Source organism: Juglans microcarpa x Juglans regia, chromosome 5S, assembly GCF_004785595.1.
Source record: "Juglans microcarpa x Juglans regia isolate MS1-56 chromosome 5S, Jm3101_v1.0, whole genome shotgun sequence".
NCBI classification, from domain to species: Eukaryota; Viridiplantae; Streptophyta; class Magnoliopsida; order Fagales; family Juglandaceae; genus Juglans; species Juglans microcarpa x Juglans regia.
The window spans coordinates 27,092,007-27,164,095 of NC_054603.1; the positions used below are offsets into that span (position 1 = coordinate 27,092,007).

A 72,089-nucleotide genomic window follows, 5' to 3' on the forward strand; every position below is an offset into this window, starting at 1 on the left:
GACGAGGATCATGGGGGCAAGTTTAGATAATCGTTGGGTGGTGCCCTATAAAATTGACTGTCATATTAATGTTGAGATATGTTCAACAATTAAAATAATTAAATATATGTACAAATACATATACAAAGGACGTGATTAAATTTCTTTTAACATTGTCTTGGGTGATGATGCACAAGGTGTAATGAAATTCAACAATTACAATATGCTTGATGGATTACCCCATTCAAGGAAATGTGGTGAATATATATATTTGTGTTGAATGAGGTAAATCTAGTCATAGATAGTTTAATTACATCTTAAAAATTAACAACCAGTGTCTTTTCATGATGATGATAATCTCACTCAAGTTGTAGAGAATGATTTCACTGCAAAAACTATGATGATAGAGTTCTTCACAGTGAATCAAGTTGATGAAAATGCACAAATTTTATCATAAAGGGAATTTCCAAACACTTTGTTTGGAACAATCACGATAAAGAATGGACCCAGAAAAAGCAGAAAACAGTGATCGGAAGGATTGTTTGGCTAAATTGAATCAAGGATGAACGATTGCTACTAAACCATAAAAGGGGGCCATTGTCATTTCAAAATTGAAAAGGGTTAAAGGTGCTCTCTCATTCCGCAAGGCTGGTTCATTGCATGAGTTACTAGAAATGGACGATTGATTAAGAAAATGTCTCAATGAAGCATTGTAGTGCCAAATGCCTTATAGCTTAAGACAGTTTGCTACTTTGTCAATTTACTGTAATCCTTCAAGACCAAAGGTTTGGTGGGAATAATATAAATCAAACATGTTCGAAAATTCCAAACATCTTAACATCCTGAAGCTATTAGAACTAAAGTGTTGCACAACATTGCATCTACTCTTGAATCAATGAAAAAGAACACAAATGTATATCGTTTGGTTAATTATAAGGTTGCCGTTGATAATGGGTATGCGAACTTGAAGGAGATTGCTAATGAATTAGATATAGTTGTATCCTCAAATGATCTTATTAAAGTTGCTGAACAAAGAACAAAAGGTACAATTCTGCATAAGGTTTTCGCGAGTGCATTTGAGGCTTTTTTCATTGATGGCCCTGGTGGAACCAAAAATACTTTCCTTTATAGGACTCTTCTTGCTGTAGTTTGTACCAAGATTTTGGTTTCTCTTGCCACTACATCTTCGAGAGTGGCTGCATCCATTTTGCTAGGAGGTAGGAGAACATAGTCGAGATCTAAAATCCCCTTTGATGTTGAAAAAATGATATTTATAGCGTAAGCAAACAAAGTGGTCTTGCCAAATTATTTGTGTGCAACAAGGTTAATTATGTGGGATGAGACACCTATGTCAAAAAGGCAGATAATTGAGGCGTGTGATAATTTATTGCAAGATTTGAACTACTTTGATTTGCTTTTTGGTGGAAAGGTAGTTGTATTTGGTGGGGGAGTTTTGACAGATTTTACTTGTAGTTCAAAAAGCATCCAGGCAATAACAAGTCGCCTTGAACTTGGTAATGTCGTAAATATGACTTACATTAGAAAAGAAAAATTTTATTAAAAATATAAAAGGCAAATTAGATTTTGTTTCTCAGATTTCTTGCTCCAAGTAGGAAATGGGTCAGAACTTTTAACAATTTATGGTGTTATAAGTATTCGAGTGGATTGATTATTCCTTATGTATATGATGAGGCATCACTGAATGTTTTAATTGATGTTGTTTTTCTAGATGTTGCCAACTATAATGAGAACTTAGATATAATGATATAGTGACTGATATTAACTCTAAAAACTGATTGTGTTGATGAGATAAATAACTTAATGATAAATAGATTCCTAGGCAACATCACTCGATATTGTAGTTGCAACGAACTATTGAGAGAAGTGACCAATTTTTAATGGAATTCTTAAATAGTCTTACTCCAAGTGGGTTTCGTCCCCATGGACTTTGTTAAAGTCAAATTTTCCTGTGATGCTGCTTAGGAATATATATATATATATATATATATGAAAGGTTGTGTAATGGTATGCGGTTAATTTGTTGTGGGTGTTTAAGGTAAACATCATCGACACAGAAATTGTCATCAGTCATTATCATGGCAATAGAGTGTTCATCCCAAGGATCCCATGTTTTCCAAAAGAAAGCGAAAATATCTCTTTCAACTTCAAGAGAACACAATTTTCAATCCAATTGAGCTTTGCCATGAAGATAAATAAAACGCGAGGGCAAACTCAGTAAAATCTTGACTACGTTGGGATATATCTTTTGAACTATTTTTCTCTCATGGTTAACTTAATGTTCATTTTTCAAGAGAATAGACATTAAACTCAGTTAAGGATCTCATCTGGTCCATCTTAACTGATAGTTGCGATATAGTTCAACAAAGAATATTGTTTACACTGAAGTCCATGAGCTTGCTTGTTTATTTTGATCCCTATATGTGAGTCATCGATAATATTCTCTTCTTTAATTTTATAGATTCTGTGTAATTCTAATTTGTTTCATATCATTGTGAACTTTATTTACAAATTCTAAGTTTAGAAATTAAAAAAACATACGTAAATGTAATGTTGCTTACATTTACTCGGATATCCAATCTTGTAGGGAAAAGGAATTATCTAGAAATAATAACCGAATATAGTTCTATAAACGATATTAGCCTTGATAGGGTTTGGAAGATCAACGTCCGAGTGTTACAAAAAAGCATGCCACGAACTTCAGCTCAATGCCCGACCAAGTATCAAAATTTGGTATTCATCAATGATCAAGTTAATCAAAGCATTTTGGTGTGATATGCTTGTGATGTACTATGTGAATATTCTCTCCTCCATTTTTTATATACCTTTCCATCTTGTGTAGGAGATCGAATCCAGTATACAATCTTCGACAAGGACATCGAGCTCTTGTAAGATGCACTTAATGTGTCCTCGAATTATTGCATTGTAAATGTTGTTGTCAAGCAGCTTCATGTAGAGTACAAAGTTTATGATAATCCATACTAATGGATCATAACTAGCCATACCATGATTGACATTGGAGGACAATGGGCCAAATTTGCTTGGGCTAGACCTTATTCCATTTCTTGCATTATGTGATCTTGTTCACTTGATTGTTCTTAAATATTGAAAATTTGGTATAAGTTTTTTTCTCTAGAACTAATTTTATTATGAGTTAAATCTACTTACCTAATATGTTAGATATTGTCGGTGTAGCTATGGTTGTCGGGCCAACTAGGGAGATCCATGCAAATAGCATAGCCATAAAAATTCAAGAATTATGGATGATTGATAACGAATAATTTTGCTTTGTAGTTCATTTCTTATTCCTAAATATTTTGCAAGCTTGCCTAACAAAATCAAATTAAAATAATCTCCGTATGAGCTAGGTGTTGATTACGATGTGGGACCAGTTTGTGGGCAACAAATTGAGTTGAATTGCGAGTATCATCGAATCCATGCATATTGTTGTAGCTACAAGGCTTAAAGTTGTCCCACATAATGGTATTTATGCACCGAAATCTCTTTGACAAAAATAATGGCATCAAGCTTTACCCAAGTACATCTTTGTCAACAAGTCATCCGAAGTAATTTCTCATTAATCCAAATTGTTCAAGGGCAACTAGACTCCAAGTTGGGTAATTCCTTCTCATTTGATATGTTGAATAGAAAACCAAAAAACTACTCTAGCATGTTGTCACAAAAGAAATCTAAATTGAAACGATTATTTCTTGCAGGGCGGACAATAACAGGGAAACCATAATGGAGGTTTGTGCAAATAGGCCAATTGTTGGATCATCTTCTAGGGCAAAGCTACCAGATAATAGGGCTGAGCAGAAATTTGAAAATCTGACTCCAAATTTGACTCTGCTTCAGCTTTGCTTCGACTCTGACAAAACAGAGTCGAAGTCGAATTTCTTTTCAATTTTTCAATCGGAGTCAGAGGTGTCACTAGACCGACTTAACTTTATGCTCCGAGTCCGACTTTGCCCTCCAACTCCAACTCTAATATTGTACAAATGTTAAAAAATATGTATTTAAGTATATATTTATCATATATACTAGTATAGCTATATCGTTATATAATTAGAACTTTTATAGTTAAATTTAATAACATACTAGTATGAATTAATTATTATAAAATAATATACTTATATTCTAATATAAATATTGTAATAATAGTTTAGTATATGTAAACATAATAGTTTTACTACCATATATAATCAAATATAGAAATAAGTTAAACACTAGTATTGAAGTAAGTCTAGTATAATAAGTTGATAATATGTAATATTAATTTACTAAAATGTAATAACATGTAATTAGATACTAGAAAGTCTAGTATATAATTAAGTTAGACATTAGTGTAATAACATGTAATACTAATGTAATTAAACACTATAGTATAAGTTTTATATAGAAATAAATTAGACAGCAGTATAGAAATAACTAATAAGTCTATTATAATAAGTTAATAGCACATAATACTAATTTACTAAAGTATAATAACATATAATTAGACACTAGAAATAACTCTAATGTAAAAATAAGTTATAAATAAGTTAAACACTAGTATTATATAATAACATGTAATTAGACACTATTGTAAAGTCTAGTATAGAAATAATTTAGATTTTAGTATAGAAATAAATTTAATATAATAAGTTAATAATAAATAATACTATAGTATAAAAATTATGTAATTTGACACTAGAAATAATTAATAATATGGTATGATAATGTGTAATTATATACTATAATATAAGTTTAGTATAAAAATAAGTTAGATATTAGTATAGAAGTAAATCAGTGGTGAATGATTTAGTTTTAGTTTTTAATTTTTGTAAAATTTGAAATTTGAAAGCCAACAAAAATTCTTTTTTTTTTAAATAAAAATAAAAATAAAAAACCGACTCTCCTCCGACAAGGTGGAGTCAGAATCGAATCAGAGCCTACACAAGTCAGAGTCAAATCCAACTCTGACTAGGTCGGTACTCATCTCTACCGGACAATACAAACTTAACAATCATCTCAGCGGTGAAGGCCTTGCTAGGGGTAGTACGAACTCCTTGCACTACCTAAATTAGAGTAACGTTATCTTATTTGTGCTATGTTATTTGTTAATGGAGTACCCTTTTTTGCTTCCCATAGTTTGAATGCCAAAGACTTTTTGGATTGGATAATGATAGACTTGTTACTTTTTACTATCTATTTACTATTCTTTTTTTTATAAAAAGTTTTACTTAATGGTTAAGGAAATGACTATTAGTGAAATTACATATTTTTTTAATTTTTTTTAATTATTAAGGATGTTAAAAATATACTAAAAGAAAATAATATAAAAATAAAAATATACTATAAAGTAGTAAAATGATAATAGGAGGATAGTACATCTATTGTTATCCTTTTGGAGGTGTCAATCTCAGTGCTGAACTGTCAGCAGAAATTCTATTACATGGCTTGCAACAAGTGTGCCAAAGGAACTGAGTACGAGTTTAATAGCCGATTGCATTCTCCAATTAATCACCTAACCCCGCTAATCTATACTGTTTGTTTTTATTTGCTATAGTTGTCGAGCAGAGGTTGAGCTCAGTGATGAAACTGACAAGCTCACTATACCAAATTTCAGTATTTTACTAGTTACGTGAAAAAGGAAAAAAAATTTTGAAAAATATTTCTCTAACTATGCATGCTTAACTCATCCATTTCACCAAGAGTCTCATGGCCTGATGGTATATGATCCGGTTCTATAAATAAACTGGAGTTTGAAACCCCCCGCAGTCTCACCCCCTTGTATAAAAAAAAACTTATCCATTTCTTCTCTGCACCACAAGATGGCATTGAAAACTTGGGTGAGATCTATAAAAGATGAATAGCTTATTGGTGGCCTCTTCTATTGCTTTATATAATTATCTCATCTTTGAAGTCAACATTATAAGCTTATTTATCAGGTAATAATGTTGGATGACTGATATCATATTTTGAATGCTCATGAGAACATGCAGTTAAACTTATGTGGGATAGCATTGATTTTTTTTTTTTTTTTTAAATAACACAACTTCATTACTTCAACTAGAGTTATGGCCTTCAGCCATTACAAAAGGCAAGATGCTAGTGTCTACATAATTTACATCAAAAGTTTCTTGAGCGAATGAAACAGCCTTTTTAGCAAGTTGATGTGTCATCTTGTTAGCATCCCTTCTCACATGTTGTATTGTCCAGTTTATAGCTAACAATGTGGTCTTCGTGTCCTCCACCAAACAGCTTAGTATTCTATTTTTTGATGTGTTGTCTCATAGCTTTGACCACCTGAGTTGAATCCCCTTCAAAATAACATCTTGCAAGTTTAGTTCCTTACACAATTTTGCAGTCGTGAGTAACCCCCTAGCTTCTGCAATGTCTGGTTGTGAACAGAAATGAATTGGTTGCATTAAAGTGGCTAAAACTTCTGCCTCACTGTCTCGAATAACCACTCCAATGCCAATTCTGTAATCTTCCTTCCTGATAGCAACATCCCAATTAAGTTTGAGGAAATGTATATGGTGGAGCAATCCATTGTCTGCTAGCTTGATGCTGTATCCTCCTATGCATACCTTGTTGCTGTGTTTGTATTTGTTTGAAATCTTGTTGTGCTTGCATAGATCTGTTGGTAATTGCTTTTGTGGATAGGAAATTGCCTTCAAAAATCCATTTGTTTCTCCTCTGCCATATTTCCCTTGTTTCTGCAAATAAATTAATCTCTTCTTGGTCTGTTCTCTGTAGCAAACTAAGAAAAATGGAACCAAAGTTAGCATCAATAAAAGCAGCTTTTTGTACTTTCCTACTTCCTAATCGACAAACAACTTGTGCAGATGGGCATGACCAAAGAATATGAGCAGGTGTTTCAATTGCATTCTGGCAGATGGGGCATAATTCAGATGTAATCTTTCTTTTATGCATATTCTGTTTTGTAGGTATAGCATCATTAATGGCACGCCAAATGAAAACTTTTACTGAATTCTTTGTTTGCAACTTCCATATTTGTTTCCATAACTCCCTTTGATCCCCTTTTGTAGAAGATTCCCCCCTCTGATTTTGTTGTTGTTGCTTATACAGATAGTATGCACTTCTCACAAAAAAATCACCATTTGATGTGGCTTTCCATACTAGCTTATCTTCTCTATCACCTTGTGACACAGGTTGTTTACGAATTTCTTTAATCTATGTCTCATTAAAAGCCTCTCTCAGTAATTGTATGTCCCACCATCCCTTATTATGATCAATTAAGTCTGCCACTTTTGCATTGTCTACCAGAACTCTCCTTGGTGGTTGAATGTTACCAAGTCCAATTGTTGGGATCCATTTATCAATTTACACTTTAATTTTTTTTCCATCTCCTACCCTCCATATGCATCCTTCTTTGATTTGATGTGGCTTATGTGGGATAGCATTGTTACTTATGGGTTTGACATGTTTAGATCAACATCTTCTACTTTTCAATTTGAAATTATTAATTTGTAGATTTGGATTGAACTTTTCTTTTTTTATTCGAAATTTGTAGATTCAAATTTGGTTTGTTGAAATTCATAGATAAGCTTGTACGATATAATATAAAGAATTTACTTTGTGATGTATTACATATTCCAGATTTGTTAATCTAAATTTTATAAATTCATATCTATATGTAGTTTTTTAATATAATTTTTACATAATTAAGTAGCTAATATTAAAAAAAAATTAGGAAAATGTATAAGATTTCAAATATAGTAAATCAAATAACTCATACAAAAGGTCAAATTCATTTGAAAAATAAATTAACAGATCCTGAATATAAATTATAGTTTGATTATTAGTTCAAAGTAGACTCATATTTGAATTAAAATAAAACAAGCTTGAACATTCAAAACTTAGCTCAACTTGAGTTGATTACAATTTTCATCCTCCAGCTTACATATGTTTTGGACTTTGCATCTCAAACTATTGCAACTAAGAAATCACATCCTCCAACTATTAGTTTTCAACCACTAACACCTTTTAAGTCCAAGTCTGATTATTAAGATGACAAAACATAGGCTATATGGTATTATTCTGATTAGCAAATTGTATTAGAAGATATCATTTGATGGTCAACAATAGTTTGAAGTGCAATGTGTTAGTTCGAAGTACAACAATATGCAAAAAGTTCCATCTTTGCCATGAGTTTGAGAAGTCCCGTTAATGCTACTTTCATTGCTCTTATTCCAAAAACAGTGGGGGCCATTGAATTGAAAGACTTCCGTCCAATTAGCCTGGTTGGCGGGATCTATAAGATCATTTCAAAGATGTTAGCAAATTGAATGAGTTTGGTGATGAATAAAATTATCTCCAAGTCTTAAAATGCTTTTGTAAGAGGTAGGCAAATCTTGGACTCTGTTTTAATTGCAAATGAATGCTTGGACAGTCGATTGAGGGATGGTATTCCGGGAGTCCTTTGCAAGCTGGATATGAAAAAAACATATGATCATGTGTGCTGGAATTTTTTGCTATATGTTGAGAAGATGTGGCTACGGGAATAGGTGGTGTGGATGGATCGAACATTGTGTTTCAACCGCTCAGTTTTCCATATTAGTTAATGGCCAACCTTGTGGATTCTTTCTGAGTTCGAGAGATCTGAGACAAGGGGATCCGCTATCTCATTTTCTCTTGTAGTTATGGAAGCTCTGAGTCACAAGGTGGAGGTTGCTATTAGGGGGGTTTTCTTGCTAGTTTTGCAGTGGGTAACGTTAATAATGAGGCTATATCCATATCCCATTTATTATTCGCAGATGATACTCTAATTTGTTGTGATGCAGACAGCGACAGATTCAAGCTTTAAGGGTTGTACTATTGTGTTTCAAAACTGTTTCGGGAGTTAAGGTAAATTTGGGTAAGTCAGAATAAGTCCCAGTTGGGGAGGTGGCGAATATTGACATCCTAGCTAAGTTGTTGGGATGCAAAGTGGCTACTCTTCCTATGAAATACCTTAGACTCCCTTTGGGGGCTTCTTTTAAAGCGAAAAAACATTTTGGACAAAGTCATATAGAAGGTAGCGAAAAGGTTGTCGGGCTGGAAGCAGCTTTATCTTTCAAAAGGAGGGAGAGTAATTCTCATCCAGAGTATCATTTCCAATCTCCCAACGTACTTTCTTTCCTTATTCCCTTTACTAGTGGGGGTGGCTAATCAAATTGAAAAGTTATTTAGAACCTTTTTGTGAGGAGGCATAGGTGAGGAAAATAAATTTCATCTTGTGAATTGGCACAAAGTGTGTAGCCCAAAGAAGTTGGGAGGTTTGGGGGTGCGTAACTTGATCACTTTTAATAAAGCCCTATAAGAAAGTGGTTGTGGAGATTCCAATTGGAAGGGACTTCGTTGTGAAGAATGGTCGTGGGTCGAAAGTATGGTTGTGAATGGGGGATGGAGTTCCAAGGAGGGTAAGGGGTTGTATGGCGTGAGCCTTTGGAAATTTATCAGGAAGGAATGGAAGGTGTTTGCAACACATCAACTTTGAGGTCAGAAAGGGCAAAAGAATTAGGTTCTGGTTTGATGAGTGTGTGGTGAGAGAGCCCTATCTTCTATTTTCCCAGGTGTTTTCAAATTGGCAGAAAATCAACAGGCCGATGTCTCAGATATGCTGTGTCGAGCCAATAGTCCTATGCATTGGAATATGATCTTTTCTAGAAATGCACAGGATTGGGAAGTCAAGGAGATAGCAGGTTTTTTCAGCTTGCTTTATTCCAAGAGGATAGGAGGTTGTGGGAGCGATAAAATGTTGTGGAAACCTTTGAGGAGCAAGAAATTTTCTGTTTAAATATTTCTATAAGGTGCTGACAAATTATCAACACATTGTGTTTCCTTGGAAGGATATTTGGAGAGTTCCTGTCCCTCCCAAAGTTACTTTTTTTACTTGGACAACAGCTTAAAGAAAGATTTTGACAGTTAACAACTTAAGAAAACAGGGGATGGTTGTAATAGAGTGGTGTTACATGTGTAAGAACAATGGCGAATCGATTGATCATCTTCTTCTACATTGCGAGATGGCAAGGAAGTTATGTGATGGCTTACTTTAGTAGAGCTGGACTATCTTGGGTTATGCCTAAGAGTGTGGCGAAGCTCTTAGCATCATTAGAATCCTCAACTAGCTACGACGTGGAGGATGGCCCCTTTGTGCTTATTGTGGTGTATATGGATGGAAAGAACTGAGAGATGCTTCAACAACAAGAAGAGAACTAGGGGGGAATTATGGAATTATTTTGTACTTTCTTTGGTTCAATGGCTTTTGGCTATAGTTTTGAAGGGAGGGAATGTTCCATGAGTTTTTACTTTCTTTCCAACTTTCTAGTATGTAACTAGGTGTCTCTTTTGTATACTTCCTATGTACATGGGCTTTGCCTAGTCTTATCCAATCAATGAAATTTCTTACTTATCAAAAAAAACAATATGCAAAAAGTCTATTATTTGGAGAGAAGAAAGTTATCCCAAATGTAATTGACTAATGCATAGAATGAAACCTAACAAAACATTTTAGTGTTTCTTCAATCGGTTGTCTCCTAAAGCATTCACAAGTAGTTATTCAGAGTTGTCAAAAAGTATGGCACCCCATCCAGATGCACCTCATCTAAAACTAAGCAAAGACATCTTGTAAACGCGTAGTTGAACATGCATTCCATATGCAATATACAACTTGAATGGCAGCCTACCAATTGGATTGCTCTATTAAGACATCATCTATTGGTTTCATACACCGACATGCTTCTCGATCTGAAACAATTGTCTTCAGGCATGATAATCCATTCCTTGCAAACCATGAATAGAAGATGCTGAAACAATGGACAACATAATTCAGAAACCTAAAGGAAGGTCTTCACTTCTAAGATTACAACCTAGACTAAGAATTGTAAAATGTAGATGCTTAAAATGTTGTAAATTCCAATGTTTAGGCTTCATAAGTAGGAAAGAATCTCCGAGGGCAACGTTTCTTGACAATAAACCCAGTATATCAGCAGATATGATGAAACACTGACCTTGAAAATTAAATGCTTATGCTGTTGCAGTATCTCAGCTGTTTTCCTTCATACTGCTTTCTAGAGAAGTCAAGACAGCTGCCTTCTCTACCTCTACGACTTTCAAGCCTGTTAAAACATCAGAAAACCCATCCATATTACAAAAAGAATCCTTCTCAGAAAAAGGTGTCCTCATGCTGGACGTAATCTCAAAGGTGGTTGGAGAGTTAGAGGTGACAGGTTTTGACAAACATTTCAAATATTCATCCTGTTGGGTACAACCATGAAGCTCCCTTTGACGGGACAACTCCAGAGCACCAGAAATATCTTTACCACCAACATTTAACTGAGAAAGGGAAAGAGAATCGCCAATGTTCTTGTCCAGACTCTCCTTATTTATATCCATAGCTCCAACCTGTCTGCTCACGTCATCAACTTGATCTTCAAGCTCAAACTTTTCTTCCACATTAGTGATTTTAATTTCAGGCAAATCATTCTTAAGATCAGCTTGGACATATTTTGCTTCTTCGCCCACTTTCTGATAGGACGTATCCTTTTCAACAAGAAAATTAGAACCTGAATCACTCGTATTAAGCTCTCCATTAATAGGAATGACATTCATATCAGTTGTAGGGGTACTGCCCTTCGTTTCTGAACACACTTTATCCTTCAAAACATCAAGGCTACCACTCTTCTCAGCTATTCCAATATCAGAAGCACACATACCAATATCACATCCTTCAGCTTCAATTTCCTTGTCCTTCAACTGACTTTCTCCACCACCTTTCGGAGATAATCTACTTTGAACTTTTGGAGATAATCTGTTTTGAACTCTTGGAGATATGCCAGGACAGCTTTTGACATTCCTTGATGCACTAGAGCTTCTGATTGCAGCAACCGATGATTCTTTAAGAGGTGTAGGAGATTTAGATTTCGTATTCACCAAAGTTCGCTGAGGATCAGCTTTTATGCTCCTGATTGCCGTTAGAGTTCTACAAGTTTGAGGATTTCCTGATTTTGCCTTGTTTGGGCCTCCATTTGGGGTAACATTTCCTGCTCCAGTTTTAGGCAAGCCACCACGTGCCACTGGATGAGATGACATAATTCCAGGTGGAGTTCGTCCAGTTGATTTCACCTGCATAGTATGAAATTTATGATGCAGGTTTTGACATAATAAAAGAAAATGAGGGAGATGATTTTGCCAAAACTGTTCCATAAAGGCCCCATCACAACGTCTTTTCACGCATTAGATAGCATAGTCATTTTTTAGACAATCTCTTTTATCTCCCTCTTGAAAACTACCATGGAAAAATCACTTTCCAACTAGAATATATCAATTACAAAAGGGAAAGCAAAAACTGACCCCATCAAAGAAGCCAATTTTAGGTGATGGCAACCGAAGGCCTGAAGGTCTCATAGAAGCCAAATGAGGAAGTGCACCAGATGCTGATGAAGCTTTCTTTACACATTCACCAGGTGATTCAATTACCAGGGTTTCATGCCCAACTGAACCTTGCTCGTTACATTGTTTTAGAGCTTCCAAAACATGAGGCACATCACCATCTACGGAGGCCTCTTTGCAAGTACTTTCAAGGCTGGCTCTTGAGTTATTAGACCTTTGTTTAACTGTAGAATTTGATGAATATGACTCTGAGGACCATTCACTGATAGAGCTTGCAGGCGAAGTACTAGGGGCAACCTTGGATGAAGAAATCAACATAGCCGAGAGATGAGGACTACCAGACTGAACTTTATTTCTTGATGCAGTTCTTGATGGCGTTTTGGAGGTTGAACCAAAGGAAGGCGGGCGACCAGTTATGGAATCTTTTTTTGTTTTCATTGATTTGGTAGAAGATTTACTAACGCTGTCAGAAGACACACTGCCAGAACTATCAAAAGAGGAAGTTGTTTGTGTCTTGGTCACAACTGATGAGCCCAAAGAAGATGTTTTAGAAGACACTGGGGGCCTAGGAACATTATTCCGTGAACCACCTGAAGCAGGTATTTTTGAAACTGGAGCCCCTCTACCTGAAGGAATGAAACTAAATTAAAGTTTACAATTTAACTAAGAACGAAAAGTATTTTGCCTGTAGAAAATAAATTAATCTAACCAAATAAAATTCATAATTACCACTTGCACTTTTTGCATCCTTTCCCAATTTGGCATGGTTATCGGACAGAGAAGCTCTTTTGGTTAATGGTGTTGAGCTAGGAGTGTCCTTGACTAGTACCATTGGTCGCTTTGCAAGGGATGAAGTAGACTCTCTCCTTGAAGCAAACGACTTCATTTTAGACAGGATAGGAAAATGTTAGTTAACCGTAAGTTCAAAGCCCATTTTCATAAAGGTTTATTAATTTTCAATTTTACATACACATTAGTTAACAGCTAAAAGGGAAAAAAGACTATCTGTGTGTTCTATTGGTTTCAAATAACAGATAAAACTTTAGGTTCAGGAGGCCAAATAATTGAATTGGAATGCCTAGTATCATTAAAAGTGGTCAATCTCCATTCAAGTCGGACAGCCTGAAAATTGAGTCATTTGCATACTATGGGATGACAAAAATGGCATTTTCAGATTGCCAAGTACTATTAGACAAAAATGGGACGCAAAAATAAAAACTAACGACTAAATCTTCCAAAAGAGGGATGCAAACCTGTGACACTCGTGGAGAAACAGAAACCTGGTTTGTCAAGTTCGCTGATGCTTGCAATCGTACATTTGGCTTGCTGGAAACTAGGTTAGCCTTAATCTGAAAGTTTGTACCAATATTACTTTAGATATTTGCAAAGGTTTAAGAAATAATGACCAGCTGCCAAACTTAGAACTTACCTTACTCCGAGACGCAAGTTCCACTTTCTTTTTAGCTGAAAGCAAAAGAAACTGTTAGTCATAGAATAAGTCTGCCTGTAATGGCTTTAGGGCTCAACCTTAAGTTATATGGGGCGGGGCTTAGGGCCTTGGGTTCAATTCTTGTCAAGTGGAAAGAGAACAGATGAGAGGCATGAGGTGGGAGGTGCCCGGTGGGTGGGTGGGCTGGGGGCTTAGGGGTTTAGAACCAGCCCAGAATATACGGAGATCTATATGTTAATCACTAAACAAAGCACCTTAGTCAGTATGAACCTGGATGAAGAAGATTTTCTTCAGCATAAGACTGCCAACTCCAACTAATCTGACACATCCAAGACAAAGGGAATGGCAGCTGAACTCTGTTTATCTCTTTGCCTTATACCAATTATGGATTAGAAAGTAATACTTACAGCAAATGGGCTGTGTTTCTGCCACTCCTGATCCTGTTCTGCTTCTTGCTTTTGCGGCATTGGAAACTTTACTGGACTTTTGGATCGAAGCTCTAACATCTTCAAACAAATCCGACTCAAGACTTTCTAATGTCAAACCATCGCTTTCTAAAGTAGAGATTGAATCAGCAGATCGTTGTACCTCCTCTTGAATCCTCGTTAATTTTTGTTTTTCATCCTTTTCAACTCCTTCAATAATGCAAGATAGCTCGTCCGGTTCCAGAACACCTGAAAGTGACTCTCACCGTGATATGTAAATCAAAATGTACCGAATTTAATTTGATATATTGAAACCATACCTGCACTTGTGAAGAAAGCACTATCCCATGCTAAGCTTTTACGCAAGTTATATTTGCCATTTTTGCTTGTCATTTCAGGTTCCGGCGATTCAGATGGTTGAAGCACACGTTCTTTCCGTTCAAGAGGGCCAATTGTGTCCTCTAATATATTAGCATACACATTCTCCAACAACTCAGCATTTCCGTGTTCCTGATTTTCTGAACGTCAAATGGAATCAGATAAGATTTAGAACAGAATCCATTGGAAAATACGAAAATGAGAAATGAAAGAAATATTCTCATGCGTTAAGACTTAAATCGATATAAATAAAAAAAAAAGTAGTTCCTCGAGAACTCCCAGACCCAATTGCCCCAGCTTTTTCTTCTTCTTCTAACTACCTCACTATCTAATCCCTAAACCCTCTTATGCTGATTTTGAAAACAAAATCCAGAAACCCTTAGCTTAGTGTCATGGAAATGAAGAAAAGACAGAGACTAGATGGAAAGAGAACCTGAAGACTGGTGGTGGAGGGAATCAGCGAGTGAAGAATTGAAGAGGAGGGAATCGTCTTCAGAGCAGACGTCGATGAGGCTAAGGCGTCGGACATTAAAATCGTTTCTTTTGCTGGAATCTTCCATGCGCAGAGATGAAAGCAGCGGATCCGATCGGATTCGATAGACGGTGGAGGCACGGATCGGTTTGAATTCGAAGATCAGAGGGAGATTTCAGGTGTGCGTTTTTGAACTTTGGAGAAAGCGGCGGTTTCAAATTGAAACCAAATAAAGAAAAAAGAAAAAGAAAAAGAAAAATTTAGAAATGATAAGTGAGCGCGTCTTACCGAAATAATCGACTAGTGCTCCACTCTGATTGGCTGTTTGTCAACGGTCTCTGCTATTTTTGAGCCGTTAGTTTTTCTATTTTGTTCGAACATCGGAGGAAATTAATTTTTTCTAATGAGAAAATCTTAAAACCAATCAGGTGTAAGTTTTATTTTTACACCCAACAGTTAAAAAAAATACGTATACTATTTATAAAAATTACAATAAATGTGCGTATAGGTAAAACCTCTCTCTTCTCCTTCATTCCTCCTGCACTGGTCCTTCTTTTCTACTGAATTTTTTCTTCTCCTCCACCAAATTACTTCTTCTCTTCTCCTCTCCGGTTCGAACCCATCTTCTTTCCCTTCAAGAAAACCTATTAAACCCATCTCTCTTCTCCCCTTGGACACTTCTATAGGAATTGATGTGAAAGTGTGGGAGTTTTCTGAGGTGGATACAGGTATTGACGTGAAATTCAGACAACCAAAAAATTTGGATGAAGACACTAAATTTGGGAATCTTAGAATAAAAGTCGGGGATTAAAGTTCGCAATTGTGGAATTATCTTTCTTACCTTGTGAAGATAAGCCGACGCTTCAATCCGACCTTCTTGGTAGCCGAGAGAGAGAATATAATTCGTTAGAGTGTTGGGTTGGGCAATGTGTGGAATAGAATTGTCGTTGGGACTCTTGCGGGCTATTCTACGAGCCTTCCAGATGAGGTCTTATATCCTGCTCATATGGCTTCTTTTTTAGAGCATCTTTTTTGGAGGGTGATGGCGAGATCAGATGAGTTCTAATTTGTTTGGGTTATGTTTTCATTTTTTTCTAGTCGATTGGAACTTCAGGTGAGCTATGAGGTGTTTGTTGATTAAGGATAGATGGGGAGGGAGAGGGAGAGGGAATGAGAGAGTGGAAAAAAAATTGAGAGATCACCTGTATGCGGGTCCATCTCAAAATTTGTTGAGATGCCTACGTGACTATTCATGATTAGTTGGTGTGAAAATAAAATTCACACCCGACCGGTTGGGAGTGCGACTCTTTTCGAATGTCAAAAATTTGGGTGTAACCGATTACAAGGATAATGATTAGGGTGGTAACTGGTACCCGGTCCGGTTTAATCCGGTTTTGGAAAAATTTTGAAACCGAACCGGTATACACCGATTTTGCATTTTCAATAATCGATACAGCACTGATTACCCTCCTAAACCAATACTTCCGATTTTACCAATTCCAGTCTGATTTTTTAGTTTTTAATATATATTAAATCTCTAATATCTTATACTTATATATATATATATATTAATATTAGTAATACACTAATACTATTAGTATATAGTAATACTATTGGTATAGTACTATTACCATATGTTCATGAAAATATAGTAATTAATATACTAAGATATATTAGTATTGCTAATTATTTCTTAAAAGGAATATATTGAGAATTTATTAAGCCATAAAATATAATTAATTTATATTTATATTTAAAACATATGGTCAAATAAATATTTTATAATTAAAATTTTATGTTATAAATTATTATTATATATAATATTAGAAATTAATTAAAATATATAAATATGCAAACTGGTCCGGTTCAATCCGGTCATAGAAAATATAAAATCGAGAGTAAACTGGTTATAACCAGTTTTTAAAATGGAGGAACCGGTCCCAGACCGAACCAACCGGTTTGGGCCGATTTTCCAGTTCTCCAATTTATTTTTACAGTCCTAGTGATATATATTATTATGCTTTTTTACTTTTATTTTATAACTGATGCGTGTACTCTAACCAGTGTTGTTATAGGAAAATTACCAAAAGTATCTAATTAGTTTTTTAAGGTTCAAGTTTACTTTTGTAAAAAGTGAAAAATTAAGGCTACATTCGGATGTTGAGTTGAGTTGAACTGAGTTAAGGTTTTTATAAATAGTAGTGAATTGAGATAGTAGAATGAGTTTTATGGGGTCTACCTAAGATGAGTTTAAATGTGTTTGAATATTAAGATGAGTTTAGATGTATTTAAGAAAAGTTGAAAAAGGTTGAATCCCACGTGTAATGAAGTGTTGTATTGAAAAAGGTTGTGGATTCTACGTGTAAAAAGGTTTTAAGTTGAGACGAGTTTAGTAATTTGAGAGTTTGGTATTTAGATGTTAGACTTACCTTAAAATTAAATTGAACTAAGTTGAACTCAAATCAGTTTAACAACCAAACGGAGGCTAATACTTCAATTGCAAAACTGACATGTGAACTCCATACCTAATTGCAAATTTCTTAAAATCCAAGTACTAATTTTGCAAAAAATTAAAAAATTAATACTTCAATTGCAAAAGGGCGAAAACTCAAGTACTGCTTTTGCAATTAACTCTAAAATTAATTTAGTTAAGAGTGTGAATCATAAATTTTTGTTCTTACAAGATATGGAAATGTGTGAATTAGACCAGGTTAAATAATTAGGTGAATTCAATACATTTATTAATCGGCTCGACACTACCAATGTATAGTAAACGAGTTATGCAGATCATGTAGCGCTGAGCTATGTCAAATATTAAGAAATTTTTCATATTTAATTAAATCATAACTTTGACATATGAATATTGGAATCCTAAAGATAATTTCACATGATATAATTTATCCTATAAAAGACATTCCTCGACACACGTCCTTCTTTCATCACATGAAAGTAAGGTTTTCTCACTAAGATTTCCTTTAAAAACTTAGAGGTTTTCTCCTCTTGGACTCTAGTCCGTGGAGATTGGGAGGATGGATGGTGACTTGTCATTGCTTTGTGAGTTATTGAAGTTGATAGAAGAAGAACAGCAAGAGATAGAGGTTAGTACTAAAGAAGTTTCATTGTCTTTATCAAAGAGTAAACTATGTATTATGGTTTGTTTGATAGCTGATAAGGAGACAAACAGAGGGGCCCTCATAAATACTTTGAATAAAGTATGGCACGTAGAGGGACAAGCAACCTTCAAAGAGGTGGGGAGAAACAAGTTTCTGGTTGAATTTAAATGGAGAGTAGATAAAACAAGAATCTTGAATGGGTGTTCATGGTCCTTTGATAAAAGTTTGTTGTGCATACAAGATTGTGAAGGGGCAAAGTCTATAAAGGAAATGCAATTTCGATATGAGCCTTTTTGGATTCAATGTCATGACATGCCATTTGCAGGTATGTCTATGAGTATGGGAGAGAAACTAGGAAGTTCTATGGGAAAAGTCCTGATGGTGGATACAGATGGTAGAGACACCTGCTGGAAAAAAATTTTAAGTGTTAAAGTTTTGTTGGACATCACCAAACCTCTTCGTAAAGGGAGATTCATATCTCTAGAGGGATCAAAGTACTGGATACATTTTAAATATGAAAGGATGTCCAACTTTTGCTATCACTGTGTCACGATCAAGCATGGTGCAAGAAGATGTGAAAAGCTGGAGATGGGGAAGCATGATGTGGATAGCTTTAGTTAGTAGTATGGTGCATGGTTGAGGGCAAGTAGTAAAAACATAGGTCATAATCAAGTCCCTGTAGGAAAGGAGCAGGGTGCTAGAGGGTCATCGGAGAGTGGTCGGAGGGTGTGTTCAGGTGAGTCTAAAATCGATGGTGGACAAGATGGAAATGATTTGAAAGAAGCTGAAAATCAGGAAGGCCTTCCATTAAATCCCACTAATAAGGGAATCAACTAGATTTCGAGGTCTAATTTTGGTAACAATATATTCTCTTTCAGTGTTAGGAAAGTTGACCTTGAATCTGAGGCAACTGGTTTACACAATATTGCAGAAGCTATTCATAAGGCAATTATTGCTTCTAATCAAGACCAACAAGGCACTAATATCATTAATGAGGGAGTATTGGTAACAAATCAACTAGAGGCATCCTCTGACCATATACCTTTGGCTGCCATGCAGCCATGCAGGATATTATGTCCAAATATGGAAAGAAGGGGCCTTGTAAAGACACTAGTTGGAAAAAGAGGGCACGTGCATGTAGAACTATTTTTAGCATACAGGTGAATGAAATAGACAAGGATCTGAAAATGTTTGAACAATCTGTTAAAAGAAAGGCTTGGTGATTTAGGAGGGAGGTAGGGAAAAGAGAACTAAACTAAACCTAAGAGATGAGGAGAGTGAAGATTTAATAATGACAGAGGTTGCGGGCTGCCAATCCCCATGATTCTACTTAGTTGGAACTGTCGAGAGCTTGAGAATCCTCGAATAGTTCATGAGATTCACCTTTTGGTGAAGGAGAAGGGCCCAAAAATAATTTTGCTATTGGAAACTAAATGTAGGAGAGAAAGGATGGAAAGAATTAGAAACAAATTGGGTTTTGGAGGTAGTTTCGTGGTATACTGTATAGGAAGAAGTGGAGGACTAGCCATGATGTGGAAATCTAAAATACAAGCTGAATTATTCTCTTACTCTCAGAGCCATATTTCAGTGTCTATTAGCTTTGATGATGGTGATCAGAAGGTGATGGAGACAGATTTTATGGGAATCCTGTGGTGAAAAAAAAGAAAGGAAAGTTAGAAGCTGCTTAAAAGATTAAAACCTGAGCAACAAGTAGCTTGGTTATGTTGTGGGGATTTTAATGAGCTTCTTACTAATGATGAGTAGTATGGTGGAGTTAACAGATCTTTTTCTCAAATGGAAAAGTTTAGAAAGGCTCTTGATGCATGCGAACTTAGTGATTTAGGATATGAAGGGTCTAAATTCACTTGGAATAACAAAAGGGAAGGGGATGCATTTACAAAAGAAAGGTTGGATCGTGCTTTTGGTAATTGTCACTAGCAAGTGCTTCTAGTTCTACAATCTGATCACTTCCCTCTTTTAATTTCTGGTGAGAATGGTGAAGAAATGATTAAAAAATCAGAGAAGATTTTTCATATGAGGCCAATTGGTCTAAACAATAGGATTGCAAGGACATAATACAAAGGGCTTGGGTGTCTAGCATGAGAAGAGAGAAATCTATGTTCAGCTTATAGGAAAATTTGACCAGATGTGGATCCAAGTTAAAAGTCTGGTCTAAGACTAAGGGGTGGGGGGTTGGGGGGGGGGGGGGGGGGGGAGAGAGAGAGAGAGAGAGAGAGTAAGAAAATATTGAATGCTAAGAGAGACATGATTCAAGAACTTTAGAGGAAAAACAAAGGTGATTTCAATGTTAGTATTAAAGATCTGTAGGAAGAAGTGAATTTCTTAATGGAGGAAGAGGAAACAAAATGGAGACAAAGATCTAAGTAGTTATGGTTAGAAGAAGGGGACAAAAAGTCTAAATTTTTCCATAGATGTGCTACACAAAGGAGGCAGTCGAATGAGATAAATAAGATTGAGAATGATAGAGGCCGGAGTTCTAGAAATCAAGAGGACATTAGTCAGTTATTCCAGGAATATTACCAGAATTTGTTCAAGTCATCCACTCCTCGAGACATTGATACAGCTCTGGGTGACATTGAGCCAATAGTTACCTCTACGATGAATAGGCAGTTGCTGGTAATGGATTACAACTTTGAGGAAGTGAAGAAGGTTGTATTTGAGATGGACCCTATGAGTTCTCCAGGTCCTGATGGGTTCTTAGCCGGGTTCTACCAAGACAACTGGTCTGTTGTGGGGGCTGAGGTGTTTTTGGCAGTGAAAAAGTTCTTATCTTCCAGTAGAGGGTTGAATGGTATTAATGAGACCTTCATTGCACTAATCCCAAAGAAGAAAAAACCACAATTGGTATCCGAATATAGACCTATAAGCCTGTGCAATTTCATATATAAAATTGTCTCCAAAGTCTTGGCAAATAGGCTAAAATAGATTCTGCCTCTTCTGATTTCTCATTCCCAGATTGCTTTTGTCCCATGTTGATTAATCTCAGACAATATCATTATTGCTTATGAAGCCATGCACTCTATGTAACATAGAATCAGGAGTAAAAAGGAAGGGTATATGGCTCTAAAATTGGACATGAGCAAGGCATACAACAGAATAGAGTGAGAGTTTTTGGCTGCTGTTTTAAAGAAAATGGGGTTTGGAGAAAAATTAATTGGCTTGATCATGAATTGTGCAGTGAGCTACTCCTTATTGATTAATCGTGTTCCTTAGAAAAGTTTTTAGCCTTCAATAGGTTTAAGACAATGGGATCATCTATCCCCTTATCTATTCATTCTTTGTTCTGAGGTGCTTGGCAAGTTACTGGGTAAAGCTGAGGAAAAGGGACTCATCTTTGGGTTTCGTTTTGCTTGAAGCACTTTATTAGTTAACCATCTCTTTTTTGCAGATGATAGATTGTTATTTTGCAAAGCAAATGCATTGGAGTGGAGCAGATTGTATAGATTTTTGAGCTTGTATGAACGAGCATCTGGGCGAAGGCTCAATTTAGATAAAACAACTATTTATTTTAGCAAAAACACAAGACAAGCTGCTAAAGATGCAATTCTGTCAGGAGTAAATTTGAGGGAGGCTAGATCTTATGAGAAATATCTAGGCCTTCCTTCCTATGTGGGACAAAAGTTGGCAGCTTTTAGATCTATCTTGGATTCCATTAGAAACAGAATGTGCAATTAGAAGGTTAATTTTTTATCTCAGGCAAGAAATGAGGTGATGTTGAAGTCCATAGTACAAGCTATTCCCACCTACTGTATGAGTATATTTAAACTTCCTAAAGCAGTTTTATCAGCTATTAATAAGCTCATGAAAAAGTTTTGGTGGGAGAGTGAGATGAGAGGATCAAGATTCAGTGGATTCCTTGGAAGCAAATGGGAAAACCCAAAGGGGGAGGAGGATTGGCTTATAGAGATTTTGAGGAGTTTAATCTAACTCTACTTGCAAAACAAGGATGGAGAGTCCTTCAACAACCATCTTCCCTAGCAGCTTGAGTCCTTAAAACCAAGTATTTTTATAGAACTGATTTTCTAAAGCAAAGGTTGGAAGCAATGCTTCATTTTTGTGGAGGAGTTTTATGGAAGCAAAGACAGTTCTAAAAGAGGGTCTAATTTGGAGAATTAGCAATGGTGAATTAGTGAACATATGGACAGACAAGTGGATCCCTCGACCTTCCACTTACAAGGTACAATATCCTCAACACGAGGTCTGTGCTGGTAGGAAAGTGGCTGCTCTCATTGACAAGCAAGCATGAATATGGGATATGACTATTTTGTGAGAGGCTTTTGTTGAAGAAGAAGTGAGCATAATCAGTAGAATCTCAGTCAGTGTGAATAATGCCCAAGACAAATTAATATAGAAGTGCACAACTGAATAAAAGTTCACTGTCAAAAGTGCTTACTATTTAGCAGGGGAGATGTCAGCAAAACATCAGGGTCAATCATCTCAAAGTGGTCAAAAGAATGATTTCTGGAAGTTAATGGTGCCTAAGGCCACATGTATGGTAATCTAGAGAGCTTGCCATGAATCTTTGCTAACAAGTCAGAATTTAGCTTAAAAAAGACGTATTGAGTCCCATGTGTGTCCAATATGTAAGCTTGCACCAGAATCAGTGACACATGCCCTCTGGTCATGTTTCTCTCCTTAGGATGTGTGGAGAGCAAGTTTAAAGAGTTTGTAGAAAATAAAGGTGATGGAGATCCCTTTCAAGGATTTGGTCATGCAACTAAAATCTGAACTGGTTGCATTTGATATGGCTATTTTTGCATAAACTATATACCAATTGTGGAACAGAAGGAATAGTTATATCTTTGAGGGTATGTTCTTGGAACCAAACTCAATCGTGCAATCTGCTATACTTAAAGTGTCTGATTTCCAAGCTGCAAACTAGAAAACAATTGGAGAAGGGGTGACAATAAATCAAAATCATCCTCAATGGTTGCTCTTCTTTCATAAGTGTACAAGGCTAATTGGGATGCTTCAGTGAATCGATTAAACTGTAGAATTTGAATTGGGGTCATCATTAGAGATTGGTTTGGTAATGTGGTGGCTACTCTCAATCTTAATGGGAACTCTTCCCAGATCCAACTATGGCAGAGGCAGTAGGGGCAATTAAAACAGTTATTTTTTGTCAAGAGTTACATTTGTCCAAAATCATACTTGAAGAAGATGCAAAAATAGTAGTTGATGATATCAACAGTGACTCAAGCAAGTAGACTTCAGTAAAGATGATCATCCAGGATATTAGAAATAAACTTGGTATGATGCACCAGTGGTCGGTTAAGCATGTCTCAAGGAATTGTAATAATGTTGCTCATTTATTAGCTAAGGATGCACTTAAACTCTCTGAGGAGAGCATTGTATTAGAGGGTATTCCTCCTTGTATCCAAGCTTTGATGCATTAAGATGAATATGAATTGATATTCTTCTTTTAAAAAATTATCCTGTATTTCCCAACAGTAACATATTCTGAAAGGAAAAAGATCCTGCCGTCTGTCTGTCTCCTCGAAAACTCCAAAGTCACTTCAGAACCACAGCTGCGTTTCTCAGAGCCAGATACCTTTGCACGTAATCATTAGGAAGGGATCTTATGAGCTTGAAAACTTCAGCATTCGCATATCGAAGATTGGTCCTGGGATCATAGTAAGGCGCCTACATGAAACAGAGTAATTACTTACTGCACCAAATAAAGTGGTAATATACCCAGAACAGAAAAAACGGAATTCAAACACTTAGGATTTCCATATTGTTTCCCATAGCTTCCTTAACCATTCCTGCTCCTTTTGTAATCTATTTGGCACAAAGAAAACCACAACTTCTAGTGCCTTCAGAATAACAAGCAACATATATGAAGGGCTGGAGGGGGTAGAGCTGACTAATACATCCAATTTAACTCAGCAACCTAACAAGCAGCGTATTAGTACTAGCTTAGGAGACATTAGATTATATAAAGAACGATCCCAAGTCCAATGATTCACGGGTGTAAAGAAAAACCTGAAGTCAAAATGGGTGGGAGGAGCAAGAGATACATCTCTTATTGTTGATCAAAAAGAGAGAGCTAAAATAATGGAACTGAATTTGGCAGAAGAGATTAATTATTAATATCTAGATCCAAATAACCATATAGGTAAATCTCACCTTACAGTGGGATCAAACAGAATATTCAAGTGGAAGATGCCTAACCAAATCAATTTTTATTTTTTATTTTTTTTATAATTGCCTAACCAAATCAAATATGAGAGCCACATACCTCATATCCGGTCACATCACAGATTCTCTTGCATGGATGCATAGAAGGAGGTGACTCGATATTAACATCTGCAGAATGGAAGACAGCAAGGAGTCGAGACTCAAGCCAAAATAAATCATAGGCAAAATAATCTCTATTTGAGTTTAATCTCTAGAATCCACAAGTTACAGCAAGATGCAACTCTCAATGCACAGGATCCGTGAATCATTACTTTAAAGCTTCAATCGTTTTGCTCTTAAAGCATTAAAATTCACGTGTAAATCATGCGCCTCCAAAAGAAAACCTTGAGAAAACTGTAACAACCTCATTATAATGTAAATGCAGAGACTCAAAAACCATGTTGACAACTCAAATTCAACCAAAACCACAATTGGTATAGTGTGATTAACCTTTCATTGATTCTCTAGTTGAACCAACAACCACATGCTTCATGTGAATTATAACACATTATCTACTTCACCACCTATATTGTACTGATTCATAATCAATTTCAGACAGTAAAAACTGAAAACATAGCAGGGAACTTTTGTGTGAAGCACAAATCTGTTAAGCTCTAAAATTTGTCCCACCTTCATTCGGTTCAATCTACTTAACAAATTCATGAATCCACTCTTTCCATCTTGTCTCCAGCAAGAAATTTATGCACAATTTTACCAATCACAAAGGCTTACAATTTACTGTCAAATTAGAAACATAATCTTTTCAACACTATAAGCAAACACAACTTTACTTGCTCTTCAGAACATTCTCAACATTCTTTCTAGTAATTCATAATGTGATATTCTGGCATTTAAGGAAAACTGCAAAGGAAAATGCTATTTAGCCCACTCAAAGTTACTGCTCGAGTATTTTAATTTTTTATTTTTACTTGATGATTAAGGAAGTGACTATTAGTAAAGCTGTATATTTTTTTAATTTTTTTCTTGACAGTTCAGGATGTTAAAAAAATACTTCAAAGAAAATGACAAAAAAAAATAATAACTCAAAATACACTAGGGGGCACACCCAGCGGTACAAGCTGGGCAGCCCCCTAGCATTGTCCAAACTGTAAAAGGGTTCCAAGAACTTGCATGTGGGTTCATCAGGAGGGTAATTCTGGTAATTCTCAGCCTGAAGGATCTGCTTGAGATGTTTCCAGTGCCTGCTTCTGGATTGGCTTTTTGGGTACTTCTCATACATTTGAATCCGTTTGAAACTGAGGTGGGTTGGCAACACAATCTCTGCCTCCACCACTTCCTGTTCCATCTTCTTCTTCTGCATATCAACCAAACCAAACCGAAATCATCAATCTTCATTTCATAATAGAACGACCTGAGTTTGTTGTTTGAAAAATAGAAAATTATCTGAATTTGGGAGCTCAAACTTTAATGAATAATCTAGAGAGAGAGAGAGTTGAAATGATCAAATCTATAGGAAGGTCATCTGACTGAGGATTTTACACTTCAGCTAAAACAGTAGACATATTTTGAACAGATCAAAGTAAAAGCCAGACAAGCAACAAGATGACCCGCTTATTTCTCACACATTTTTCTACAGTTCACTCCTTGTATTTTGAACTGCACATGTATTAATGCCATCTTGTATTTAAAGCTTCAAGCCTGAAATCTCAGCAAGGAAGCACCTTATGGCACAGTGTCTGTCTTCCTTAAACTTCTTTTTTTTTTTTTATAAGTAAACAAATTTTATTGATCAAAGAATTAGGCAAAGCCCGATACAAATACAAGAAGCCTATATGCCCTAATTAAGAGGGCGCAAAAGAGATAAGAAAGTCATGTAGGTCCATGCCGTTGAAATCAACAGCAATGGCCCAAGTACATAAAGTGCTGTAAAATAAAGCTATAAGTTCTCCTAGCAATCTCTCTTTGTCCTCAAAACGTCCTCGCATTGCGCTCCTTCCTTAAACTTCTTCTCCATCAATAACTGTGCTTCATCCTCATTTTAATCGCTCTTTATTTCCAGCTCATAACACAGTTTATGACAACTCATCTATTTTTCTTCCAACTCCAAATTAGAAGTTAAAAAAAGGAATTTGCGAAGAAAATATGTTAGATTGGTTTGTAATATGATTGCTGAAACCAATTCTCTCTAGTCTCTACTTCTCCCATCTTTATAAATGATTGCACTGCGAGATTTCCAGATCTGGATACATCTTCATATTCTTCTTATTTCCACCTCTGCACCTCAGATTTTTCTTTTGTTTTCTTCTTTTTGAAGTCTTAAATCTGTATGCAGAACCTTTAACCTTTCTGTGTGATTTTATACTCTTTTAGTTTTTATACAGATATTTGTGTAATATTCCACATTAGGATGGCTTACGCAAACCATAAGAGTCCCAGTAATGACACAATGCTAGTTATCAAGTATTACTTCTAATTTGTTAATATTATTTTTGTTCTTAGCACTCTCATTGGATTAGCTAAAAGCTAAATCCAATGACAATTTAGCTATTGAACCATAAAATGTATCACATTGGAATAGCTATATTCCAAATATTTGGAATATAGCTACAGTAACTTCTAAAGTAATTTCCAAATTTGAAAGACACTGTTTATTCATCAAATCTATTTTATATCATTTGTTTCTCTCTCCCGAGGTCTCCATCAATGTCTTTCTAGTTTCTATTTTTAATCCATAATTTAATTCGAATATAATTACTAATTAATATATAATATTATGAATAGTAAAATATGATACAATAAAATAATTTCATAATTAAAAAAATTAAAATATTTTTGAAATTATTAAATATTTTTAAAAATAATTTCATAATCCAATGTAGAGATTTAATGTGAATAGCTAAAAGCTAAATTCATCTTACATTCATAAAAAATGTACTTTAACTTTAGCTAATCCAATGAGAGTGCTCTTAGAGGCTTAGCAATCAGCTATCTGAGAGATTAATAATTATGGGTGGCAAAGCTCAACGATTAGTCTCTTTTCAATTGAAACCATTATGGAGATCAGGCTTATCAAAACCCACATTCCAAAGGCATAAGTAAACAAGTTACACATGAAAATCAGGTCACCAAGTTTCATTCAGAACTTCCATCAAACAATCAAACGTATCTAAACTAATTGCAATGACCAAGAAAATCTAAGGCCTCTCAGTTCTTTAAAAAAGAGGAATCTATAGATCATATAACTACTCAGTGTACCTATCAAAAAAAATAAAAATATAAACTACTCAGTGTGATAGGATCGCATCATTTCTCCTATTATTTTTATCCCATTATTTCTCCTATACAAGGTCTCCCTAATATTTACAATTAGGTATTATACTGTAGCAATTTCGTATTTTCTTACCTAAAATATGCTGTAAGCCCTGGTGCCAAAGTGTGTAGATGCCGTATGGCAAATCACGAAGCACAAACACAATTTTTTTTAAGCGATATTTGGAGGCCTGGTCTCCCGCCCCTTGCCGGAAGTGATCAACTCTCCCTCTTTCTCTTCACTTTGCTTTAATTTTCCTGCTTTCGGTCCGATAGGAAATGTGGGTTTCTCTCAACTGGTATCTGTGCTGTGCGAGGTGGTGCAGCGTGCGGTGTACTGGGTATAAAGGTGCAGCAAAGGAACTGTGTTACCGTGGGAAGCCAAGGGGGACGAAGTCGGTGGTGCAGTGGTGCTGCGTCTGATCTTCGAATCCGCGCGGCGTCGGTACGGGAGCGTCGGAAGAGCTCATATGAGGTTTGGGCTCTCCTATAACATTTAAGAGATTACTTTCTGTTCGGGTGTGTGAAGAGGTAACTCTAATTCGGTTTAGGTATGCCGTGAATCGGTTTAGGAGCTACAATAGGAATGCGAATGCAGCGAACCATTCCGGTTCAGAAACAAGTTTCCGTACGGATGAAAATGTAACTTTTGGATATTTTGACTATTTTAAAATTTTAGGAATAATAATAAAATAGTTAAAATGTTGAGAAATAAAAAAGAAAAAATTGAATAAAAAGAAAAATTCTATTTAATGATCTTTACATCACACACCATCTACGTGGTATAGTTTGATCTAGAAGATAAATTTATTTGAATCTTATAAATCAAATTATGTCATGTAGATGCCAGATGTTATGCGGTGTAAATATCTTCAAACAACACTACTTAAATAAAAATATTATAAAATTAAAAAAAAGTTTAAATATTATTTTTATTTTGAAGTTTGAAAAAGTTATATTAATTTTTGTATTTTATTTTTAAAGTTGTAAAATTATAATGATTAGGTAATGATTAGATAAAAAAAATTAAGTATTTAAAATTGGAAGAATTTTATATTTGAGTGATGTTTGAAAAGTAAATTGTGAGAAGTTTTAAAAAGTTCACATCTCATCTCATTTCTCACATGTACTTGTAAATTGCGTGACCCAATAAACAGTGACGCACCTCTATTTTACTTCGTAATAAAATATTAATTTTTCTGAATTCTAATACACCAAAAATCAAGCAATAGTACGATGGAAAATCAAATATAAAAGAGTGCTACAATTATAAAAAGATTCTATAAAAATAAATTCAAAACTAACATATTTTCATATGAGATATTAGATCTACTTTATAATAAAAGTAATTTTATAATCTAACATACCATATCAGATTATGTTAATTTATGATTTATTTTTATGAAATCTCTTTGTGTTAAAGCATTTATCAAAATATAATAGAAAAGGAGTTAGATAAGAGATAGGGGAAAAGATTTGTCCGGGTTATATTTTTTTAATTGAAGTGTAATTGAATACAAAGTATTTGTCCATATTTATATAATAGATAGGTCAATCGGGAGACCAAGCAGCTAAGGCAAGAGGGACATAGGGGGTGAGTGAATTGGGTGTAAGCTATCCAAACTTCCTCTGTTTTTCCTTGACAGAGGAGAGCTAGAGCCCTTGGTCCGGGGAATTGTTGGTCGGTTCAGTGGTGGTGAGAGAGACTCGAGAGGTCGGTTCAGTGGTGAGAGATGGCACTTGGAATCTTGGTTCTAGTGATTTACATACCTTCTTAGATCCTTGTGCTTCCACCACCTTAAACGGAACCTCATCACAAATTATCATCTCTGCAATTGTCATTCATACCTCTTCTAGATCAAACTTATGTGTAGTTGCTATGTCACTAATATTGTTATCTCCCTCATAACTCGTAAATTGTTGATCCATGGGTCTGATTCTATTAAGGTTTTTCCTACAAACACCAAAATAATGCAACATACTTGATGTACGATGGTTTTTGGGAAATTCTTGTGGCAGTAATCACACCTCGCTTTTGGGTCACTTAATGAACATCCATCTATTTTTGTGGACTGATGATGTTACTACTACTAGACAAGTTAATGTATGAAGCTAAAGGAGTAGTAATCTCATCATCTCTTAAATTTGTAGAAGTGTCACTTCTAAAACAATCCATGATATGAATTGACATATAATTATCATATAAAAGTATGAGAAAATATAATAATTCGGCATGAGCATACATTATCTAATACCAGCAAAACAAAATACCAGCAAAACAAAATAGTTAATGACAGAAAAATGTTTCAGCCAATGCGTAAGTACAGGAAAATATATAATATCTTACCACAGGAGTCAAGTTAATTTTATGACATTGTCTGATATGATTTGTGAAGATCTGTACATCAAAGCTTGTAAGCAAAATACTGAAAGTAACTACAAGATCTGTAAATGCATATCAGTTTTGGTTTCACAACCAGTCAAGTTAATTTAGGAATTGATGATCACGATGTGATTGCTTTAGCCAAAATTCGATCTTAAACAAACAAGCAAACAAATTAAAACTGGCAATAAGAGCATGGCGTCACCGGAAAATAGTACTAAACATTAATATTCATGGTCCTATTTGTTAAAACTTCAATCATCATGTAAATCCTATTTGTTCATAAATGAAATCTTATTTACAGTTTTATATTTTTACTGATGTATAAGACCATGAAAGGAATGGTGCGAGACACCCTTTTCAGCTCAATTTAATCCCTTTTTTTTTTATGAATAATTTTACATATAATTGTGAAGTGCGTAAACGCCGCATAATCATTTTGAAAAAGAGTGTGGTCCACTATTAAAAAATAAATTAATTTTTTTCATATGGATCTCATGTTTTATTCATTTTTTTCAAAACGATTACGCGACGGTTACACAGTTCACGGTTGTAAATATTTTTTCTCTTTTTATATTTATAAACTAAGTTTAGGCAGTTGAAATGGCGTAGAAGGAATACAAATTAATTATGACCCACCCTGCATAATGATTTATTTCGTGTTAATATAAAAAATTGAACTTTTAATAAATCAACTTGTGGGGACTTGAAGTTGAAGCTAGTGCATGTCCTAGGATGCTTTGTTCCGTGACCCTCAGATTCTGGGTGGGGGAAAATGACAGAAAATACCAATAATATAAAGTGCTTAATAACTTGTCACGACAATAATGCCCTTACCTTTTGCACAAGAAAAATGATAGTTGCAGTCATGAGTGTGCAAGCGTTGTGCAATCACTTTGAAAAAAGTGAATAAATACGGGACACACATGAAAAAATAATAATTTTTAATAGTAGACCTCATTCTTTTTCAAACCAACTGTACGGCGCTTGCACAATCTACGACTGCATGTAATATTACTCTTTCAGTTCACACAAGTGCACAAGGAGGTTTTGTGTCCTGGTTTGCACAAGGTTCTCAGTTATAGGTGTGGAATTCTGATGCTTAGTGCTTACTAGTCTGAAACTCATAAAGGAAAAGGAAAAGCCCTGAAAAAAAGAAAAAAATTGGAAAGCAATGTTTTCCAAAGAAAGTAGCTAGTGCTCTGCTTTCTGTTTTAGCTCTTTTCCCATCCATTTTGGTGTACAAGACCACATTAACCAAACTGTCGCAATCTCCAAATGGTAGACCAAATTACCAATGAGGTTGATTGAGAGCAGTCACCAATGTTGTAAGATTACAGATTATACTTGATAGATCTTACCACAATGTCATCGATTTATAAGGTTATCATCTTTGTTCAAGATAAGAGAGTGGGGGACAGAATATGAGATGTATGCCCTCCAAGAAACTTTGGTCGAATAAAGTTTCTAATGCCATTAACAACCTTCAAGATTAACATCTGATAAAAGCAGTAGAATACAATGCCACCAAAAAAGAAAAATCCTTCTAATCATTATTATACGTTTGGACCCTTTTTTTTTGCGTATAAGAATGGAAACAACACCATCCCACCACCCAGATTGCCATGTTGACATTATCAGAGATATATAGATAGGTGTAATAGGCAAAGATTGTCGAGTCCGAGGGATTTTTTCTTTTGATAGGAGACATTTGAAACAGTACAGTCATTATGAGGAAGAAAAGCAAGCAAATCCAACTCAATGATAATTAGAGTATCCTCATTGGATTATGCAAATGCAAATGCAAATGCAAAATTTGCATAATATGATATGATTTTAAATTTGGCTATTCTACTCAAAACTTATTCACACATTGGATTATTCATCTATTAGTCAAAATAATAATAAAATATTATAATTTAATAATTTTTTTTTTCAATTTTTATTATACTATCATCATGAAAATAAAAGAAAAGAAAATAAAAGCAAGATCAACATCATGTTCCCATGGCCATTATTATCCCAATTTCAATATTATCCCAGAAGTCAATAATAATGACAACAGAAAGTTTGGGTTGTACTCGAAAGATCTATGTGAAAATTCACTAATCAGAAATCCCTCTTCATGAGAAAAAAATCACTACCTCTCTACTACCCTTCATTCTACTACTTGGTACCCTCTTTTTCTTTCTTTTTTTTTTTTTTTTCTGAGCAACTTTAGTTTTTATTTTTTAATTCCCAGAAGAGGGACAGTGTGAAGTTTGCCCATGATATTTAAGTAATGACATCTGGCATCAGGCATGTCGAAAGTTTTGTCCTAAAGGATGAGTCTGCACATTTTAAGAGCTAAAAAAAATGTCTAATGACATCTGGCATCAGACATCTATGATGCTAAAAAAAGAGGGGCTCAGCAGCTGTCAGACTATGAAGATCTCTCCACAAGTGTTTTTTCTCCCCTCTCTCTCACACAGATTATTTGTCATTGATCTTTAGGCTTGCATTGCCAGACTCTGAAATCTTAGGATGTAAATCATATGACTTTATCGTTTTGACAAGGTAAATCCATACAGCAGAACTAGCACTTCCTTAAAACCACTTCTTTTTCCTCTATGGTAATGAATCTAATGATAAATTGATTTGAGCCTTTAACAAGTTGTTAGTCTACCACCCTACAAAGTCCCCTGCCCAATAAAGTAGTATTAGGAGCTAAAGAAGGACAAGGCCAAAAGCCCTACAGAAAGTAAAAGGTCAAATTCCAGATATGTACCAGCTACTGTTCCATTTAAGTCGCTTCAATTGCTTTTCATGTTTGAAAAATTAGTATGCATATAATTCTTTTAAGGTTGTAAAGATGCATCTAAGTTCTCTCGAACCTAGTAATTGTACCTCAAGTTTACATGTTCAAGTGAGAGGAGTTGAGGGGCATTGAGCAACCTCTCATACTATGTTGTTTAATCTTCTTTACCACAATTATTATTCTGCTGAATTATCTCTCAGATTCAACTACCAAAGAAAGCACAGTTTCGCCATCAAATTAATTTGCCCATCACAATCAAATAATTAACCCCCTCATCATATTTGTTTACGTAAAAGGTAACAGTGATGTCTATATTCAAGGAATTCCCAATCAACTAAGATCCCAAAGTATAAATCCAGGCACATATGGGAAAATATAAGAGATTAACTCCAAAAATTGGTTAGGCATGAGGAAAAATATCAACTAATATCAACTAAAAATTAGTGATGTAATAATCAATGCTTTTTGCTTGTACTTTTCACTGTGAGCATCCTTCACCAGTATTCATTTCTCACTCCCTTTTTCTTTACTTTCCAATGCTTCGCAAGCAAAGAATACCAAATGGCAATCAAGTCCATGGAGAAGTACCGCATCAATCGCCTTAGGAACCTCAGAAATGAAACCAGATTGACCTAATGATTTCACCATCCCAATCAGGGATTGACACTTGGGCCACGAGGATTTCAGACTTCCAAACATGAGAAGTTGGACTATTGGATGTTTTCTATCAGTCATATTTCCTTTTCTATTCGACACGTTTCAAAAATTATGTAAAAGTATGAAGCAAGTAACACATACGGGCAAGGAAGGGCGTTCAAAGAAAACCGGGACGGGCAGGCAGGTGTGTGGGCGTTCCTCAATAGCCAAACCAGATGCGAGTATGCGAGAATGTTGAGTGAGAGAGAGAGAGAGAGAGAGAGAGAAAATCAGACAGAGAGAGAGAAACAAACGGGAGAGAGGGGGAGTTTACCAGCAATAATACCGCGGGAGAATGTGCTGTGGCCTTCGATCTTTTGCCTCTAGTCAGTGCTGCGATGGAGAAATGAAAGGAAGAAAGGAGAAATGGTGCAGCGATGGGAAGATGGTATGGAGAAATGGAGAAATGGTGCTGCGACGGTGCTGGGATGGGAAGGTGGTATGGAGAAATGGAGAAATGGAAGGAACAAAGGAACGAGGGAGAAGAAATGGAGGGGAAATATCACGGCAAGAAGAAAGGGAAAATGCGTTCGGGAGAGGGAGTATCGAAGGAAAGAGAAAATATTTGTTACTCAATTTGATCTAGTTACAGTGACCAATATAATTATCAATAAAAGTCATATCTTTTAGATTTGCATAATTCAATATAGACTATTTTTAGGATTCATTAGCCAAACTCTTCGTTGAATTTACATTTACATAATCCAATGAGGATGCTCAACAGAAAACAAAGAAAATGTGCAAATCTAGAGAACTTCCAACATATCTCAGCAAAATCCAAAGAAAATCAAGAGGAGAGTTAGTACGGGCAAGGAGATGGAATGAGATCTTTGAGCAGCGGTCGAGGAAGGAGAGAGAGAGAGAGAGAGAGAGAGAGGTAGGGTTTTTGCTGGATAAAGACTAAAAGTGAAAGAGGGACTGGAGTCTGGACGGGCTATAGTTTTGTTCGATAGACAATGGGTGGACGATGATTTCAACCCGAGTCTATCGGGTGGGTTGGATTGGGTCTATCGACCGGGCTGGACCCATCACTTTTTTTGCACAGGCCTAATTGAGAGAGGTCGGTTGGTGTCATGTATCTCGGGAGAGTTGCAAACGGTTGTGAAGTGGCTAGATAGGTGGTTGTGAAGTGCTCTTGGCATGAAGAAGAGGATTAAGTGACAGTTTGTTGATTAAAAGTAGAGTAAAACATAGTCGTTTGAATAGAGAACGGCAGAAGCAACGATGTTGTTTTACAAGGTTGTAGCATATATTTTGTAAAGAGCAAAACGTTGTGTTCTGATAAATGAGGTATAACAAGCTCCGTGAGTTAGGATTGAGGCTAACTCTAGATTGTTGCTCATTCTTCTATCTTTCTTCTTTTCTTCTTCTTCTTCTTATCATCTTCTTCTTTTATTCTTTCATTCTTGGATTCTTGGAGGGTGACTACCTCGAATAAGTCATAACTAAAGTAGGCTCATTACAATTGCAGTAGATTTCCAAGGTTTCTTGCAATGGTTCTAAAGTGATTGGTCAGGTAGTGAGGAATCTTCAAGAAAATGTGAATCTTGGATGTAATCTTGATGTGAATGAAGGTGTTGGTGAAGTGCAGTTCTGAGAAGCGGGTGACAAAAGTTTTCATAAGGGATAAAGTTGGACTTTCCAATATTTGGCGGCAAGAACCCATCTGCTTGGATTTATAGGGCCAACCAATATTTCATTTATCACCAAGTATCACCTGGGCAAAGAATCTTTCTTGCATCTTTCCATATGGATGATGAGGCTTTGATTTGGTTCCAAGATGCAAGTGAGGCTAGGACTTTTCACTCGTGGGAAGAGTTTACTCAAGTTGTGCAAGTGAGGTTTGGATCTTCTGCATATGATGATCCAATGGAGGCGCTTACAAGATTGAGACAAGTAAGTTTTGTTACTTCTTACAAAGTTGAGTTTGAGTTGTTGTCTAATAGAATAAAGGAAATTTCATAAAAGAATAAATTGAGTTATTTTTTAAGTGGCCTACTTGATGAAGTTAGACTACATGTGAGGATGATGAATCGCACAACCTTAAATGATGCTTTTAGATTGACCAAAATCCAAGAGCAATACATATGGAGTATGAGGAAGTCTTGGAGAAGTGGTTCTGTGGAATCTAATCAGAGTAGTTCTGAGTGGGGAAGTCTAAGAGTAGTCCTATGGGATCCATCTTAGGTACACCTAAGTCCTTGCCTACTACAAAACTTCCTTATTAGAAAATATCTGAGGCCCAAATGCAAGAAAGGAGGAAAAAGAGTTTATGTTATTTTTGTGATGATAAGTGGCATCATGGTCATAAGTGTGTGAAACCACAACTGTATTTAATAGATGATATGGGAATTTTTTATAGTTCTAGTAATGAAGTAATTGAAGGTAAAGCAGTGATTGAGAATGTAGTGGAGGAAATAGAGGGATATGGCAATATTGCTTCTATTTCTTTTCAAGCCATGGTGGGAACTCCTAACTTTAAAACTATGAGGGCATGGGTTATATTAATAAAAGAAGGGTGGTAATATTGATTGACACTGGCAGTACCCATAACTTTGTGGATACTATAGTAGTATCTAAATGTGGCTTGTCTTTAAAAATGGATCATCTGATTTAGGTGTAGGTAGCAAATGGGGATATGCTGAGTAGTAAAGGGAAGACTTCTGATGTTGCTGTGAATGTACAAGGCACTATTTTTATAGTGGGATTTTTTGCCTTAGACCTCGGGGGTTGTAATGTTGTATTGGGAATACAATGGTTGCCATCCTTAGGTCCAGTACTTTGAGATTTTGCAAAATTAAAGATGGACTTTTCATATGAAGGAAGGCTAGTTTCTTTGAAAGGCCTTACACAAACTGCTAAGTTAGTTGATGACAAAAAACTTTCCAATCTTGCAAAGGTGGGGTCAAAAGGGTTTTGATTGCAGCATATATTTTCTGAGGACAATGTAGTTGGGATTGAAGTGCAACATGAGATTTCTGAGTTGTTGCAGAAGCACACTAAGGTTTTTGATGAACTTAGTAGTTTGCCTCCCCAAAGGTCTAGAGATCATCAGATATTGCTCAAGAAGGAATCAATGGCAGTAAGTCTTCGACCCTATAGATTCCCTTATTTTCATAAAACTGAAATTGAAAAGATAGTTGCTGATTTGTTGAAATCGAGGGTGATTAGACCTAGTCAATCTCCATTCTCTTCTCTAGTTCTATTAGTCAAATAATCTGATGGCTCATGGAGAATGTGTATAGATTATAGAGTTTTAAATGATGCCACTGTTAAAGACAAATATCCCATTTCAATTGTGGATGAGTTATTAGATGAACTATTTGGTTCCACTATTTTTTCCAAACTTGACCTCAGGTTAGGTTATCACCAAATTCGAATGAAAGCTGAGGATGTACATAAGCTTTTAGAACACATGAGGGCTATTATGAGTTTCTTGTAATGCCATTTGGACTCACAAATGCTCCCTCAACATTCCAAGCTCTTATGAATGATGTGTTCAAACCAATTTTAGACAATTTGTAATAGTATTTTTTTTCATGATATCCTTGTTTATAGAAAGGATTGGAAGTCTCATCTATCCCATTTGGCCACTATTTTGGGAATTAGTTGTGTGCAAAGAAGTCCAAATGTCATTTTGCTTGCACTGAGATTGGAGTTGATCCTAAGAAGCCTAAGGCTTTGTTGAGCTGGCCAGTTCCTAAAAATGTCAAGTCTTTAAGAAGCTTTTTTAGGGCTGGCAGGCTATTATAGAAAGTTTATCAAGGGGTATGGTCAAGTAGCAGCACCTTTGACTACACTATTGAAAAAGGATGCATTTATGTGGTCTGTTGAAGCAGCCAATGCATTTCATCAGTTGAAAGAGGCTGTAACAAGTCCTCCAGTGTTGTCTTTGCTAGATTTTACACAGAAGTTCGTGATTGAGTGTGATGCTTGTGGTGTAGGGTGGGAGCAGTTTTAATGCAGATTCAAAGGCCAATAGCATTTTTAAGTCAAGCTTTTAAAGACAAGAATCTCTTATCGTCGACTTATGAAAAAGAGTGACTAGCATTGGTGATAGCTGTTAAAAAATGGAGGCTATATTTATTAGAAATGCCTTTATTATTAAAATATACCATCATAGTTTGAAGTACTTGCTGGAGCAGAATGTGGGGATAGCAGCTCAGCAAATGGATTTTTAAGTTATTGGGTTATGAATTTTCCATTGAATATAAAAAATAGGGTTAACAATAAGTTGGTTGATGCATTGTTTAGATTAGATGTTTCAGAAAACCTTAGCATGGTTTCTGCCATTTCTTTTTCCACTCAAACTTGGTTGGAAGAACTGAAGCAAGCTTATGTACATGATGAACTGAAGCAAGCTTATGGAAGAACTGAAGCAAGCTTATTCTCCCATTTGTTACAACCTTTACTTGTGCCTCAATAGATTTGGTCTAACTTGTCCATGGATTTTGTGGAAGGATTGTCTTCCTCGAAAGGTTACTCATGCTCATGGCGGCTGTAGACAGGCTTTCGAAGTACTCACATTTTATGGCATTAAAGCACGTGTTTACAGTTGCAAAGGTAGTCACTTTATTATTTGATAATGTCTTTAAACTATATGGTATGCCCCAAACCATAGTTTCAGAGAGAGACTATACTTTTACAAGTTCTTTTTGGAAAGAGTTTTTTAAGTTGTAAGGAGTTACACTTTCATATTCATCTACTTATCATCCCCAAAGTGATGGGCAAACTGAAGCTATGAATAAGTGTTTAGAACACTTTTTGAGAAGTTTTACAGGTGATAGACCGCAACAGTGGATAGAGTGGTTAACACTGGCTAAGTGGTGGTATAATACCACTTTTCGTACCTCAACTAGATTAACTCTTTATGAAGTAGTGTATGGCAGGCTTTCAACCAGGTTACAACAGTAAGTGCCAGGGATTACTGCTAATCAGGCCGTGGATGATTTGTTAAAATTGAGAGATTAGATTTTGACAACTCTGAAATATAACTTGGTCGCAGCTCAAGAGAGGATGAAAGTTCAGTATGATCAAGGCAAAATTGAGAGGAAGTTTGCAATAGGGGAATGAGGGTATTTGAGGTTACAGCCGTATAGACAACACTCCTTGATTGATAGAAGAAATTTGAAGATTTCACCCAGATTTTTTGGACCATTCCAGATCACCCAAAGGATTGGTTAGCCTACAGGCTTGCTCTACCACATGATACTTTAATTCATCATTTTTTCATGTTTCTTCTTTGAAAAAGAAGCTGGGGAATCATGTTTCACCGCTTTCAATCTTGCCTCCAGTTGATTTTCAGGGAGAGTTAGCTCCTGAACCAAAGGCCATTATACAATGCAGAACCAAGAAATTTAACAATGGACCACTTGTGGAAGTGTTAGTACAGTGGCAGGGAGCTGCAATAGAAGATGTCGTTGGGGAATCATATTGGAAATTGCGGGAGAAATTTCGTCACCTTGTGGGCAAGGTACTTTGAAGGGTAGGGGTGTGTCATGCATCTCGAGAGAGTTGTAGACGATTGTGAAGTGGTTAGACAGGTGGTTGTGAAGTGCCCTTGGTGAGAAGAAGAGGGTTAAATGACAGTTTTGTTGGTTAAAAGTAGAGTAAAATGTAGTCATTTGGTTAATGTGGTAAATGTTTGTATATTAAGTAGATAAAATGTAGTCATTTGGATTAGTAGTGGCAGAAGCAATGATGTCGTTTTACAAGTTTGTAGCATATATTTTGTAAAGAGCAAAACGTTGTGTTTTGATAAATGAGATATAAAGAACTCTGTGAGTTGGGATTGAAGCCAACTCTAGATTGTTGTTCATTCTTCTATCTTTCTCCTCCTCTCCTCCTCCTCCTTCTTCTTCTTCTCCTTCTGTTTCTCCTTCTCCTCCTTCTCCTTCTTCTCCTTCTTCTCCTTCTCCTTCTCCTTCTTCTTCTCATTCTTCTTCTCCTTCTCCTTCTCATTCTCCTTCTCCTCCTCCTCCTCCTCCTCCTCCTCCTTCTCCTTCTCCTCCTTCTCTTCCTTCTCCTTCTCCTTCTTCTTCTTCTTCCATTCTTGGATTCTTGGAGGGTGACTACCTAGAATAAGTCATTACTGAAGTGGTCTCATTACAATTAGGCTGGTGTGGTTTTTGCGGCAGGCAATCCAGATCAGCATGAGGATTTGGGGATGGTGATGGTGGAGGAGATGCCCAATGAACACAGAGAGAGAGAGAGAGAGAGAGAGAGAGAGAGCTTGGGTTAGTGGGAATGAGTTAGAAGGCGATGAAGGGGAGCTTGTAGATGAGGATGAGGAAGGTGATAGCTATTCAGGAGAGGTAGCAACGTTCATGGTCGGTCCATTTGAGAGTGGAAACGGGTGGGAAAGGCTAGATGGTCTCTCGAGGAAGAAGATAGGGATAGAGTGAGAGAATTTAGTGGATGGAAGCCAACTAGTACATTCTCTCTCCTTTGTCTTTCACTGTTTGGATTATTTTTTATTTTTTTATATTCCAAGATAATTGAATTAGAGCATTCACATTGTGCAAAACAAATTATTTAACAAAATTTACTTCAAAATCATCTTTTTCTATTTTAACTACTTATTTTTTCAAAACCTCATATATCTCACTCCCTATTATTTCTCTATTCTATTGAAATAATTTTTTTCTATTATTTTTCTATTATTTTTTCTACCCATTTCTTTGTACATTCTTAACTACTCAGTTTTTCTTTTTCTTTTTTTTTTAATCTTTTCATATTTTTGTAATTATTTAATTATTTGTTGTGCCTGTATTTCAATTTTTTATTTGTAATGATTTTTTTAAAATTATTTCTCTTTAATCAGTATTGTTTTTAAAATCAGTACTTTCGTAACAATAATATTTTAAAAAAATTAACTTTCCCCAAATGGTCAAATTAAAAAAAAAAAAAATGGATCATCTCAATGGTGTCATTTTTTGTCAAATTTGAACTACAACAAATATAAGCACTAGAGAAAGTGTACATGATTGAAAGAAGAGGTTGTATTATTGGTCAAATAAAATATTTGTAAAAAATTATTTATGGATGAACAGTAGCGATAGTTTTAAATTCCATTCTGTTTCGGTTGGAATTTTCCATTCCAGTGTAGTATCCGGTACACTATATCTCATTGTTTCGTTTCGCTCCAAATTCCAATCCGTTCTGGTCATTCCGGTCAAATTTCGGTCGAAATTGGTATGCCAGTCCCTATTCCGTTTCAGACTATTTTGTAATTTTCTTGTACTTGAATAATATTTTTGTAAATTTTAAATCCAGATGGTATTTAATTAATTCTAGAATATAAAATGTATTGATATAATTTTATTTTTTTATAACTTTAAATATGTCCCCTCATTCTCTCTTTTTTAAATATCATTATTTTTAATAATTTCTCTATTTTTTTATTTTTTTTATTTGTTTTTGTGTCTCAACTCAAGTTTGTGATTTTTTCAACATATATTCATTTTATAAGTCTTCAATTCTTCCATATATATACACATATACATGATAAACACTTACACATATATATATATATATATGTGTGTATTTATTCTATTAGTTTTTAGTTTATATATATATAAATATTTATATATAATATATAATTAATCTCGAAACGGTCCACTGGAATACACCGATATCGAAATGTTCCGTTTCAATATTTAAATCAGAATGATCATCAGAACGGAATTTAAAACATTGATAGTTGTAAAAAATTCTCCACCATAATGGTCAGTTGAATGTAGAGCCTTTTTGGCCAAAATTTTTTTTTGCTAAATTTAGCCAAAAGAACTCATTTAATAAGCTAAATGGGAATGCTCTTAGAACATCCATCTAGATGCTTAAATGTCTTAATTCTCTAAACTTTAGTAAAAAACTTTAGCTATGCCAACTGGCGTAAGTGAAAACGTAAGTTGAGTTTTCCATAAGGAGGAAATTCTTCTCTTTGTCCTTCCTAGTGGGGTGGGGGGGGGGGGGGGGGGGGGGGGGGGGACCACACTTTTCCTAATGGAATTGAGTGGGACGAGGGCACGTACACAACAGAAGGGTGGTTATGTATCAATGAGGCCGAAAAGCATGGTGGGGCGCTAAGGATCAGAGTTCTTTGAGCTGCTTTGGCATGGAGGAAATTGCAGAGGTAGCCTCAAGTGTGAAGGTGAGGAAGAGCCTTTCGTGATGAATGGTTTAGCAAAAATAGGGGGAGTTTTTGTCTGACAGAGGAGGAAGGGGAAGCTATAGCCATTGATGATGTTGTTAATGAGGAAATATGGTTCAAAGGTGACTGCAGCTTAGTAGGGAATCTATGTCTGGATAGGAATATTGGCAGGATGGTTCTTATGGATAAAATGAAGGAAGTCTGGGGAGTAATTGCTAAGTTTGTTGAGATAGGTGGTGACACGTCCACCATAACATTTGTTAACCAAGCAGACAAGCAACGTGTTTGGAGTAGAAAACCATGGCTATTTGATTCACATCTGCTAGCCTTGAAGTTGTTTGATAAATACACACCCTTGTAGAGAATGAGTTTTGAGAAGGAAAGTTTATGGGTCCAAATGCATAACATACCCCTCGCATGCATGAATGAAGAACAAGGAAAACAGAAAGGAAAAACAATAGGAAGAGTAAAAGAGGTGGATATGAAAGAGGGTGGGAGTGGGTGGGGCAAGTTTCTAAGGGTCCTTATCAACATTGATCTCATGAAACCTCTGGCCAAAGGTAGAACAATCATGTTGAAAGGTGAAAAGTTGCGGATCCCTGTTAAATATGAGAAGTTTCCAAGAATCTACTTTGACTGTGGCTGCTTATTGCATGGCACAGAGGGATGCGTGGGGAAGGTGGGTGAGAAGGTGTAGTATGGAGTGTGGCTAAGGGCTGAAACAAAAATGGGGTCTAAGTCGAAAATCAGAGAAGGTGGTTTAGATAGCAAGTGGAGAGTAGAGAGTGAGGGAGCTAGTTGGGAAAAGGTGGGCCAGAATAAGGCAAAGGGAGAGGATACTAAGAAGGATGAGGGAGAGCAAAACAATGAAGATGGGCTAAATGTTAGGGAAACTTCAAAGATTGTAGACAGGGGAGAGGAAGAGAGCAATAAAGGAGGAAGTAGTTACAATGAAGGCATAACTGTAAAGGGAATGGAATGGGTAGATGGAAGGTTGGTGGAAGCAAGTGGGGAAGATAGGTATTTAGAGTTAGAGGAGACTGTGAAAGTAGTTACAACTGATAAGGACAGGAAAATGATTGACTCTCAGATGAAGGGAGGGTGGAAAAGAAGAGATAGAGAGAAAGGGAGGACACAGACAAGGGTGGAGGGTATATCACTTGAAAAAGAAGGAAGAAAGAGGAGATGAGGGGATAGACAATGTTAAAGAAGATAAAAAAATGGAGGTTGTGCAATGAAGGAATAATGGACAACTCTCAACAAATATTGGTGGAGGCTGGTCACCAACCCCACCAATCTCAATGAAAATCTTAAGTCGGAACTGCTGATGGCTTGTGAACCCTCGGACAATTCAAGATCTCTACCAAATGGTAGAAGAGAAGAAACCCGATATAGTTTTCTTAATGGAAATTAGACTAAAAGTTGTTAAGTTTAATGGTTTGAAGAAAAGACTCAAGTGTGAATGATGTTTTGTGGTAGAACCAGTGGGACAAAAAAGGGGTTTAACACTTTTATGGAGTAGTAGGGTCCAACTAGAAGTGATGAATTACACCTAAAAATACATAAATGCATGGATATCAGATGAGATGGACAGATCGAGGTGGTTGCTGACTTGTTATTGTGGCTATCCTGAAACTCACAAAAGGGTTAAAGCATGGGATTTACTTTCATCCCTAAAGCCAAGAGGTTCTCAAGGGTGGTGTGTGCTAGAAGATTTCAATGAAATCTTAACCCATAATTAGAAGGTAAGGAGTAGACCTAGACAAGAGAAACTTATGGAAAACTTTAGAAGGGTACTGGAGAAAAGGAACTTGTCAGATTTAAAATGGAAGGGCATCAAGTTCATATGGAGCAACAGACACGAGAATGCTTCTTTCACCAAAGAAAGGCTTGATAGGGCAGTAGCTAATTCAGTTTGGGTTCAGCTCTTTAAGGATTGTTGGGTGGAAGTGTTAACTAGCAGGAGTTCTGATCATAGGCCAATTTTGTTGACTATGAACAGAAGGGGCATAAACATAAGGAAGGGATGCAAAGTCATTAGATATGAAGCAAGCTAGTTGAAAGAAGATGGTTGTGAAGAAGTAATTCAAGGGGCATGGATGGAAAATGAAGAGAGGAGAGAGCTACAAAAGACTATAACAAAACATCTGGACAGCTGCGGAGGAGCACTTATGGGATGGAATAAGCAATTTAGAATAGATAGAATCCAGGAAATTAAGGAAAAATCTGAGGCATTGAAGACGTTACAAGATGAAGAGAGCACCCACAACTCAGCTGAAATAAAGAGACTACATAAAAAGTTGGAGCTTTACTCGAGAATGAGGATATCAAGTGGAAACAAAGAGCCAAAAGAACTGTATGCAATGGGGGACAGAAACACAAAATATTTCCATGCCTGTGCAAACCAGATGAGGCAAAAGAACACCATTAAACAAATTGAGGATGGGTAAGGGAGGATTTACAAAGGTCAGGATGAGATTGATAGGGCCTTCAAATGCTACCTTGATAATTTATTCTCTTCAACACAGCCAAGCATAGAAGAAATGGAGGACTGTCTGAAAATCTAGAACCTCTAGTTTCAAGGGAAGTGAATGGCAAACTGCCTAGGCCATTCTACAAGGTGGAGATTGAGGTAGCTATTAAGAGCATGGCACCATTGAAGTCACCAGGTCCCGATGGTTTTGGAGCTTGTTTCTACCAAAACCATTGGGAAACAATTGGAGATGATGTCTGTGCAGCAGTGCTTGATCACCTAAATGGTAGCACTCCTTTCCATCTTGTTAATTTTACCTATATTGCTCTAATCCCCAAGAAGAAAGATTCCAAAGTAGTTACTGAGTTCAGGCTCATAGTCTTTGCAATGTATTCTATAAAATTGTTTCCAAAGTGCTAGTTAATAGATTCAAAGGAGTATTGTCAGAAATCATCTCAAGCAATCAAAGTGCCTTCATACCTGGAAGAATCATTATTGACAACATCATGATTGCTTATGAGGTCTTGCATACTATGAAGGTGGGGAAGAAGGGGAAGGAAGGGAATATGACCATTAAGCTTGACATGTCAAAAACTTATGATAGAATAGAGTGGCCTTTTGTGAAATCAGTTATGAAGAAGCTTGGTTTCTGTGATGAATGGACATAATTAGTTATGAGTTGCATTACCTCAGTATCATACTCTATGTTAATCAGTGGAAAACTAGGAGCAAAAATTCTTACTTCGAGGGGCTTGAGACAAGGGGATCCCCTATTCCCTTATTTATATTGTGTGTTGAAGCACTGAGCTCAATGCTTAACATTTCAGATTTGGTAGGGAATACTAAAGGGGTCATAGAGTAAATTACCTGCTCTTTGCAGATGATTGCATTTTATTTTGGAGAGCTTGTGTGGAGGAATGGAAGAGATTGCAAGAATTGTTGCTAAGGTATGAAAGAGCATCAGGGCAATTTCTAAATAAAGAAAAGATAACAGTTTTCTTTAGTTCAAACACACCTTTGGCCGACAAGAATTCAATCCTATGAGAAGGGGGGGTCCTTAGTACAAGGTAGCTATGAAAAATACCTAGGGTTACCCATCATGGTGGGAAAATCTAAGTATAACACTTTTAGATGTCTCAAGGAGAAAGTGTGGCAGAAAATTAACAATTGGAAGAATTGCTTCCTTTCGGGGGCAGGCAAGGAGATTATGATCAAGGCTGTCTTACAAGCTATCCCCTCTTACACAATAAGTGTTTTCAAGCTGCCCAAAAAACTTTGCATAGAGATCAATGTTATGCTTTCTAAATCCTAGAGGGGAAACCAACAGAAAAGCAATAGGATTTGATGGAGGAGTTGGGAAGAAATGGGGAAAGCCAAAAGAAAGGGAGGGTTGGGGTTTAAAGACCTGACAAGCTTTAACTTAGGATTTCTTGCTAAACAGGCTTGGAGATTGTTACAAAGTCCTCGTTCAATGGTTGCCAAAATCTACAAAGAGAAATATTTTAGAACACCTCTATTACAGAAGCAAGCTTGGGGAATGCTCCCTCTTTGATATGGAGGAGTGTATGGAGTTCTTTGGGACTACTAAATGAGGGCTTAAGATGGAAAGCTAGGAATGGAACAAAAGTCAGCATTTGGGGTCAAAAAATGGTTATGCAAAAGTTAAAGATCTGATTGATGATGGTTTAAAGGAATGGAATGAAGGGCTAATTAGGTCAGTATTCAACAAAGAAGAAGCTGATCACATATGCAACATTCCAATTAGCACAAGGGGTGTGGAGGACAAACTGATATGGGGACCCTCTAGAAAAGGTGTTTTCTCAGTTAATAGTGTATAATTTTTGGAAGAAACTAGAAAGAAGGTAGTGGTGGGAGTCTTCAAGGGAGGCTGAGATGGACAGCAGGTGGAAGATCATATGGGACATGAAAATTCCTGGAAAGGTAACAAATTTTCTATGGAAGGATGGGAATAAGCTTCTTGCTAATTGGGGTAAACCTTTTGCAAACAAAGTTATTGAAAATACTTTATGCCCCATCTGTTTGAGAGGTGATGAGACAATTATGCATGTTTTTTGGCATTGCCCTACCGCTAGTGATGTGTGGGCTGAGACTCATAAAGCAATTCAAAAGTGCAGTGTTGATGAAGTTGATTTGTTAAAGCTTTGATAGGGATTTTTAGGGAAGTTTAATAAGAATGAGTTAGAGGAAGTTGCAGTCATCATGAGGGGTGTGTGGATGCGAAGGAACATATTCATTTTTGAAAATAAATTCTATAGCCCGAGAGTTTCATCAGAACTACCAAAGAACTACTGGAAGAATACCATTCAGTTGAGGAGGGGACAAAAGATATAGGTATGCCTAACAATTGAATTTTAACTGAAGAATTCAAGAAATGGTTACCACCAGGAGAAAATGGTTTCAAAGCTAATTGGGATGCAGCGTGTGATATCAAGCATAGGAAAATGGGGATAGGAGTTATCATTAGAGATGAAAAGAGGGAAGTTATAGCAGCTTACTGTGGAGCAAGAGGTAATGTGAATCAACCTGCAATAGTAGAGGGATTTGCACTCAGAAAAGCCACGAAACTATGCAGTGACTTGGGACTCAATAAGGTGACATTTGAAGGGGATGCTCAAAACATTGTTAAAGCCGTATATAACCCAGATGAAGATCTGTCTTGCAGTGGAAGAATCACTGAAGACTCAAAGTTAATTTTATTCACCTGGTCCAATTGGAAAATTCAGTATACACACATAAACACAAACACATTAGCACACAATTTGGCTAAGGTAGCTATACAATCAAATGTAGAGAAAATATGGATAGAATAAACACCAACTTTTATTTCTTCCTGTTTACTGAAAGACAAGGAAGGCTTCGTAGACACTATTCTATGAATGAATGAAAGAATGAGATATTATTTTCAAAAAGAAAAGTAAAAAACTTTAGCTTTTTGACAAAATCTCATCATCATTCGGCTGCCTATTTTAGGATAAGGATTTCAGATTTGAATAGTGACTCCCTAAATATGGGGGGCTACTGTTCATCACATTTGAATCAATAAAACAAATTCTTCTTTCAATTATCTATACTTTATCTCTTGCTCAGATTTGTTATATTTGAAATTTGAAAAAAATGTCACCATTGAGGTTATCTATTTTTTTTTTTAAAGTAACCATTTGTGAAAATATGATTTTTTTTTAAAATATTATTGTTACAAAAGCACTAATTTTAAATATGTTATCATTTAGAGAGATAAGTAGTTTTAAAAAAATTCGTTACAGATGAAAAATTGAAAACATGGGCACAACAAATAATTAAATAATTATAAAAATGTGAAAAAAAAATTCTTCCACTCTTTCCTCAAAGGACAAAAAATGAATAGTTAAAGATGTACAAATAAATTCAGTAAAAAACAAATAAAAACTAATAGATAAATATTATTTTAACAGAATAGAAAAATAGTAAGGAGTGGGATGTATGAGGTTTTTGAAAGATGAGTAAAATTAAAAAAAAAATTTAGAAAATATGTTTTTTACTCAAATTATAAGAAAATTTATATGAAACCCAATGCGAATGCTCTAAATTGTTAAAATTTTGAAGAGAATGACAATCTTCAAAATTAAAATTTAAGTTTAATTCCAGAGAAAGATTAGAACACACTATCTTACAACATTAGATTGTATGAAACTTGAGCTACATGCAATGTAAGATCACGTGCGTTTTCGAGATATTTGGTTTAGTGCTCTATTAAGCGAATAGTTTGCACTTCAAAAGCATGTTTGGGTTTTACTTTTCTGACTTTAATGATAAAATTAATTTGTTTAACCTATTAAAGTATTTTTTAATCTAAAAGAAGAAAGCTAAAAAAATTAGTCTAAGAAAAAATATCGTCTTCAAATTTGCTGTCCCGGAGGGTGTGGAATATAAGAATTTAAAAAATACAGTGTCAATGAAAAAACCTCACAACATTTCATTGACCTCTGAATCAAATATATACAAGTGTAGGAGCTATTTTTGGTAACTACATATACATGGAAACATAGTTGTGCAAGAATGAAATTTGCAATAAATGAAAAGATTTACAATAAATGGAAAAACAACTAGGATTCTATATTTGAGCTTGATTTAATTGACTTGGCTAATTGGAGCTTGATTCATTTTTCCTGGCATGATTGTTGCAATCTTCCTTAATACGCCCCCACAAGATAGGGCTTCCATCGGCAAGGCCAATCTTGGATTGAAGAAATTCAGTACGTTGCTTGGACAATGGTTTGGTCAGCAAATCTGTAAGCTAGTCCTGGGTATGAACATGCTTGACCTGAAGAGTGCCTTTTTGAACCAAGTCACGGACAAAATGAAGGTCTATTTGAATGTGCTTTATGCGAGAATGATAAACTGGATTAAAGCTTAGATGAGTGGCTCCAAGGTTGTCACATGGCATAGAAGGTGGAGCTGTAAGGGGAAATCCGAGTTCATTGAGAAGGCCAAGTAACCACATTGTTTCTAAGGCTACATTAGCTAATGATCTGTATTCAGCTTCCGTATATGAGCGTGCAACAACCCTTTGTTTCTTGGAGCTCCAGGAGATTGGGTTGGTACCAAGAAAACTGATATAGGCTGAAGTAAACGCACGATCATCAGCATTCCCAGCCCAATCAGCATCGGAGTATGTCATGAGATGCCAATGAGTATTCTTTCTAAGTTGAATGCCATAAAAGATGGTTTGCTTCAGATAGCGAAGTAACCTTTTTACTGCTGTCCATAGTATAATGGTGAGCTTGTGCATAAATTGAGACAACTTGCTAACGGCAAAAGATATATCAAGACAAGTAAGCGAAAGATATTGAAGACTCCCAATAACACGTTGATATTCAGTACTATCAAAAGAAGTTGTACCATCAACCAATTTTAAGGATGTACTAGTAGATAACAGAGTTGACACATCCCTAGCACCAACCATTTTGGTTTTGGAAAGCAAGTCACAGACATATTTATGTTGTGACAGAAACAAACCTACACAGGTTAGGATAACTCCCACACCTAAAAAATAGTGAAGAGGGCCCATATATTTCAAAGAAAATCTAGCACCAAGTTGTTGAATGATAGAGTGCACAAACTGGAATCATTTCCTGTAAGCACAAGGTCATCCACATATACCAAAAAATAGAATATAATCGAGCCACTTTGATAAATAAAGAGTGAAGAATCAGCTTTAGAGTTCTGGAAACCAAGTTGAAGAAGAGCATCCTTGAGAGTTGAGTACCATGCTCGAGGGGCCTGCTTAAGACCATAAATTACTTTACATAATTTGCACACATGATTGGGTTTGGATAGATCCTTGAACCCTGGAGATTGACTCATATACACATCCTCAATAATTTTCCCATGCAGAAATGTATTGTTAACATCCCTTTGTCTTAAAACCTAGCCTTGCATGACAACAACAGTAAGGACAGATCAAATAGTAGCTGGTTTTACAATGGGACTAAAATTCTCTGTATAATCAATCCCATGTCTTTGATTATACCTTTTCGCAACAAGATGGACTTTGAAGCGATTGATTGAGCCATCAACCTTTCGCTTAACCCGAAAGATCCACTTACAACCCACGGGATTAGAGCCTGCTAGAGGGGAAACTAAATCCCAAGTGCCATGTCTCATAAGAGTAGTGAGCTCTTCAGATATGATGGCACGCCACTAAGGTGTGGATAAGGCCTAGATTACACACGTTGGATCAAGACTCGGAAGGAGGGGGTGTTTACTGACAACGTTGAGTTGTTTCGGTTTGAAGATGTTATTCATAGATCAGGTGGTCATGGAGTGAGTGGGACGATTTGATGTGGGAAGTGGTTCAATCGGTTATGAGTTGAAAACAGGGGTGGTCCGAATCGATTCGGAGGAAATGGGATATGTTCTGAGTGCAATTGGGTGGTCAGATTCACAATGTGATTCAAGCAAACTTATGGGCAACATAGATTGAGAATCCAAATGATTTTGAGAATCTAAGAATCCATGAGAAGGGGATATACTAGCATTACCTGGAGGAGATGAGATCGTGGCAGAGATAGTTTTCGAGACCACTGGGATGACGTGAGATGAAGTCGATGAGGAGATAGCAGGTGCAGGTTGAACAACGTCGTGTGGGAGTGGCATGGCAGACGAAGATGAAGATGGAGGCGGAGAGGAACTAAGGGATGTTAGGGTTTGAGCTTCATCGAAGAGGATGTGCCGAGAAGTATAGGTTTTGTTGGTAACGGGCTCAAGGCATCTATATGCATTTTGGGTTGAAGAGTACTCAATGAAGACACATGGGTTAGACTTGGGTTGGAGTTTGTGTTATAGGGCTTGGTAAGGGGAAAGTAGAGACACCCAAAAGAGTTTAATTTGAGGTAGTTTGGTTTTTGTTCAAAAAGAGCCTTAAAGGGTGATGTATTTTGAAGGAGAGGGGTGGGTTGACAGTTTATGATGTAGGTGGCAGTATGGAAGGCATGAGGCCAATACGAGAGAGGGAGATTGGCATCATGAAGTAAGGTAAGACCAGTCTCAACTAAGTGACGATGATGACGTTCAGAGACACCATTTTGTTGAGGTGTGTGAGGGGCAGTAGTGTAGTGACTAATGCCACGGAGAAAGAGAAACGGTTTGAGACTAATATATTCACCACCATTATCGGAATAGAGACTTTTAATTTTTGCTTGAAAACGTTTCTCAACAAGATTTTTGAATTGAGGAAAGATGGTCTTAACACAAAATTTTGCATTTATGGGATAGAACCACATATATTTTGTATAATGGTCAATGAAAAGCAAATAATAACGAGAACAATCAAGACCAAGACAATGAGCGGGTCCCCACACATCAGTATAAATAAGATCTAAAGGAGCATGACTTTGAAAACTCGTGGGCCAAAAAGGTTGTTGATGGGCTTTATTAATAGAACAAGATGAACACAAAGAGTTCATTTTATTATTCATAACAGGAAGAGAAAAATGTTTGACAAGATGTTGGACAACTTTAAATGACGGATGTCCAAGACGCTCGTGCCACCCATCAAACAAGTTCTGTTCATGCACATTGGCAACCATTTTAAGAGGAGCCCATCAGTGATTTCGAAAAAATGTAAATGCCACTTTCACATGCACTTCTTAGTAGGGTCGCCCTATGATTCGATCCTTCACAAGAAAATAAGAAGGGTGAAACTCAACAAAAATATTATTTTGTGATGTGAAATAATGAACATAAATCAAATTTTTGCAAATATTTGGGACACAAAGAGTATCACGAAGAATAAAGGTCCGTTTTGGGGAATTTAAAGTCAATGAACCAATGTATGAGACGGCCAAACCTGACCCATCACCAATAACAATTTCATCAGTGCCATCATACTCAGAGTGAATAGATAAATTTGCCAAGTCACCATTAATACTGTGAGAAGTAGCAGAGTCAAGAAGCCACTTGTGACCTTGTTGATTTGATGTAGTTGCACAATTCATCGTGACTTCAGATGAATGAAGCTGGGGACAAGACTTGGCTGTGTGGCCCATTTGTTCACAAAACTGGTATTTTGGTTGGTATCTCCGTTGATTGGGCCGAGTGGGTGTATGAGAATACCCGTGATTGTCTTTGGGTGGCCTTGAGATGTGCGATTCTGGCCTTGAGGCCGAGGAGGTCCACTGGCCTTATAATTTCCTTTTGATTAAGACCGACCAAAGGCACTAGATTTTTGCTTGTTGCGGTGAGAATAGTTTTCAGAAGCTACAAGTTGCTAGGTTGTCATCTCAAGCGCCGCAGGTAGCTTTCATGTCCCACAAGAATGCCGTGCAATTCTTCAAAGGCCAAGGATGTTTCCCGGGCACGAATTGGCCCTGCAATTTTTTTGAAATCAGAACCCAGTCCATTAAGAATATAAAGGGTAAGATCATCATTAGGTATGAGATGATCGAAAAGGGCGATTTCATCGGCAATGGCTTTCACCGCATGCAAATAATCAGGGATGGAATGAGTTCCTCGCTGATTCAGGGTAAGTTCTTTTTTGAGTTGCATGGCTCGGGTTCTAGATTTACTAGCATACATATGATTGAGTTTTTCCAAGCCTCCTGAGAGGTTTTGGTAGTGGCGATGAGGGGAGTAATGGTGGTGGAGGTTGAAGCCAGAATAGCACTCAGGATTAATCTATCCTGACAAACCCAATGAGTTTTATTTAACTCAATGGAAAAGGTGCCGACAGGGGAGGAACACTGTGAAATTCCATTGAAATAGTCAAGGAGATTATAGCCTATAAGAAGAGCTTCAAATTGTGCTCTTCATTGAGGAAATGTAGATGGTGTCAGTTTCTTATTGATTTGTGTAGAAATATTGAGAGCAATGAGGGCATTTTCAGTGGGTGATACGGGATGAGTGTGTGGAGGGTGGCTAGATGTTTGTTCTGATGAGGAAGCCATCTTAGAGAAGAGGATTTGTTTGCTCGTGAGAGTATGGCTCTCTTGATACCATTTAAGAATTTAAAAAACACAGTTTCAATGAAAAAACCTCACAACATTTCATTGACCTTTAAATCAAATATATACAAGTATAGGAGCTATTTTTGGTAACTACATATACACGAAAACAGAGTTGTGCGAGAATGGAATTTACAATAAATGAAAAGATTTACAATAAATGGAAAAACAACTAGGATTCTATATTTGAGCTTGATTCAGCTGACTTGGCTAGTTGGAGCTTGATTCATTTTTCTTGGCATGATTGTTGCAATCTTCCTTAATATGGAAAACAACTCCAATTTTAAAGAGAACTGTCATGAATGGATGAAAATATCTATATAATTTTCAAATATCCACCAGTACGATTTTGTTCTATCCTTCTCATACTTGATTTCTAAAAACCTTCATAGGTCCTCCAAAAATCTTAATTTTCTTGTCAAGCACGATCTCCCCCATGGATGCCCAAAAATACCATCTGATAGTGTTGGAGAAACAATTAGGTGACTTTTAAATGGTGTGCAGGAGTGTGAGACTTATGTTTAAAATTTTTCCCTCAAAATGCCTGATTGTTTCTCCAACACTATCATTTATTTTGTTATTTCTAGGTCTTTGATATTCTTTTTTTGGGCTATGAGCTTAAGTGATAATTGGGGCTATTGGGTAAGTGTTACAAGCTTCAATAGTTAGCATGTTGTTCATAGGATACAAATCCCAAACTGACATTTGTAAGGGGAGACAATCCATATTTTTATAGTTATCCATATTTAATTTACTTGGCGAAGAAGGATTAAGCCAAAAAACAAGGGTTTCTTCTTAGGAGAAGTTAGGTTCACCTTTTATGTCAAAACCAAGAAAAGAAAGAAAAAATATTTAGGTGAATTTGATGTGGGATGAGAAGATGGAATTATAATGAGTAGATGATTCTATTGGGTAGATAGTGTCTAATACCAGTACTACTCACAGGCCAATTTCCAGGACTTGTACACATAGGTTTGGGTATTTGCCACTACCTAAATTGTTTCTTTTATATATATATGTGTGTATATATATATATATATATCTTGATTTATCCCTATTGACAAATTCTACAAGCTAAGCCTTTTAGTTAAACAATACTTTCAAATGTATCAGTTACATGACTGGTATTTGTAACCTCCATTCATGAATTTGTAATGTGTGTGTGTGTGTGTGTGTGTGTGTGTTTTGAATAAAACCATTCAACTTCATTCATCAAACAGTTATTTGATGAGAGATGTAAAAGGCATTTTGGTGGATACAGTGTGGGATATAAAGCACATCAAGAGAGAAGGAAATATGGTGACTCATCAATTGGCTCAACAAGCAACCTCTTTATGCACTGAAATTATAGACTTAGAAAATGTAATACTATGTATATTGCCTCTTGTAATAGTTGAAAGCCCAATCTGTAATGTGTGTAAGAAATGTAGTTTCGCTTTTCATTTATTTATTTTTCCTATTTTTCCCTTCTAGATCCAAAATATTAAATCTATGGCTTTTCGGCAATCCAAGTGATGCATATACCCCACCCAGATTTAAAGGCCGAATCGACAAAACAAAGGCACGAAAGGTGTGGGAGGGGGGTTGAGGTATGGTTGCGTGGCAAGAGGTGCGGCAAGAGAATGAGGGCTCAATGTTGCAGAGCTTTATGGCGCATGGGCCAAGGTGGCAGTAGTGTGTGGCGGAGACGGAGGTTGCGATGCGGCAGCACAACAAGAGAGAGAAAGAGAGAGATGAGTGTTTAGATGTTGAGTTGAAATGGGTTAAGAGCATTTAAAACCAAATGGGGGCCCAAGACTCTTGCTACTTGAACCAACCCCTCAGAATTCCAACCTTAGTGGGTTGAGTGCAACCACCATGTTGACCCTAAAACCTTATTTAGACTCCAAACACTTTTGCTAGCTATTAAATGTAAAACACATGTAAAAAATACTTATGTGTATATTCTGAATAATACAGTATTGTAAAATAACACAAGCTATTTATACTACAAAGGGTAAAGTAAAATGAGTGCAATTACATCTAAGGACAAAATAAAATAACATATTATAATAAAACTTTATACAAGTTATTATAAAATGTAATACTCCCCCTCAAGATGGAGAGTAAATGGAATGAGCTCCCATCTTAGCTATCAATGTAGAGAATTGGTGACTGCCCAAGACTTTAGTAAGTAAATCAGCAAGTTGATGTTGAGAACCAACATGAAATGTCTTAAGAATCCCAGCTTGAAGCTTGTCATGTACAAAATGGCAATCAAGCTGAATATGCTTTGTGCGCTCGTGAAAGATAGGGTTAGCAGCAATATGAAGTGCAGTTGTGTTATCTCAAAACAAATGAGCACTATTAGAATGAGAAACTCTAAAATCTGAGAGTAAGGAAAGAAGCCAAACAATTTCACAAGTTGTAGTGGCCATCGAACGGTATTCTGCCTTTGCAGATGAACGAGAAGCTGTTTGTTGTTTAGATTTCCAAGACACCAAGGAATCTCCAAGAAAGACAGTAGCCCGTAGTAGATCTGCAAGTATCAGAGCATGAAGCCCAATCTGAATCTGTAAAAGTTCTGATCTGAAAAGAAGAGTCAACTGGAAAAAACAATCCATGTCCTGGAGTGGACTTAACATACTGCAGAATACGATAAGCAGCTTGTAGGTGAGGTTCATGGGGCTTATCCATATACTGACTAAGCCGATGAACAGAGAAGGTGAGATTTGGCCATATAATGGTAAGATATAATAATCTACAAATTAATCTTCTAAAAACAGTAAGATCAGCCAATAAAATACCACTGTCCTTACTGTGTTTCAAATTTTGTTCCATTGGAAAAGCTATTGGTTTAGCACCAAGAAATCCAGCATCTTGTAATATCTCATGTGCATACTTACGTTGACATAGGGAAATGCTTTTAGGAGATCTTGCAACTTCCAAACCAAGGAAGTACTTAAGCTGACCCAGATCTTTCAGCTTAAATTTACTGTCTAGCAATATTTTCAAATCATCAACAACATGTGAATCATTACTTGCAATTAAGATATCATCAACGTACATAAGAAGTGCAATGAAAGAAGTACCATTGGCACGAATAAACAAGTTGAACTTCCTCAATTAGTATGAAAACCAGGAGGAAGTGTCATATAAACTTCCTCAATTAAACCCCCATGTAAGAAAACGTTATTCACATCAAGTTGAACTAAAGACCAATTCTAAATAGTAGCTATGACAAGAAGTGTACGAATAGTAACCATTTTTGCCACAGGGGAAAAAGTTTCAGAATAATCTAATCCTTCACGTTGGGTATACCCCTTAGCAACCAATCGAGCTTTGTAACGCTCAATAGAACCATCAGCTCTATATTTGATTTTATAAACCCATTTACATCCAATAGGTTTTTTTTCAAATAGGCAAAGAGGTAATAGTCCAAGTATAATTATTTTCTAAGGCTAGAATCTTGACAGCCATAGCATCTCTCCAATGAGAGTGCGTAACTGCCTAATAATAAAACTCAAGCTCTATATCAGCAGTAATAGCTAAAGCAAAGGATTTATGTTTAGGGGATAGTCTATGCTAAGAAAGAAAATGGTTAAGATCGTATGGAATACCTGCTGGTATAGGAACAGAACCTGTGGAATTTGATGCTGAATGTGTAGTAAGAGAGTTGCAATAGTAATGCTGCAAATAACCAGGAGCTCCTCTATCTCTAGATGATTTACGAATTGGAAGAGAAACTGTTTCAGATTCTGGTACAGGGGCTGTTTCAAATTCTGTTTCAAGGGCTGTTTCAAATTTTATGAATGACTCTGAAACTGAATGAATTTGTGTGGATGAAGAGGGTTGTGGTTCAGTATCTGTATGATTTTGAAAGGAAGTGGGAGAATCTGTATTTGGTGAAAAAGAATTCTTAGCAAGGAGTGAAGATATAGTTGAAGGCATATTATAATGTTAAAAATTTGATGATTGACCTGGAACAATATTAAAATGCTCTAAAGTTGAAGGTAGGACAAATGGAAAAGGAGATTTAAAAGGAAAAACATGCTCATGAAAAACAACATGTCTTGACACAAAGGTATTATTTGTAGTAAGATCTAACAGTTTATAAACTTTAACACCAAAAGGATAACCAAGAAGTATATACTGTCGTGCTCTAGGATCATACTTAGATCTTGATCTAAGTAGAGAAGATGCAAAACAGAGACGTCCAAAGGTTCAAAGATGATCATAAGTGGGAGGTGATTGAAAAAATAGTTCACAAGGTGATTTTCCCAACAAAGGTGTAGGTAATCTCTTTATAAGATGAGTGGCTGTAAGAATGGCATTACCCCAGAAATGAATAGGTAAATTGGATTGAAACATTAAAGCCCGAGCAGTGTTTAAAAGGTGTTAATGTTTACGCTCAACAACAGAATTCTGTTGAGGAGTTTCAACACAATTGAAATGATGGATAACACCTTTAGATTGAAGGAAAGAAGTTAAGGAAAATTCAGTATCATGATAAGTAAGAATTTTCTTAATTTTTTTATGGAATTGTGTTTTAACAAGTTTAAAAAATTGAGGAATAAGAGAAGAAACTTCAGACTTGCATTTTAATAGGTAAATCCATGTTTCCCGTGTATAATCATCAACAATCGTTAAAAAACATTTATGACCTTCAACAGTGGGGGTAGAAAAAGGTTCCCATACATCACAATGAACCAAATCAAATGGAAATGCAAACATATGAGAATTATTAGGAAATGACAATTTCTTTTGTTTGGCCAGAGAACAAACAAGACATGGAGAGTCAGTAACTAACATATCAGGCACAAATTTATGTAAAACGTTCATCCTAGAAACAGAAGGATGACCTAATCTATTATGCCAAAATGAAAACAAGGCATGTTTTGAGGATTTGGAACAAACAAACAACTGTTTAGCTAAATTGGATGCTATTATAGGTAAAGAATGAGTTTGAAGTAAATCACTAGTAGAAGAGCCTGATTGTTACAGAAAGTAAAGCCCTCCCTTGTGCCTACCACTCCAATCAGCTTCCATTGATTCAGGTTCTATATAAAGACAAAATTCAAAAAAAAAAAAAAAAAAAAGACAAGCAGCAAGTTAGAGTCAAGGTTAACTTGCTAACAGAAATTAATTTGAATGAAAAGGCTGGAATGCAAAGAACATCTCTAAGGATCAAATCCTTAGAAATGTAAACGGTGTCAATATGTGAAATAGATACACTTTGGCCATTTGGAAGCTTGACAATAGTGTTAATGACTGGTATAAAGGAAGAAAAAAAATATGTTGATTGAACCATATGATCTGTGGCTCCCGAATCAAGAATCCAAGAAGATAAACCAAGATTAGTAGGTAAAACACAATTGGAAGAAAAAATAGATGGAATATGAGAAAAGTCTATATCAGTAATTGAAACAGAGGAAACTGCATTAGCAGTGTGTGGTGGATTGACAGAGGAGGTAACAGGATCAGATGGCTGAAGCATAGCCAGTAACTGCTGATATTGAGACTCAGTTAATGAAAATGGAGATGCAGCCAAGAATTGTTGTCAGAGACAACTTGATTGACCATGGACTGCGGCCATGGCTTGAATTTGTATCCAGGAGGAAAATCGTGAAGCTTGAAGCACTTCTCAATAACATGACCAACAAGGCCACAATGCTTGCACACAGAACGCTCTTTCTTGTACACAGGCTTCATAGATCGATTAGTATCATACTTAACAGTAAAAGCATGATTGTCATGTGAAGATACAGGAGATATAGAAATCATACGTTGTTGTTCCTCTTGTAAAACATGGCTGAAAACCTTGCTAAGAGGAGGCAGAGGATTCATTAAGAGGATCTGAGCCCTAACAGATGTATATGATTCATTCAAACTAACAAGAAACTGAAGTATGCACTCTTGTTGAACATAGGAATTAAGTGTGTGAACAACTCCACAAGAACAAATAGAAATTGGTTTGTAATTGATTAATTCATCCTAAAGACCTTTCAGCTTAGTAAAATAGGCACTAATAGTCAACTGGCCTTAAGAAAGAGTCGAAATTGACTTTTGTAATTGAAAAATATGGGGGCCATTCTTATGAGAGAATCGCTCCTTGAGATCATTACAAATCTCATGTGCCGTATTAATGTAGAAAATACTAGCAGAAATCTAGGATGAAACAGAGTTGAGTATCCATGAGATTACCATATTATTACAACACAGCCAAGATGGAAGTGTTGTATTGGCAGGATCTAAAGGTTTGAAAATGGATCCATCGATAAACCCTAACTTGTTCTTAGCAAAGGGTGCCATGTGCATCGACCGACACCATGAGTGATAGTTATCACCATTCAGAGATTGCGTAACAAGAATAGTACCAAGACTGTCTCCTGGATGGAGGAAGAAGGGATTGGATGCTTCTTCCATGGAAGATTTCGAAGCCATCAGAAGAGAAAGGAGAAAGGGGAAAAGTCGCGAAGAAACGTGCAAAAGGAGACTTCTAGAAATTTGATACCATATTAAATGTAAAACACCGTAAAAAAATACTTCTGTGTATATTCCAAATAATACAGTATTGTAAAATAATACAAGCTATTTATACTACAAATGGTAAAGTAAAATGAGTGTAATTACATCTAAGGACAAAATAAAATAACATATTACAATAAAACTTTATACAAGTTATTATAAAATGTAATACTAGCATTAAGAGCCATCATAGCTAGCAAATACCATAGCTTTATAATTCATGAAGCGTAATGTATTAGCAATACCCGGATTACGGTAATGACTGTCAAGCTAAGCAAACGATAGAAATCAAGGTACTCTGTTATCACCACCAAAATCTTTTGAAGGAGGGCGATAGTCTGCAGAAAGGGTTAAGCTTCATAAAAGATAGAATGAGAAACAATCCAGGCTGGGAACTGTGCTGGACAACAAGAGAAGCAAACAGGCCAGCAGGCACATGAAGTTGCAAGATGGGCTATGGAATTAGATGTTTCTAACTGTATGAAAGGAGTTGAGAATTCCTAGTCATATTACTTTATGGGATGAGGTACTCCACCCCCCATAGTATTTTAATCTTGCGCCTGTAATCGTTTCTATCTTAATGAAATGTTTATTCAGAACAAAAAAAAACAAAAAAAACAAAAAAACCATGCAACCAAACTGACGGCTCACTAGTCGCATGATTTGTGTGAAATTACCATTCGTCTCAAAAGCTTAAGCTGATGGAAAGATATAGATTTTATTATTTATTTTATATCTTAACACTATCTCTCACTTGTGAGCCAGACTTTCCCTCAATGAGTAGCCTAACAAGTGAAATATTTAATTAAATGGGATAAAATATAGAATCAAAATTTGAACTCGAGATTTATGCTCTGATATTATATGAAATCATCACTTCTCTCAAAAGATTAAACTGATGGGAAAATGTAGATTTTATTATTTATTTTATATATTAACAATTTGGACATTGATAGACGAATCTCTGAAAAATACAAAACCTTTTACAAGGAACTAGAGATTGTCACCTAAACAAACCACTATTACAATGTCCAAAACTTAAGGAGGATGTGGCAACATGCAACAAAGTTGTGAGCTCCCTTGTAAGAAAGAATTCCATTTTTTTCTTCATAAAAAGGCATTTTGTTTTGGTACATGATGAATGAGAGAACTACCGTGCCAAAGGCCGTGCAATGGATTCATCAAATGATAGGTAATTATTATTACCATCTCTTACGGCTGCTGCTTCCTTTGCAATCACGAGTGCGTCTTGAATATCCTTAAGAACATTTGAAATTGACGGTCTCATATGTCTGTAAGGTTGGACGCACATCAGAGCTTTCTCTGCTATCTTCCACATTGATTGGATCTCAAATTCATCATGTAGTGAGGGATCAATGATTCCTTGAATGTCCCCGCTCTCAATATGTAACCTTGCCTGCGACACAATCATTGCAGGTAATTTAACACGCAATGGAAAGTTGATGAAATGAAAGGTAGGGTTATTAATCATTTCACTTCTATATCAAAGCACTTGCAACAATGGTCCATGTTTTTTATCCACCAAGTAGTTTTTATATACTGGTGACTTAGGTTGCGTTTAGATGTTGAGCTGAACTAAACTGAGTTCTTTAGTGAGTTGAATAGGTGTAATGAGTTATGTGGAGCCCATCTAAAATGAGTTTAGATATGTTTGGATGTTAAGATGAGTTTAGTATTATTTATGAAAAATTGAAAAAGGTTATGAGTTCTAAATATAAAGATATGTTGAGTTGAAAAAAGGTTATGGGTTCCACGTGTAAGGAGGTTTTGAGTTAAGATGAGTTTAGTAATTTGAGAGTTAGGTGTTTGGATGTAAAACTCAGCTTAAAATTAAATTGAACTGAGTTGATCTCAACTGAGTCTTGCAACCAAACGGGACCTTAAAGCTCTCTATGAAACAGCACAAATAAGTGATAAGAGAAACAAAAAAGGGATATGGATGATTAAAAGAAAAAGACAAGGGCTTCGAACTGTTTAATAAACATGATTACCAACGAACATAGGGGATGCATTCAATTATCATGTCTCAAAACCTGTCTCAGCAAAACAAACCAAGCTTACCCACTCGACGATGTAACGACAATTCAAACCAAAGCTTTGATTAGATATTGCTTCTTGGCCTGACATAAGTTCCAGAAGAATTACACCAAAGCTGTAAACATCGCTCTTGTCCGTCAACTGCTGCGAGATATAATACCTGCACATCAGGAGAAAAAGACTCGTTGTATTGTAATATACTATATACTTTATGGTTGCCAATTGATCCAAGAAAAAATTCTGAGCAGGTTAAGCTACATGTTTTTGTATTTACACACTTCTACAGATTTTGTTCAAAAAACAAAGACAACACAGCTTGATCAAGGCTGCAAAATGCAAAACACTAAACCATCAGCAGAGAGTGTGTTTACACACTGCTACATGTTTGACAGAGGTTAAATCAGAGTCCTGGAAGACAACAATTCTGTCACCCATGACAACCTATCTTTGTTTGTTTGCTTGTATGTTTATAAGTACAGGTTCTCATAAAAGCCAGCGCAAGTGAATAAGGGAAAATTATACTTTACATTCTCAAACTATCACCTCTTTTGGAATGCACCCTAAACTACTTAGACTGACATGAATTGGGACCCTAAAATACCAAATTTTGGTAATTCTCACTCTTGGTTAAGATTTCAGCATTACGATTATGTCACATGTCCCATTTTTCCATCTATCTCAGCAGTAGATCTTAACCAAATGTGAAAATTTCCAAATTTTGTATTGAAAAATGATAGTTGCAATCGTGAGTACGCAAACGTCGTGCAATCATTTTGAAAAAAGTGAGTAAATATGAGACCCATATGAAAAAAATTAATTTTTTAATAGTAAACCTCACTCTTTTTCAAAACAACTGCACGGCACTTGTACACTCTATGACTGTATGTAGCATTACCCTTTGGTATTTAGGCTGCCAATTGCTAGTTTTGATAGTCAGGGACCAAAATGAAAAAAATTAGTGATAGTTTGGGGATGTAAAATGTAGTTTTCCACAATGAACAAATGAATTGGACGTTTCACCAAAAAGATTGTTAAGATACCTAAGCTTCAATCAAATGACAGAACCCAGGCTGGATATGACGCTTGGCTTGATATCAAGGAAAAATGATAGAACTCAAAGGAGACAGAGAACAGCCTTCTTACTTTTACCTATTAAAAAAAAGAAAAAGGACAAGCCTTACTCGGGATCCAGATAACCCACTGTGCCCCGTACTTTGCTTGAAACATGAGAGACTCCATCTACTGCCAGTTTTGAAAGACCAAAATCTGAAACCTTTGCTCTCATGTGCTTGTCAAGAAGAATATTGCTGGTTTTCAAATCTCTATGAATAATGGCTGGAACACAGCCCGTATGAAGGTATTCAATCCCTAAACAAACATGAGAATACATAAATCAGTTTGAATTCTACATTATAGAGGAAAGACTTCATTGTTAACTAGCAGTATAAGAAAGAGTTTATTTTATTAGCTCATAAACCTTTTGCAGCATCCTCAGCAATTTCAAGTCGCTTGATCCAAGTGATACTTCGCTCACCCTTTAATGGGCCTGCGAACAATTTATACATGGCAAAGCTAAGCATTGAAACTCATATTGCTTAATTCAGAAACAAGTGAGCTTACCATAAAGGTGTTCCTTGAGAGTTCCATTATGCAAGAACTCATAAACAAGCATGCTTCTGTCTCCTTCCTGACAATACCCAAGAAATTGTACCAGGTTCCGGTGATGTATCCTTGAAAGAAGAGTCACCTAGTTCAAATTGAAGTGTACTGATCAACCACAAGAACCCAGTTTTTAATGTCTAACAATAAATAGTCCCACTAAATATAACAGGACACATTAATAATAATGACAAACTTGTGTTAATTAAAGCAATAACTTCACAAAAGATGAGAATGGAAGATGTAATATAAGAAAAAATAGGAGGCAAATCAAGTTGATTTTAATAAAATTATAAGCGAAAACGCCAACATAAAATGCCCAATTCGGCTGGGAAAAAAAAAAAGTTGAGACAGTCCCATGCCACGGCTTTACATTTCATTATTGAAAACTTCCAACAGTTCATAAATAGGTCAAGATGTTATGGCTATACCAATAGTCAGAATACTGGGAATATGTTTGGATCACAAAAAGGCCTACCTCATTAGAAAATTCTCGCATTCCTTGGTAGGAATTACTCGTTAGAACTTTGACTGCAATTTCTTTTCCATCTTTCATTCCATAGTATACAACTCCAAATCCTCCAGAACCAATTCTCTTCTCAAATTTTCTTGTAGCATCTTCAATTTCATAGAAAGTGAAGCAATGTGCAGCTTCTGTGGGAGTATCACTGTTGGAAGAAACTAAACTTCCAACAGGAAGGGCATGTTCCAGTTGGTCTATAACAAATCAAACAAGTTATGTTGAACCGGCAGTAATATTTACAAAAAATTACATCAACTTGAAGATTGCACAAGACTCATACCTTGCTTGGAATACCTTTTCTTCACTATTCTCATAAATAGGCACGAAAAAATAGTAACTATAAGCAGAACAGTAGCCCCAACTGATGAACCAATGATTACATTAATACGGATCCCTCTTTTGTCCCCTTCCCGGAGATTGATGTTCTGAGAGTAGCTGAGTATAATCAAAATAGAACGTGAGGGTTGGTGTGTTGGAGTGACATAAGTAAAATACAAATACAACCACACTCCACCCCCCACCCAGAAGAAGAAGAAGAAAATAACATGTAAAATGAAGCTAATATGAGTAAAACTTAAGAGTAACTGGAATGGTAAGATAAAAGAAAGGTATCAGAGAGATGTTGAATAATAAACTTAAATAAAGTTGTTTTTTAGTATATTCATGAACTAAAGTCTAGGTTCATCTTGAAGGAAGTAATTCATGTATTTGGAGATTCATGTATTTAGAGATTCATGTATTTGATATATTCATGTACTTGGGTATTTGTGTACTAGGGAAGTTCATGTATTAGAGTAAATGCTAGGTGAATCTACAAGCCTATAAATACCCATGTATGCATTGGCACAAAGCAAGCCACTTGAGAAGTAATTCACTTAGAAAAATTTCAGAAATAGTCTCTCCTCTCTCCCTCTAGAATAGAATATCAGTTTTTCTCCTCCTACAAACTGGTATTAGAGCGCCAGTCTTTTCTAGATCCTGAAGATGGCCAACTCAACGTTTCCGTTTCAATTTCCGCATTTGACAAAGGAGAATTATGAGAATTGGTGCATTCAAATGAGGGCTTTGCTTGGATCTCAAGATGCATGGGAGATCGTAGAGAAAGGCTATGAGGAGCCTAGAGATGAAGCTTCGTTGAGTCCTAATCAAAAGGAGGCTCTGCAAAAGTTGCTGAAGAAGGACCAACAAGCTCTCACGCTCATCCATCAATGTTTGGATGAAGCAATGTTCGAGAAAGTAGCCAATGCCACTACTTCCAAGCAAGCATGGGAGATCTTACAAAACTCCTATCAAGGAGTTGATAAAGTGAAGAAGGTACAGCTCCAAACGCTACGAGGTGAGTTCGAAGTCCTTCGTATGCAAGAATCTGAGACGATTGCAAATTATTTTTCAAAATTGTTGGCCATTGTGAATCAAATGAGGAGATATGGAGAAAAGTTGGAGGATGTCCGGGTGGTTGAGAAGATTCTTCGCTCGTTGCATTCAAAGTTCGATTATATTGTGGTGGCTATCGAAGAGTCAAAAGACTTGGAGACGATGACGGTTGATCAACTCATGGGATCTCTTCAAGCTCATGAAGAGAGACTCAAGAAGAAGAAGGAAGAACCTATTGAGCAGGTTCTCGCCACAAAGCTCTTTGTAAAAGAGAAGGAAGGAGAGCATGATAGAAGTCAATGAGGAAGAGGACGCGGACATGGACCAGGAAGAGGAAGAAGAGGACGAGGACGAGGACGAGGAAGAGGCGGACAAAGCAATCAAAACGCCAACCATGAAGAAAGAGATCAATCCTCAAGAGGTCGTGGAAGAGGAAATTACTCAAGGCAGAATGGGAGACAATATGATAAGTCTAAAATCAAATGCTACAATTGTCAAAAGTATGGCCACTATGCTTCAGAATGCTGGAGTTCTCCTAGCAATGCTGAAGAAAAGGCGAATCACGTTCAAAATGAAGAAGCGGAGCCCACTTTGCTACTAGCTTACAAAGGAGAAGAAACTAGCAAATCGAATTTGTGGTATCTTGATAACGCTGCAAGCAATCATATGTGCGGAGACAAAAGCAAGTTTGTAGAGCTTGATGAATCGGTGAGCGAGGGAATGTCACTTTTAGAGATATGTCAAAAGTTCCCATCAAAGGGAAAGGTACAATTCTAATTCGGTTAAAAAATGGGAGCCATCAATTTATGTCAAATGTTTATTATGTTCCAAGTATGAAAAGTAACATTTTGAGTTTGGGGCAACTCTTGGAAAAGGACTATGAGATTGAAATGAAAAATCGTAGTCTTTTTATAAGAGATAACAAGAAGAATTTGATTGCTAGAGTGTCCATGATAAGCAACAGGATGTTTTTGCTTAATATTCAAACTGATGTGGCTAAGTGCCTCAAAGCTTGTGTGAAAGATACGTCTTGGTTTTGGCATTTGAGGCTTGGGCATGTGAATTTTGGTGGATTGAAGTTGTTGGCTCAAAAGGAGATGGTGAAAGGCTTGCCACCTATTGATCAATCTGATCAACTTTGCAAAGGGTGTCTTGTTGGCAAACAATTCCAAAAGAGCTTTCCAAAAGAATCATTTACAAGAGCAAGTGAGCTGCTCCAACTTGTTCATACGGATGTTTGTGGACCGATCAAGCCTTCTTCATTTGGTAAAAATCGATACTTCCTCCTCTTTATTGATGATTTCAGTAGAAAAACATGGGTATATTTTTTGAAAGAAAAATCTGAAGTGTTTGGTGTTTTCAAAAAATTCAAAGCACTTGTTAAAAAACGAAGTGGTTATGGGATTAAGGCTTTGAGATCAAATAGAGGGGGTGAGTTTACATCTAATGAATTTAATGAGTTTTGTGAAGCACATGGGATTCGTCGGGTTTTGACAATTCCGAGATCACCTCAACAAAATGGAGTGGTTGAAAGAAAGAACAGAACGATTCTCAATATGGCTTGAAGCATGTTGAAGACGAAGATGATGCCTAAAGAGTTTTGGGCGGAAGCGGTTGATTGTGCTGTTTACTTATCAAATCGTTGTCCTACAAGAAGTGTAGAGAACTCAACTCCCCAAGAAGCATGGAGTGGAAGAAAGCCAAGTGTTTCCCATTTGAAAGTTTTTGGAAGTATTGGCTATGTGCATGTGCCCGATGAAGAAAGATCCAAGCTTGATGATAAAAGCAAGAAGCACATCTTCATCGGCTATGATCAAAGATCCAAAGGCTACAAGCTTTATAATCCAAGCACTAAGAAGATGGTCATTAGTAGAGATGTGAAATTTGACGAAGAAGGTTTGTGGGATTGGAGTGATCAAGAAAATGAAAGATATGATTTCTTTCCCTTCCCTGAAGATGAAGATCAAGGAAATGATGTACAAGAACTCACGACACCTCCTCAATCACCAACAATTCCTAGTACTCCTTCATCATCTTCTTATGAAGGAAGTTCTAGTGAAAGGCAATCCCGAATGAGAAGTCTTCAAGATCTTTATGAGGTAACAGAGAATTTAAGTGATGATCTAACTCTTTTTTGTCACTTTGCCGATTGTGAACCAATAGGTTTTGAAGAAGCGGTACAAGAGAAAATGTGGAGAATTGTCATGGATGAGGAGATCAAATCAATCAAGAAGAATGATACTTGGGAATTGGTGACTTTACCAAAGGGACAAAAGCCCATTGGTGTGAACTGGGTTTTCAAAGTAAAGAAGAATGCAAAGGGAGAAGTAGAAAGATTCAAGGCGAGATTGGTGGCCAAGGGATATAGCCAACTTCCCGGTATTGATTATGGAGAAGTCTTTGCCCCTGTTGCACGATTAGAAACGATTCGGATGATTATTTCTCTTGCAGCTCAAAAGAAGTGGAGGATTTATCAAATGGATGTCAAATCGGCTTTCCTGAATGGAATCCTTGAGGAAGAAGTTTATGTAGAGCAACCTATGGGTTATGTGGTCAAAGGGCAAGAAGATAAAGTGCTCAAGTTAAAGAAAGCCTTGTATGGCTTAAAACAAGTGCCAAGAGCATGGAATAGTCGAATTGACAAATATTTTCAGGAGAATGGATTTGCCAAGTGCCTGCATGAATATGCACTCTATGCTAAGGTGCGTGAAAATGGAGACATTTTGCTTGTTTGCATATATGTTGATGATTTAATTTTTACTGGAAGCAATTCAAGCATGTTTGGAGAATTTAAGAAAGCTATGACAAGAGAATTTGAAATGACCGATATTGGTCTTATGTCTTATTATCTTGGCATTGAGATCAAACAAATGGAGGATGGAATTTTTATCTCTCAAGAAGGTTTTACAAAGGAAATTCTCAAAAGATTCAAGATGGAAGATAGTCAATCCGTGAACACCCCAGTTGAATGTGGAGTGAAATTGTCCAAGCATGAAGAAGGAGAGAAGGTAGACCCCACAATATTCAAGAGTCTTGTTGGAAGTTTGAGATACTTGACTTGCACAAGACCCGATATACTTTATGGAGTTGGACTTGTTAGCCGATATATAGAGTCACCAAGCACAATGCATTTCAAAGTGGCTAAGAGGATTCTACGTTATCTAAAAGGTACTATTGATTATGGACTTCTTTATTCATTTTCTAATGAATTTAAGCTTGTGGGGTATAGTGATAGTGATTGGGCCGGAGATTTGGATGATCGGAAGAGCACTACTGGTTTTGTGTTTTATTTGGGAAATGCGGCATTTACTTGGAGTTCTAAGAAACAACCAATTGTAACGCTCTCCACATGTGAAGCTGAATATGTTGCTGTAACATCTTGTGTTTGTCATGCAATTTGGCTGAGAAGGTTATTGAAGGAACTACTCATGCCACAAGAAGAAGCCACAAAGATTTTTGTTGATAACAAGTCGGCACTTGTATTGGTGAAAAATCCGGTCTTTCATGATAGAAGCAAGCATATTGATACAAGATTTCATTTTCTTCGAGAATGCATTGTCAAGAATGAAGTACAAGTCAAATTTGTGAAGACTCATGATCAAGTTGCAGATATTTTTACGAAGTCTCTCAAGTATGATACTTTTAATAAGTTGTGGATGCTACTCGGAGTTACCAAGAATTAAGTTTAAAGGCAGGTGTTGAATAATAAGCTTAAATAAAGTTGTTTTTTAGTATATTCATGAACTAAAGTCTAGGTTCATCTTGAAAGAAGTAATTCATGTATTTGGAGATTCATGTATTTAGAGATTCATGTATTTGAGACATTCATGTACTTGGGTATTTGTGTACTAGGGAAGTTCATGTATTAGAGTAAATGCTAGATGAATCTACAAGCCTATAAATACCCATGTATGCATTGGCACAAAGCAAGCCACTTGATAAGTAATTCACTTAGAAAAATTTCAGAAATAGTCTCTCCTCTCTCCCTCTAGAATAGAATATCAGTTTTTCTCCTCCAACAAGAAAGACACAAAGTTATAAATAAATCCACATTCATACTAACTTATCAATTGTATTTCAATTAAAACATTGGCTTGCAAAAACATATCAAAGATATACTGCCGAGGAAACATGGACTGACTGTTGCTACATTTTTATATAAGCAAAGAACTATGAACTTCAAAGCCATTTTAGTTTCCACATTAAAAAGATTAAAAAACTAAAATAAAACCTAAAGGTTGTTTTCTACACAAGTTCAAATTGACATCCATTCTAATTGCTACCATAATAAGCACATACTTGCTAAAAAGGATATACCTAGATTTCTGCAGTCTAAAATCATGCTAATAATGAAACTAATTACAGAGACCGTCCAGGCAATTCTGGCCTTTCTTTAATTTGAATTGTCTTCTCTTTCATGTCCCAAGTACAGTGGCTGACAAGAGCTTCTATTGCTACATAACTTCCATATGGTGGTGTCTATGTTTAACATAGATGGCAGGCATACATACACGAGTACAAAATAAGTATATGGATGAAAAGCAAATAACTTGGTCAAGTTTTATACTAACAGTTATGTTTAGAGAGTAAATGTTTATAAAATGTTAGCATCTACAGAAACCCAATTACTATTGTAAAAACTTTATACTTACTTCAAGACCAAGATTTTATTTCGAAGACCTGAGGGCACTGTTCCTGACAACATATTGTTTTGCACATACCTGCAACCATCGGATGCATCATATGTAAGACCTTCTGCTCAAACTGCATGGCATTACTAACTTCCAATGAAAGAAAAAATTAATATGCAGCAGTACCTATAACTTCAGGTAAGATCTATCTTAATGAGAAGATCAGAAATCAGAAAGAGTCTTTAAATTGTATGTAAATTACAATAACAAACGTAAATATCTCAATAACTTACAATTCCCTCAAATTTGGTAGGTTCATCAAAGAGGAAGGCAGTCCACCCGTCAACTGATTATTCTCGAGATGACTATATAACGCAAAGATCATGGTTAGCTTAAAAATTTTTTTATATAACCTATGATTAAGAGAAAAAGTCATCTTAGATTACAGGATTTTCAAGTCTGCACATCCAGTAAAATCAGGTATTGGACCACTAAATGAATTACCATCAAGCCACCTGCAACCAAAAGAGAGATGGATGATGATAGTACGAGTTATCTATACCTGTGGCATTAAACATGGAAACCAACTGTTTCCCATTCATAAAAATGGATATGCAGTTCTAAACTTACAACTCAACTAAACTGGTCAACTTTGTCAAGTCTGAAGGGATATTCCCAGTCAAGTTCTTTCTGGACAATGAACTGCCATGCACCAAGAACAAAAGCAGTTGCCATTAGATTAGTGACATTGCTATTCATTTGTGTAAGGGATTTACACTTTGAAAGAAGCAGAAATGGATTAAATACTCATGAGATAAAGGCTTAAGAAGGCTTGACCTACATTTTAGTAATTCTTGGCTGTGGATTTGAGTCACACAGCACCCATGACCATGGAACAGGTAGACATGGGTCACCACCTTCTTGTGCCCAATCTACAGATGGGTAGTAGGAGGCCACATTTTCAATGACTGTTCCTGCAACTCATGGGAGTCCATGGTAAAGAGTTTCTCGAGAACAAAAACCATACCCACGTATACTTAATTATGTAGTAAAACATGATTCTAAACCTCATGTAGGCACTCAAGGAACCATTATATACTTACCATCTAAAGAATCATAGTTTTTCTCCAGATACTTATTTATCTCCATGGCATTCAAAAGAGGGCCCCTCGAAGAATCAGAAGTTTTTTCAAATCTAAGAGAGAGTACAAAGGGAAGGGATAAGTTTTCTAATCCTGGCTCATAAAGACGATATTTTCCTTGAGCATTCTCTTCAATATTGATTGAATCCTTGCTTATTTCAGTGTTGCCTGGGAGTACCAGTCTGAATTTTCGAGACTCATCTGAATCCAAATCTTCAATTTCTGCAAGGTAGAGGTATGCCCATCCAAAACCAGGAAAGCCATTCAAGTTTAACCGATAAGTTAATGACCCATTTGTGCCAACTACAGCAGTCTGCATCACTTTTTCTGGTGGACTGCCAGGCTCTCCTCTAACATCAATTGGCATTTTGGTTGACACTTTTTTGGTTCCAGCAGCAACATCAACAAGGTAATTTGCTTTCTTCACAGAGTCTGACTCCCATATTCTATCAAAAGGATCATCAGGATACCTAAAACAACAGAGATACAGATCTTCTCATAATATGGAAAAATCTTCTATAATAATTGTGTGTATAGTACTACTCATCTGGCTCAAAGTTCTCACTTTTAAAGTGATAGGCATCCGTGTTTTTCAGAACAATTGAGTAACTAATCTGTTTTCTTCTCACATTGTTTGGCGTAATTATTTAAAATGCATTCAGATAAAATCTTACTTAAAATAGTAATAATGCATTCAGAAACTGTGCATTTAAAACAGCATGTATTAAAACGCTTCCAACCAAATATTCTGAGCATACCTGACTGGACTTTCACTATCTGCACCAAAGTTTATCCTCGCAGAGACACTGAGGTAATACTGATCCTCAAAGTCTGTTGAGTAAAATGAACCATTAAATTGTCGGAGCTCAAGAGTAGATATAAACGGCTGCCCAGTAGAAGCATTAGATAAGCACACACTGATAGTGGGACTTGAAGCCAGGAATATTAGCTCTCGGACTTTTATGGTACTAGCATCTGAAATGGCTATAGTTGACCAAAGAGTTGCCCCAAGGGAAATGTCAAATTTTGGGTAAACATTGTTTTTGTCAAAGTTACCATACAAGAATGTTGCTCTCACAAGGTACCTAGTCCTACGTATGACTTTAAGTGTGTAACAATACTTCCTGGAATCAGCAGGAAAGTGTCTCAGGGTCATGTATTGCCTGCGTGTCTCACTTGCAACATATATCATAGCGGTTTCTCCGTAAGCAAGCTGACTGTCAGGAGTCCACTCAAGGCCAAGGTCATCCGTGAAATTTTCTTGACCTCCACAATCAAAACTCACAAAACCTGCTTCACAAGACCTTGTGTAATTATCAACAAGTGTTCAAAAAAAGGGTGAAATCGATTTTTTTAGCCAAAAAAAGAGAGAACGAGAGACAGAAATAGATCTAATCCCACGATGTAGTGTCACATGAAATCGAAGCTAAGTAGAAGATCATTGAAAGTAAATCTAGCTCATTGTTAACTTCATTATCAAAGTAAGAACTTATTTTAAAAAATAAAACC

At 36.2% G+C, this 72,089-nt stretch overlaps 3 protein-coding genes across 4 annotated transcripts in view; all 3 read right to left on the reverse strand.

Moving 5' to 3' along the window:
• Nucleotides 1–10,443: 10,443 nt before the first annotated feature.
• Nucleotides 10,444–15,372, reverse strand: LOC121266920. The gene is made up of 9 exons (XM_041170770.1): nt 15,062–15,372; nt 14,571–14,768; nt 14,233–14,499; nt 13,805–13,839; nt 13,629–13,724; nt 13,105–13,255; nt 12,337–13,001; nt 10,995–12,108; nt 10,444–10,790 (listed from the first exon to the last, which is right to left on the reverse strand). Exons 1-8 carry the CDS (start codon nt 15,186–15,188, stop codon nt 11,029–11,031), a joined length of 2,619 nt encoding a protein of 872 aa, XP_041026704.1. The 5' UTR covers nt 15,189–15,372; the 3' UTR covers nt 10,444–10,790; nt 10,995–11,028.
• Nucleotides 15,373–23,524: 8,152 nt separating this feature from the next.
• Nucleotides 23,525–28,211, reverse strand: LOC121266921 (chromatin-remodeling complex subunit ies6). Its single transcript, XM_041170771.1, has 5 exons — nt 28,057–28,211; nt 27,779–27,942; nt 25,546–25,732; nt 24,476–24,543; nt 23,525–23,877 (listed from the first exon to the last, which is right to left on the reverse strand). The coding sequence occupies exons 3-5, from the start codon at nt 25,718–25,720 to the stop codon at nt 23,746–23,748; spliced, it is 375 nt and encodes a 124-aa protein (XP_041026705.1). The 5' UTR covers nt 25,721–25,732; nt 27,779–27,942; nt 28,057–28,211; the 3' UTR covers nt 23,525–23,745.
• A 31,878-nt stretch (nt 28,212–60,089) lies between these two features.
• Nucleotides 60,090–72,089, reverse strand: part of LOC121266922 (probable LRR receptor-like serine/threonine-protein kinase At1g67720) — a 13,694-nt gene continuing 1,694 nt past the window's right edge. The window contains exons 2-15 of one of the 2 annotated variants that reach the window (XM_041170773.1): nt 71,339–71,870; nt 70,542–71,050; nt 70,280–70,412; nt 70,069–70,140; nt 69,885–69,953; nt 69,732–69,803; nt 69,460–69,528; nt 63,690–63,868; nt 63,389–63,627; nt 62,872–62,998; nt 62,729–62,797; nt 62,433–62,619; nt 61,276–61,411; nt 60,090–60,610 (exon numbers count right to left, since the gene is read on the reverse strand). In XM_041170773.1, coding sequence (XP_041026707.1) covers nt 60,344–60,610; nt 61,276–61,411; nt 62,433–62,619; nt 62,729–62,797; nt 62,872–62,998; nt 63,389–63,627; nt 63,690–63,868; nt 69,460–69,528; nt 69,732–69,803; nt 69,885–69,953; nt 70,069–70,140; nt 70,280–70,412; nt 70,542–71,050; nt 71,339–71,870 — 2,660 coding nt within the window. In that variant the 3' untranslated portion in view covers nt 60,090–60,343. The remainder of the gene's footprint in view (nt 60,611–61,275; nt 61,412–62,432; nt 62,620–62,728; nt 62,798–62,871; nt 62,999–63,388; nt 63,628–63,689; nt 63,869–69,459; nt 69,529–69,731; nt 69,804–69,884; nt 69,954–70,068; nt 70,141–70,279; nt 70,413–70,541; nt 71,051–71,338; nt 71,871–72,089) is intronic. The other variant, XM_041170772.1, reaches the window with a different exon arrangement.

What these genes read in the sequence shown, in the direction of transcription:
- LOC121266920 (XM_041170770.1), bottom strand. Translation starts at nt 15,188, where the DNA reads ATGGAAGATTCCAGCAAAAGAAACGATTTTAATGTCCGACGCCTTAGC. An exon ending in CCTCCACCACCAGTCTTCAG is followed by an intron (nt 14,769 to 15,061) that starts GTTCTCTTTCCA and finishes TTTGACGTTCAG; the next exon opens with AAAATCAGGAACACGGAAAT. An exon ending in TGCTTTCTTCACAAGTGCAG is followed by an intron (nt 14,500 to 14,570) that starts GTATGGTTTCAA and finishes AGTCACTTTCAG; the next exon opens with GTGTTCTGGAACCGGACGAG.
- LOC121266921 (XM_041170771.1), bottom strand. Translation starts at nt 25,720, where the DNA reads ATGGAACAGGAAGTGGTGGAGGCAGAGATTGTGTTGCCAACCCACCTC. An exon ending in CCCTCCTGATGAACCCACAT is followed by an intron (nt 24,544 to 25,545) that starts GCAAGTTCTTGG and finishes TCCATTCTGCAG; the next exon opens with ATGTTAATATCGAGTCACCT. An exon ending in GTGATGTGACCGGATATGAG is followed by an intron (nt 23,878 to 24,475) that starts GTATGTGGCTCT and finishes TGTTTCATGTAG; the next exon opens with GCGCCTTACTATGATCCCAG.